Below are 69,795 nucleotides of genomic sequence, written 5' to 3'. Positions count from 1 at the left end.
GACAAATTCAGAGACAGCAGGCTGGGTAGTGGTGCCAGGGACAGGGGAGCTGGGGGCAGGGGGCACGGGGACTTATTGTTTAATGAATTCAGAGTCTCAGCACCAGATGATGGGAGAGTACTGGACGTGGATCATGGTGGTGGTGGCGGCCCAACATCACAGCTCTGTTTAATGCCGCTGAATTGTACACTTAAAAATGATTTAAATGGTTTAAAAAAACTGCTGTCTAGACGTAGAAGGTCCTTTCCTTTCAAGGTTCAGTTTCATTTTTTATTCAGCACAAGTTCCCTAGGAACCAGTTCCAGGGCAGAATGAAATCAAGGATTCTGTGTCCACAAGGAGCTCACCTTCACGTGGATTCTGGGCACAGACACTTAGATCACAATCCTAGTTCAACGAAGTCGTAACAATGTTGTCTGGGGAGTTAAATGCAAGGCTCAAGGAAGAAGGAGCCTGCAGTACACTAGCCGGCTCCCACTTGAAATCTCTCCCCAGGTTTGAGGGGTTGGAGACAGCAGAGGTGACAAGCTGGCCCCAGCCTATTCATGGGGGATGAACAGAGGGAGAAACTGGGGGGAGTGGGGCAGCCAGTGGGGCTTGGAAGGTCTAGAGTGACTCCTCTGCCCTCAGTCTAACCCTTCATCCACCCTGTCAAAGAGGGCTGAGGTCTGCTGGCTGCACGAATGTTATCAACTAATAATCATCAGACAACAAAGGCAAAGAAAACCTGACTCTTAGTGCGTCCTTCAGACAACCATTGTACCAAGAGTTCCACCTGAGTTTTCTTGTCCAATGCCCCTCACAGCCCCGGGAGGTAACTGAAATTATTATTATTTTACAAATGAAAAGACTGAGTTCAGAGAGGAAAAATGTGTCTGAGGTCACAGGTGTAGAAAAACAACTAAGAGTTGACAACTTCGTGCAGAAAACATTTTTCTTTTCTTCTCAAAATGAGTCGGGCACATGCCTGCAGAGTGAAAAGAGGTAGACTGTAGGTGGTCTTTTGAACCCTAAATGACCCTCCCCCATTAGGCTATCTTCAGCGCTGAGCTCCAAGGACCCCAGCCAAGAATGCAGGGCAAACATCACCCTGAATCATCTATGGACTTGGGTCTTTGTCAGGTTTTGATGGCTCTGATCTGGGACGGGGTAGGGGTGGGAGGTGCTCAGGAGGAGCCCTGGACTGGACTCAGACCCCCTCTGCCCTCCTTCTGGAAGCAGCTCCGGTCAGGGTCAGTGAGGGCTAGGAGATGCTGATGCCGGGAGACGATCTCTAATACAGATGCTGGCACCGACCTTGGGCTCCATTCTCTCAACTCCTCGAGGACCTTGTGGAGTAAAGCACATCTCACTTTCTCAGATGGAGAGCTGAGGCTTCAGAGGGGCAAAACGACTGGTCTCAGGGTTCCAGAGGGAGCACAGAACTAGCTACATAATTTTTGAGGCCAGTGAGAAATGAAAACGTGGGGTCCCCTGTTCAAAAGTGCGTCAGAATCTTCAGACAGCGACAACAGGAACCAGACGCAGGGCCCTTCTGCACACAGGAACGGGCTACAGGCTGGTGTGGTCAGTCCACGGAGTTAGAACGGAGCCAGGGCTTCCTGGGCACATGTTCCAGAACCCAACAGCTGCCTCTCCCAGCCCCTAAACACAGCTGCCCTGGGGTCCCCGCGCTGCAGCCCCCAGCGTGGGAGGGGTTCTGTGAAGCGAGACGGTGAGTAAAGGCCTGGACAGAGCCGGGTCACAGACTCCAGCCCCATGTCGCTGATCGCATTAGCTCAATTCAATTGTGATTCTCTCTAATTACAATCCTTTTCTAGGAACAAGAGGGCCAAACTGAATTAGGAGGGGGAAACAGCCCATACTTTCATTCAGGGAAAAAAAAAAAGGAATAAAAGCAAAATTAGATTTTACTCTGCGGGTCCTGGAAGAAGGAGCCAGAGAACCTCAGCTGAGGCTCGCCTCTGCCACTTGACCTCGTGCGGCTACCAAGAGTTTAAGGCTTCTTTAGCCTCAGTTTCCATATCTGTGAAATGGGGACAAAAGAACTATTTGGGGAACTTTAATAAAGATACATGATGTAGTAAGTACTTAATCTTTTGGAGGAGGCTCATAAAAATTTGTTGTTGTTTTTTAGTCATTAAGTCGTGTCTGACTCTTTCCGAACCCCTCGTTTATAGCCCACCAGGCTCCTCTGTCATGGGATTCTCCAGGCAACAATACTGGAATGGGTTGCCATTTCTGTCTCCAGGGGATCTTCCCGACCCAGGGGTCGAACCTGTGTCTCCTGCATTAGCAGTTAGATTCTTTACCATTGAGCCTCCAGGGAAGCCCTCATAAAAATTACACCCTCCTATTTAATTTCAGGAGTGTCATGGTGCCCTGAAGTACAGGCACAGTATCCCTGGAAGTGGCTAGAAGTCAAGTTAAGAACGGCTAAAGTAAGGACTGTAGAGGCACAATGCAACTAAAATACTTGGTGTTATTTTGTGGGATTTCAGGCCACTGTAACATGAACACATTGAATTCGAAAGGCTTTTTGAAATATTCAGACTTTTAAACAAATAAGCCAGAGGACCTGTGCATTATTTTATTCTGCTCTAGCATGAATATTTCATAAATTACATGCAATTATTAACAACACTAGCAAATTAATTACTGTCAATTCATATTAATAAAATTGCATTTTGTCATAAATAAAGTTAGTTTACTGCGCGCCATCAGTCTCTGAGGTATTCACATTTGTCAATTGTCCTCTACTTCAGGCTAAAGCAAAAGTAATCAAATAACTAATTATTGTACTAAATGTAGCACTGCTTTCCCGTCAATGAAAACTCACATTATTTATAGCCCTTAGGACTGAATATTCAAATCTGTGTGAATTCCAGTGCTAAGAGGAACTGTTCAGCCCTCTCTCTTTCTGCGTGCTCCCTCAGCCTCCAACCTCGGCCACCTGTGCCTTAGTGAAGATGTCTCAGCAAGTACTCGGTGGTCACTCTGGTGAACAGGAACTCAAAGTTTGCAGGATCTACTGGAAGCATTCCCAGTGCCAGAGGCCAGTTACCCCATGCCATGTAGGCTTCCTCTACCGTTGTTCATTCTTATAAATAAAATTTTCTTCTTTCAATAAAAGCTCCAGAGTTGTAACCTGAGATTACAACACTGATTCTGTGTTCCAGTGTCCTTTTCAAAGCCTGGGGGTTGGCTGATCAACATAAAATCAGAATAACAACAGTGACAGTTGTATTTGCAGAGACCCTAGTTCCAAGCAAGTTCACCTTCACGGGTTCTAGGTGGGCATACATTTTGTGGGGACCCTACGCACCAGTGTTGAATGCACTTCTCACTGTGACACAGGGATACTTAGTCACATAGGACACAGGTGCTGGCCTGCGCCAGGCCCCTGGCTGGGCATGGAGTCATCCAGTACACAGTAGACAAACACAGCCTATCAGAAAGCAGCACACGCACTCCTCGGCGATCCCAAGGGGAAAGTGAGGCAAGCCACACAAACACCCTGAAAGAGAAGTGCCCCAAATAGCACTTTCTCAAAATAAAAACTCCTGATGGGAGGTTTTTATTGCAGGCTGATACACATGTGAGAAAGACATCAATTTAGTGAACATTCCCCAAACAAGGAGGTCAGCCCATGTCAAACAGGTGCATTCCATTTATCCAAAAAGGACAAATAACGAGTCTTCGGTCATCCTCAATAAAGAGAAAATGCTGGGACACCAACGAGAAGTTGCAGAGACATTTTCTCACCAAAGGGAAATACCTCTGGGCTGAAGCATCCTGGTTGATGTAAAAAACTTGTCTTGAGTGGACACACATGAAGCAGGAACTTAGTGGACACCAGATAGGACCCACCAAGCCATTGGCAAGCCAGGGCCCTGGGGCAATTGGACCCGTAGGAATTAGCATCATCAAGAAAGTACAGTGGTGGAGCAGAGAAGAGCCACAAAATACACACACACGCAAGTCTAGGTTGCTTTGGAGCAATCCCCATACGTGAGCCTTTCACTAATTGAAATGAAGAACTTCCAGGTTCCTAAACACTAGCTCATCTGCTGGAACCCATGAATTTTCCAGAGGGAACTGAGACCCGAAGAGGCAGTCAAGCCCAAACCACATAGTCAGTTAGGGCAGAAAATGAAAAAGTCACCCAGTCGTGACTAACTCTTTGTGACCCCATGGACCATAGCCCGCCAGGCTCCTCTGTCCATGGACTTCTCCAGGCAAGAATACTGGAGTGGGTTGCCATGCCCTTCTCCAGGGGATCTTCCCAACCCAGGGATCAAACCTGGGTCTCCCGCACTGCAGGCAGATTCTTTACCGTCTAAGCCACCAGGAAAGCCCAGCTAGGTGCAGCTGCTGCTGCTAAGTCGCTTCAGTCGTGTCTGACTCTGTGCGACCCCAGAGACGGCAGCCCACCAGGCTCCCCCATCCCTGGGATTCTCCAGGCAAGAACACTGGAGTGGGTTGCCATTTCCTTCTCCAGTGCATGAAAGTGAAAAGTGAAAGTGAAGTCGCTCAGTCATGTCTGACTCTTAGCGACCCCATGGACTGCAGCCTACCAGGCTCCTCCGTCCATGGGATTTTCCAGCCAAGAGTACTGGAGTGGGGTGCCATTGCCTTCTCTGAGTTAGGTGCAGAGCCCACCCTAAAACTCAACTCCTGACTCCCAGTCCTTGGCTCTCTTTTTCTCTTCCCATCCCATTCTGCTTCTTCTTCCTAAGACATGTTTTCTTCTCCAGAAACAAAGACCAAAAAAAGCAGAAGCAGACACACACACACACACATGCACACACACACACGCATGCACACACACTTGTCTTAAAGTCAGTAAAAATAATTGAACACGGGAAACCAAAGTTCAACATGACATTGTCCTTAATTAATGATGTTCTGTTCATATTTTTCTCTCTTCAAATTTGCTTCTTAACAACAGGAAGAGTTGAGTAGAATGACTATATTAGCTCTGAATTTCTTGCCTTTTAATCGTTGGTGTCACCACCTTCCTGTGATTCAAATTTAGTTACTTTGCATCTAACTGAAGCTCTACACAAAAAAATGGTAATTTGACATCCAAAGGAGGAGGGAAGAGCAAAGAGGGGACATATTACTTAACTTCGTGATGATAATTATGTGAACACAAAGACGCTTACAAGAACATTCTACATTGGATATCAGCCAGAAAAATTAAACCTATGTTGCTGCTTCAATACATCTGAATACTAGGAATTGGCAGAAAAACATCTATTCTGTGAATAATAGCCTCTACAGTCCCAGAGGACAGCAGTACATGAATTTTTTAAAAAAAGAAAGAAAAGAAAAAGAAAAATAGTCTGGAGCTTTTTCCAAAATGGTGCTAATGCGCCACTGAAACTTAATTTTATAATTTACTGGCAGTCAAGATGGCAGGAAATAAAATAATTTGCTATATTCTGCGCAACAAACCCTGCTTTTCCTGGGAAGGGGTAATTATCCCCATGGAAAAAAAAAAAAAAAAGAAAAAAATACGCCATCTCATATTAGGCTAAAGTCTCATCAAGAAGAGAAAAAGTGCCTCATTACACGTAATTACCAGGGAATTAGAAACATCATTTAACTAAATGAGCGAATAATGCTCAGGATATTGAAGAAACTTGCCTGCACTTCTGCAAAGCACTCTAAGTCCCATTACAAAAATTGCCCCTCTTTAATGGAATAATTTTAGGCCTTGTCTGCCTTGCTTTAAAAATAAAGAGCCTCCGAGAGGCAGAAAGAGGCTGAAACTGCCATAAACAACTGTTGAAAGGGACTGAAGAGAAGGCGCTGTCTCTCCCGGAGACGGAGACTCAGAATGACTCATAATCTACCGTAATCACGAAAATTAAAGCTGAGGACTTGAAAAAAGGATTACCCCCTTTTTAATTGTACTTCCTCAAGACTGTGATGTACTTGTGAGGATGTATTAGGGAGAAGAGATGAAAGATTTTCAGGTTTGGGTCCAGCCTTCCTGCTCCAATACAAAAGCAGTTACAGCTATTCAATGTTCTCTTAAAAACATAAAACTATAACATACCTGTAGATTGATGTCTATTGTGGCTTAATGCAATGATTTTTCCAGCCATTCAAAAGCCTCCTGGATTTGCTTGAGATCCCCTCCCCCTATGCCCTTCACTTTTAATGTTCGTTAAGCATCAAAGGGGTGGATTTAATGTGACCACCCCAATGCTGTTTTGTTTTTTACCGTTTATTTATTAATTTTGGCTGTGCTGGGTCTTAGTTGTGACACACGAGACCTTCATTGTGGCATGGAGGCTTCTACTTGCAGTATGTGAGATCTTAGTCAGCTGACCAGGGATAGAACTTGGGACCCCTGCATTGGGAGTGTGGAATCCAGTCCTTCACTGGCCCATCAGGGAAGTCCCTAACCATGCCAACTGCTTGCAACAATAACCTTTATTCATACAAGGAACTAGAAGAAGAACATGTACTGATCCTGGTGGCTTCATCTGAGTTTCTTGACTTTATTGTTTTTTTTTCAATTTACAATACCTTTTCTTGTTTAAAATTTATTCTTTTTAATTGAAGGATAATTGCTTTACAATGTTGTGTTGCTTTCTGCCATACATCAACATGAATCAGTCAAAGGTATGCACAGGTTCCCTCCCTCTTGAACCTCCTTCCCACCCCACCCTTCCAGGTTGCCATAGAGCACCAGGTTGATCTCCCTGCATCATACAGCAAATTCCCACTATCTATCTATTTTACATATGGTAATGTACCTGTTTCAAAGCTACTCTCTCAATTCATCCCACCGTCTCCTTCCATCACTGGGTCCACAAGTCTGTTCTCTATGTCTGTGTCTCTATTTGTGGGTTGTTTTGTGTTCATCGCTCAGTCGTGTTTGACTCTTTGTGACCCCATGGACTGTAGCCCACCAGGGTCCTCCATCCATGGAATTTTCCAGGCAAGAATGCTGGAGTGGGTAGCCATTGCCTTCTCCAGGGGATCTTCCCAGCACAGGGATCAAACCCAGGTCTCCTGCATTGCAGGCAGATTCTTTACCATCTGAGCCACCAGGGAAGGATCTCTATTGCTGCCCTACAAATAGACTTAACAGTATAGAGTTTCCTGACTTTAGAGCAAGTTGAATTCAGAAAGGAATTGAGATTCTTAGAAAACAGTCAAAGAAGGAACTAGAGAAGCCACTTTAAAGAAGAAACCCGAGTCAGGGATACTGCAGTATCATGCTGAGGACTCCACCCTAGGACCCATCAAGGAGCTGCCCCAGAGTGAGGATCAGCCCCTTTCCTGAGATAGGCACAATCAGAGCAACAAAACGTACCATTCCTTCTGCTATGGACTTTGGGGCATTGACAACTGCAACCCCCCTCCCATTTTGCCAGTGAGGAAGCTAAAATCAGCCCAAGGCCACGGAGCTCCCCGCTCAGGTTCCTAGTAGCCAAGTCCAAGTTCTTGCATACAAATCACAGTCACCTCTCAGCTGGGCAGGAATGGTGCTCCTACACCACGTCAGAATCCTCTGTCCTTTTGGAGATTCCATGGTCCACATGCATTCCTTCCTAGTGCAGCCCTCGTGAATGACAGTAAGAAGAGAAAAGGACAGAGAACCAGCACTGTGAGCATGCTCATCACAAACCCCTGCCCTGGGGAGGCATGGAGGTGGTAGGCAAGGAGGGGCGGGTGCTGGGTAGGGAATGGCTGAGCCCGATCTGCCTCCCTGGACCCTGTGGACATGTCCCTCCAAACCTCTTTGAAGTTCTGGGGCCCTGTAGCCAAGGAATCAAAAAATAATGAAAGGCAGAATCCTTGGTGGCACAATGGATAAGAATCTGCCTGCCAATGAAGGGGACACAGGTTCGATCCCAGGAAGAGTCTACAAGCCGTGGAGCAACAAGGTCCGTGCACCACAACTACTGAGCCTTTGAGCTGCAACTACTGAAGCCCGTGTGCCTAGAGCTTGTGCTCTCAACAGGAGAAACCACTGCAACGAGAAGCCCGTGCGCCACAACGAAGGGCAGCCCCTGCTCGCCACAACTAGAGAAAGCCTGTAAGCAACAAAGACCAGTGCAGCCAAAAATGAATGAAGAAAATGGGCAGAGGATCTGAACACTTAAAAAATAATAATAATGAGAGGCAACTGGTTGGTTTTCTCAGGGATGAGAATGGCTTCATATAGCTAAAGTTCTGAAAACAGAAACCACTTTGGGGGTTGATAAAGGGCAAAGTGCCTGGGCTTCTCAAATCCACCATTTAACTCCAAGATGAAACTTGGCCCTACTGAAGTTTCCAGATGAGACAAAGGAACGTTGACCTCTGATCCTAAACTAACAGAATAAAGTAAAAGGACTGAGGAGTGACAGCTACTATCTCTTTTTTCTAAAGATGAGTCAGATTAACTGATCTACCCACTAAGATCACACAATTGATAAGAACACAGATTCCCCCTGCTTCTAAAACCATTTCCACAGGCCACACAACCCTCTCTCATGAGAATTATTAACAAACAATATTAATAATAATCCTACTCACTGTGGCTTAGCTCTTCAAATGTTTTTCAAAGTGCTTTCACAGCTGTTATTTCCAGTGAGGTAAGTCAGGATGGCACTATCTCCATTTCACACCAAAACATGAAATGACCTGAACAAAACCATGCTGCCATCAGCCAACCAAGATGAGTGGCTCTTCTTCCTGACCTGGTGATCATAATAGCAGTGCTGGAGAATAGATTCTGAGAGAGGACCCACTTGGCCTAAGATTTGCAAAAACAACCCCTTGCAAACAGACATTTATTTTCATTGTAGACAATATGAGGACATTCTCAATATTTGAACTGCTATTTTTGTTTTTCTAATGGTTTCCTGTTAGGTCATCTATCTTATGACATTTGTAATACTAAAAAAATTTTTAAAAAGTTTAAACCACATGCGCTAGCTGACAACACATTAAGCTCACATTTTGATCACCCCTCTGTCCAGACACCACAGCAATGCCAGCTAAATTATAGGAGGAGAAAAAGAGACAGATTAAAACTCCAAAATAAGAAATAAACATTCCTACATTTTGAGTATCAAGCAGGAATACAAAATCCACACCTAGGAACATCACAATGAAAACTACAGAATATAAAGGATAAAGAGACAATAGTTTGCAGAATGTGATGGTTAACTTTATGTGCAACTTGGCTGGGCCATGATGCCCAGATTCTTGGTCAAACATTATTCTGGATATTTCTGTGAGGGTGCTTTGGGATAAAATTTAAGTTTAAATCAGCAAACTTTGAGTAATGCAGATTGCCCTCCATAACGTGGGTAGGGCTCATCTAATGAGCAGAATACCTGAATAGAAACAGAAGTTTGACCTCCTCCAAGCAGGAGAGCTTGTGCCACAGATTTTATGTGCAACATCAGCTCTTTCTAGTTCACCAGCAAGCTGCCTTTGGATTTGAACTTAACTCTTTCCTCAGTCTCCAGTCTGCAGCCTATTCTATCAGATTTTGGATTCACCAAACCATCAAAACCACAAGAGCCAATTCATTAAAACAAGTATACACACATACACACACACACACACACACACACACACACACACAATTGGTTCTGTTTCTCTGGAGAACCCTGAGTAACAGAGGGGGAAACAAGACAGATGTTCTGTAAAGGAACAATAGTTAGACTCACAACAGACTTGTCAAATGGAAATACAGATGACAAAAATGTTTTTAAAAGATGCTGAGGGAAAAGTAACTTTCAACTTAGAATTTTATATCCAGATAAACTATCCTTCAAGAGTGAGGACAAAATAAAGACTTCATCTAGAATGCATACATATTTTCAGATTACTAAGGAAAAATAAAACAAAAGGATATATTTCAACAAGAAGAAAAATTAACAAAAGGGAAAAAACAACTTTGGACAAAGATATATATACATAATATATGTTAATACATTTAGTTAACTGCTAGACTATAAAAAAAACTTTGATAATTTAAAATTGGGTAAAACTATAAACATCAATTATAAGATAGTGGAGTGAAGTACTCAGTGAGTGGGTAACATGTGAGAGGCCATTGTAGATGATGGGAAGATGCTAGAACTACTGAATAGAGTGTGATAGAAAATTTTATAGTTAATTATGAGTGTTAAAATTTTAAGATCAACTACCAACTTATGGGCTTCCCTGGTGGCTCAGATGGTAAAGACTCCTTCCACAATGCAGGAGACTCAGGTGCAATCCCTGGGTCAAGAAGATCTCCTGGAAAAGGAAATGGCTACCCACTTCAGTATTCCTGCCTGGAGAATGCCATGGACAGAGGAGCCCGGCAGGCTACAGTTCATGGGGTCACAAAGAGTTGGACATGACTGAGCTGCACACCAACTTTTCCAAACAAGAAGTGAGGTAGGGGAATACAGAGGAATATGAAAAACTATCAATACAACAGAGAGCAGAGAAAGAAGAAAGAGAAAACAAAAGCATAGTAAACAAAAATGTGCAAATAAATAAGACAGTAGAAGCTGAAGAAATAAATTCACATGTATCAGTGATCATAGACTGATATTATTAGATTTTTTTTTTTAAGAATTGATGCCTTCAAACTGTGGTGCTGGAGAAGACTCTTAAGAGTCCCTTGGACAGCAAGGAGATCAAACCAGTCAATCCTAAAGGAAATCAACCCTGAATATTCACTGGAAGAACTGATGCTGAAGCTCCAAGAATTTGGCTACCTGATGCAAAGAGATGACTCATTGGAAAAGACCCTGATGCTGGGAAAGATTGAAGGCAGGAGAAAAAGGGGACAACAGAGGATGAAACGGTTGGATGGCATCCCCAACTCAATGGACATGAATCTGAGCAAACTCTGGGAGATGATGCAGAACAGGGAAGCCTGGCGTGCAGCAGTCCGTGGGGTCACAAAGAATTGGACACAACTGAGCAGTTGAACAACAAATTATGAAACTGCATTTGCATTTTTAATCCAACTATAAGACACTTAAACTAGACATAAATGAAATTCACAAGAAAGACTGAAAATATACATATATGTAAAAGTACCTAAATGCAAATGCTATCTAAAATAAAGCTCACAGAGTAATAATACATTAGATAATACTTAAAGCAAAAGGTATTCACAGGGATGAAGAGACATACTTCATAGTAACTTGTATATATCTGATAACACAGCCTTAAGATATAGTAATTCATAAAATATATAAACATGCATAAAGCCAAAAGAAAAAGATACATGAAGAAAAATCAAAATTACAAGCAGAAACTGACAAATCAACATAGTGGGAGAGCTTAACACATCAGAAGACTGACAGATAATACAGTTCAAAATTTAATAAGAGCATAACAGATCTGAACAACAAAATTAGCAATGTAATAAGTATAAAAATTGAACCATGCACCTGACAAATAGAGAAAAGTTTTTGTAGATATATCAAAATGTATTTGTGTCACAGTGGGAAACTGAACAAATCATAAGAATCAGTATCATTTAGACCACTCTTTCTGACTATGCTGTCATTCAGCCATAAATCAAGTAAAAAACAGCCCACATGTTTGGAATTTTAAATGTACATCTCAATACTTCAGAGGTAAAAGTGGAAAACCCAGTGAAAATTATTAAGTATGTGGAACCAAACAAGTATCAAATAACTCATATCAAAACTAGTGAGATACAATGAAGAATGTACCTAAAAGTAAATATAGGGATTTATATACATTTATTTTTAAATAAGACAGAATTAGTGAGTTTTGTGTTCCACTAAAGAAGCATGAAACAGAACCAAAGAACAAAACTGATTAATAAAAGTCACAAATAATCAATATCAGGAATAATAAACAGTAAAGATTTTTTTAAATCATAAGAAAATACTATGAACAATAAACATAAAAATTTACATGAAATAAATAGGTTTCTAAAATACATATGTTCAAAATTACCAAAACTGACTCAAAAGAAATAGCTGAAATAAATCACACTGAATTGCTAATGAAGACTGTCTACCACCCCTAACACTTAAAACACACAAGATGCAGATGATTTTTCTAGGCAGTTTTTACCAAACTTTCAAGGAATATATAATCATTGTTTTAAATCATTTCAGAGACTATAAAAATTAAGGGAGCTTCCCAATTTACTTTATAAAGTGAGTATAAAACTTGATAAATGGACAAAGTCAGTACAAAGGAGAACAAATGAACCTGTAGAACCGCATCCGAGACTCCAAGAAATGCACCTAATGTAAGAAATGCAGAAGAAGACACAGCCCACATAGCACTGCAGAAAATATCCCCAGGCCAGATGTCTCCATGGAAGCAAGGTCTCTGTTTCTCAGGCCCACAGTCCCCGCCCCTCAGTGCACACCTCTGTTCCCTCCTCAACTTACCTTCTTACACATGGACCAGAAGTGGCTTTCCCCCTCCCTAAACGGGCAGGACTGTCCATCCACCCACCACCACTGCCTCAGTCTCTTTCATATAGTACGAGTGAATTCCACTTGATCCAACTCATCTTTCTTCAACAAGACAACAACAATCCAAGGTCACTACCCCAGGTACAACCAGAAAGTCAGCTGCCTTCGAGTCAAGCATGAAGTCCATTTAAATGTGCTGTGGAAGTGTGAACTGGGGTTATACACACAGTCCTGTGGCTTTGGGTCCGTCTCACAGGGCTTTGGTCCAGGACTGAAAGTGTAATTGTGCAGAAGATATGTTGGGGAGTGATAATTTGAGAGACTTTTTTCTTTTTAATAATGATTATTATTATGATTATGTAATAATATTTACATTTGGTATGTATCCACATAATGTTCATTCACTACACTTCCAATATCTCTAGGCTTCAGAGAAAAATATCTAATTCTTATCTCCTTCCTCTCAGCTTCAGGCCATGTCATTTGGCCTGCCCAACTCTGTAAACCAAAAGCTTCTTGAAGACAAAGACAAAAATTCATCTTTGATTAATTACAACAACAATCATACATCAATTATGTCTCAATAAAGTTGGAGTTGAATAAAGGGTTGACAAAGTTGTCTCAATAGCAACAATTAATAATACAGGAAATAGGCCATATAATAGTGCTAATCACTTTATACTCATTATCTCATCTAATCCTTATAGCTACCTTATAAAGTGGCCACAGGACTGGAAAAGGTCAGTTTTCATCCCAATTCCTAACAAAGGCAATGCCAAAGAATGCTCAAACTACCGCACAATTACACTCATCTCACATACTAGTAAAGTAATGCTTAAAATTCTCCAAGCCAGGCTTCAGCAATATGTGAATCGTGAACTTTCAGATGTTCAAGCTGGTTTTAGAAAAGGCAGAGGAACCAGAGATCAAATTGCCAACATCTGCTGGATCATTGAAAAAGCAAGAGAGTTCCAGAAAAACATCTATTTCTGCTTTAATGACTATGCCAAAGCCTTTGACTGTGCGCACAATAAACTGGAAAATTCTGAAAGAGACAGGAATACCAAACCACCTGACCTGCCTCTTGAGAAATCTATATGCAGGTCAAGAAGCAACAGTTAGAACTGGACATGGAACAACAGACTGGTTCCAAATAGGAAAAGGAGTACATCAAGGCTGTATATCATCACCCTGCTTATTTAACATATATGCAGAATACATCGTGAGAAACGCTTGGGCTGGATGAAGCACAAGCTGGAATCAAGATTGCTGAGAGAAATATCAATAACCTCAGATATGCAGATGACACACCCTTATAGCAGAAAGTGAAGAAGAACTAAAGACCCTCTTGATGAAAGTGAAATAGGAGACTGAAAAAGTTGGCTTTAAGCTCAACATTCAGAAAACTAAGATCATGGTATCTGGTCCCATCACTTCATGGCAAATAGATGGGGAAACAGTGGCAGACTTTATTTTTGGGGGCTCCAAAATCACTGCAGATAGTGACTGCAGCCATGAAATTAAAAGATGCTTACTCCTTGACAGGAGAGTACTGACCAACCAAGACAGCATATTGAAAAGCAGAGACATTACTTTGTCAACAAAGGTCCATCTAGTCAAGGCTATGGTTTTTCCAGTAGTCATGTATGAATGTGAGTTGGACTATAAAGAAAGCCAAAGAATTGATGCTTTTGAACTGTGGTGTTGGAAAAGACTCTTGAGAGTCCCTTGGACGGCAAGGAGATCCAACTAGTCCATCCTAAAGGAGATCAGTCCTGAGTGTTCATTGGTAGGACTGATGTTGAAGCTGAAACTCCAATATTTGGGCCACCTGATGTGAAGAGCTGTCTCATTTGAAAAGACACTGATGCTGGGAAAGATTGAAGGCAAGAGGAGAAGGGGATGACAGAGGATGAGATGGTTGGATGGCATCACCGACTCAATGGACATGAGTTTGAGTAAACTCCGGGAGTTGGTGATGGACAGGGAGGCCTGGCATGCTGCAGTCCATGGGGTCACAAAGAGTAGGACACAACTGAGCAACTGAACTGAACTAACCCTATAAAATGGGCACCACATTATTATTTCCACAGAAGCAGCTGAGGACATGAGGCTCAGAGGTCAAATAACCTCAAATTCCATAGTTAGCTACTTTCAGCAACTGTACTCAAACCCAACAGGTCTGCTACACAGCCCACCCTGCTGAACACAACACTGTGTCCATATCAGGTCATTTGGAAGTGTTAGGATAAGGAGGTAGGTGGATGGATGGATGGATGAGCAAATGGATAGATGGAGGAATGGACTGATGGATGGGTGGGGGAGTGGTAGATGAATGAAAAGTTTAGGGAAACAAAAAATGACCCTCAAAGGGAATACTTTGGTGGTCAGTGATCTTAGCAGCATTAAGGCATGTTCCTGAGTAAGTTTAAGTAAGATCTGTTCCGTTCCTAGTCTAGCTAAAACTTGAACCCCTAAAAAAAAAAAAACCAAAAAAAAAAAAAAAAACCAAACCATCCACTGGTTCTAAAAGCATACAGGTGATACAGAGAGAGATTGAGAGACTGGGAGAAAGGGATGAAGGACAGAAATAAACAGGTCAGTCCTCTTTTAGGAGCTTTCACAAATCTGCGTTTGTCTAGATCAGCACAAACCCACTTTTACAAATGCTTAGTGGGTCAGCAGGGTCATCTTCACATGACAAAGACATCCCATTAGGCTCTAGAGACCACAGAAGCCAGTCAGAAAGGTTTTAGCACCTTCGTTCACCTCTAAACATTTGCCCTTAACAACAATGTTAAAAGCAAAAGGCTCTGAAAAAATAAAATCTCTTTTGAAAAAAAACTTCTCACTTGCTTCTAATTCTCCTACTCGTGTCAGTCAGATTCAGCCAGGGGAGCAGAGACATCATTGGGCCGGGGGAGGTGGCGGGAGGGGGGGGCGGGGCGCAAGTCACAGAACAGGGCTTTATTATAGGAATCTGAATGTGCACAGTTGTGGGAAGAGCCAAGGAGGAGGGGTAAAGGTCTGGAAGCGGGGTGCTGGAGGATCAGCAGTGACCAAGCACTCTATCAGAGAAGGCAGGCATGTCTGGCCACCAAAAAGACATCACGGGGAAGCTGGGGAAAAGCCTCTGAGTAGCTGAGATCCTGTCCCTCTGCAGACCACCCCCCGCAATCCGGTGGTGAGCCTCAGTCTCCAGGTGGGCCTCAGAGCCAAGAGTCAGAAAGAAATGCTGGATGCAGAAGAGAGCAAGGAACCCATTAGACCTGTGCTGCCATCCATCCTTCACCTAACAGCCAACAAAACCCTGGAGAGTAATGGCTCTCCAGATCCCCGTATGTTCCTCTTTGGGCCAACTCTAACCCGGAAACAGGCAGGGAAGGGGATGCTGGGAAATGTAGTTCTCAGCTTAACCAAGGTAACCTAGCACAGTCCACCCAGGCTCCTTTAATTAAATATAGAATACTTAATGTTATTATTCACATCTTTTGGGAGACTGTACATTTTAATCATAATTACATGATAAATATTTCACGGTATATATCTTTGTCATATAATTAGGAATAAAAAATGTAATCTCAAAAAGATGTTAAATAATTTAAATGGCTGAGGATGTGATTAAAGCCTTGATTGAAATATGGTTAGAAGGTAACTCAAGGTCTTCAAGCATGATCTCCCAAGAAACGCCACCACCAGGTATGTTTAAAAGTACACTGACAAGGCAACACCCAAAAGAAAAGAAATTTACATAGCTTTGAATATGGGGTGAAAATCTAAAGAATATATCCAGCTCAAGTTATAATCTGGCAAAAATTACTGTAGCCAGTTTATAAGATCCATATCCATTCTTCTCCGGCCTCTGCTAAGACAAGGGCATTCATCTCACTCATTCATTTTGAAAATATCTTCTTCATTTTTTCAGGTTTGGGGTTAGGGACTATGCTATGTTACTTCTAAAGGCCCTCACAGCACCTAATACATGGACGATGGCACTTAGGGAGAATCTCGAGACAAATTTCATTTCAGTTCCATATTTAACCGCATTCTATATCACAGGACTTCCCTGGTGGTCCAGTGGTTAGGACGCCACTCATCCACTGCAGGGGGCGTGGGTTCAATCCATGGTCAGGGAAATACGATCATGCATGCCATGCGGTGCAGCCAAAAAAAAGAAATAAATTTTAAAAAAGAAAAGAAACTACTCATGAAAAAGATTTATTCTGAAAACAGGAATAACTGGGGCTTTGATAGTGCTGTAGCTGAGGTACAGGGAAGCATGCCCTGGGGAATACAGGAAGAGGTGAGGCTAGCGTGATACAGGGACTGCAGGAAGGGGCCTTGCAGGAGATGGAAACCGGCCTTTTGGAGTAAGACATCAAAAGGATTTTGCGTGTGAGAGAGAAAGAGAAGGAAAAAGCAGGGAGGAGGGAAGAGTACAGTTGAAGATAAATTGAGGGAATAGTTGGGAACAATTGGGCATGACTTCCCAATGGATCAACTTCAATATTCTTCACGCTTCTTCAAACGGCGGCAAGGAGTGTGCCCATGGCTTCCATCATTAAATCCTCAAACACAGTAAGAAAAACTTCCATCAAGGGTTACATCTGGGTTTAAAGAACTCATACCCTGTGGAAATGAAGTCAAAGTCACTCAGTCATGTCTGACTCTTTGCAACCCCATGGACTATAGAGTACATGGAATTCTCCAGGCCAGAATACTGGAGGGGGTAGCCTTTCCCTTCTCCAGGGGATCTTCCCAACCCGGGGTAGAACCCAAGTTTCCCACATTGCAAGTGGATTCTTTAACAGCTGAGCTACAAGGGAAGCCCAAGAATACTGGAGTGGGTAGCCTGTCCCTTCTCCAGCCTTTCTCCAGCGGATCTACCCGACCCAGGAATCAGACCAGGGTCTCCTGCATTGCAGGCAGATTCTTTACCAACTGAGCCATGAGGAAAGCCCTGTGGAGGAAACTGTAAACTCAGATGGGTCGAGCAAACCCTTGTAACCATGAACTATACCCCCTCTTCTAGCCGTCATTCATGTAGCATACGTATATCTATTGAACGTTTACTCTGGTCCAGACACTGTAGGGAAAATGAAAATCTAGACACAGTCCTGGCCCTGAGTGAACTCATTACCTAGTAAAGAAGCTGGATCTTAGTATGTGAAAATATTTAAAGAATGAATAGATGACAGGAAAATAATACACGTCATCCTCAACTATATAAGCCCAGAGAAACAAAATGGTGCAGTGAGTTTCAAGTTAGGCTGGGGATGAATCCTGATCCTACAGGTACTGGCAGTGTGACCTGAAGGATGTTGCTTAACCTCTTGAGGCCTTGGTTTCCTCATCAGTAACACTCTCATTTGTTTGCTGTGAGAGGGAACACTATTGAAGGAAATAATGGAAAACAAATTGATCCAGTGTCCCTCAACAGGGATGATGATAAAGTTATTGAAGGACTCTAAGCAGGAAGAGGTAAAACACCTGTTTTTATTTCAAAATTCATCTGCTGAAAGACTCAAGAAATACGAGTCCACAGTTGCAGAAGCTGAGAACCTTTGCCTTTTGAAGGCAAAGAGACATCAGGTCAGGCCATGTCAGCATGGGAATGAACCCGAGAGAGCCTTTCAGGAAGAGCCAGAAACTCAAGTACCACACAGATCCCAGACATCCAGCCAACTAGCCCAGACCTCGGTCTCCTGACGTCAAGTCCAAGGCGGTTACCCCTACTCCACACTTTCCCAAGAAGTTGTATTTCAGGGTAGAAATTTTGCTTCAGAACAAATAAGCTCACAATATTTTCCTAATATATTCCTCTTCAAAATGACTCGACTCAGAAAGTCTACACACCATCCAAATGATCAGCTCACTAAGGTGCATTTTCCACAAGCCACTGGTGCCCCCAAACACTGTCTTCTGAAGCTCCAGAGGTGTGTTCTGCTTAAACGTGAGCTGGGCCCAGAAGTGAGGACAGGCACACTTCCCACACTACTGCCTGGCACAACGCATGTGTTTTAATGAGTGGAAGTAAAATGTGCTATTTCACTGTACCCTCAAAAGACCAATTATTACAGCATAATGCATGCCACCCCAGAGCCAAAGCTTGGTCTGAGTTATCCATTGCCACCTCCATCGCCAGAACCAAACAGCACAATGGTGCCTTGAGCATCTATTTCCAAAATCCACGAATGGCCTTATTTTCCTAAGTCAACTTTTGCATGAAAGGCTTTCATAATCTGCCTATTGATTGAAGGAAAGGAGAGAGGGAAAGAGGAAGGAGTGAGAGAGGAATCAAGGGGTGGGGGGAGAATGAAGGACTGTATGGTCTAAACTGTAGATCTGAGCAATCAGCCAAGAGCAGCAGCCAACAGAAGACCTTGAAGAGTGTGCCATCGCTACATTCGGCCTGGAACAGGCTCCTGATCCCTGAGGGTTATGAAGCTGTTGTGAGAGACCCCTGATATGTTTTCCAGCAAGCAATTGGCAGTGATGGACAAGTACGTTAGAAGAACCAAGGGGTAACCGCCTTGGTCTTGACGTCAGGAGACAGAGGTCTGGGCAAGTAGGCTGGATGTCCATGACACCACGTTTTCTATGAGGTCCTCAACATTCAGTTAAGAGGTCAGGCCTATGAAGCTTTTCAGATCTCAGTTCCCTGGATGCCCAAGGAGTTGGAATACGCATTGTTCAGCAAGTTCTGACACATGTCAGAGAAGGCTTGTTTCAAACTGGTCTCTTCAGTTTCCAGTTCCTAACCTTTATCCATATTTCTGGAGGGCCAATAAAAACAAAGATGAATCCCCTTCTCCCCAAAGTGATGGCAATTCCAACCACATACATCACAGGCTTAGCCTCTGGCGCAGGCGTGATCTTTCCAGCATGCCCACTGCACTCCCCTGCCAGGCTCTCCTCCTGAGCTGCCACAAAAGCAGAACCTTTCACAGGAACTTTTGTTCCTTTTATTGCAAATCTACAGTTAGCTGCTCAAAGCAACAAAGTATTAAAATTAACTTTCTCTAATCTTTATTCTTCTCATCCACTCCACTAAGACACTCCAACCAAGGAGAAACTAAATTAAAAAGATGACATCAATCAGGATGTTGGTAACACAGGTCTAAACACTGACCAAGAGGAACCAGGAATAACCCTCTCTTCTGGGCTGTATTCATTTTGGATCAATAATGAGTAAGAAACCTTTTCTGAAATTTTGACTCAGCCAAATTAAAATTTTGCCTTGATAACCCACTTTAAGTTTCAGCTTAGTCTTACTGTTTCCCAAGTAATCCCAAGATGCTAGTTTCTCTGTATGTATCCACAGGTTTGTCCCCAGATTGTTTCACTTTTTCATAAGGATTGGCTGCTTTTAATGCATATGAGACATTTATCATAGTACATATATATAGCAAGGTCTTAGTAAAAAGTACTTATAATTATTCCTCTGTTAAAAAAAAAAAAGGAATAGTAAATGTGCTCAACCTCAGTAAAGCAGACGGTTATTCTAGTGTTTCCAGGCAGAAATCCTATTCAACGTACAGATCAAGTATTACTACTATTATTAACAAGGTGCTAATCTCCATAAAGGAGTCTCCCTTCAAGAGTTAAATATATATATATTCCCTCTGATCTTATTTGCTTTTTCTCGTAAGTCAATTTGTCAAAACTTCTGATAGTGAAGTCCATATAAATGAGATTTCTTTTACTCTCCAATAGCTTCAGATTTGAGTCAAAAAAAAAAAAAAAAAAAATCCTCTGGATAACAATTGGCAGGCATAAGCACAGGATGTTTTGAAATGGCACAAATGGTAGATCTTATTGAAAAGCAAAGGTGAAGCCCAACACATAACCTAGCACATCCTCTTAACATAAGTAAAGTAAGCAAGGAAGAACCAAGCTCTCAACGAACAGCGCCCATTCCAGACCTGTGCTGGGAACTCAGGTCCACGTTCACTTGATGAACAGCAGCAACTAAGGGCAACAAACATGGTGAGAGCCTCATGGGTAACACCCTTGCCCTCCAATCCATGCCACCTTCATGACCGTCACCCACGAACGCTGTGCTCCTCCAGTGTCACCAGCAATCCTGATGAACCAACAGTGAACCCAGCCGCAGGGCTGCTTCTACACCCAAAGCCTGAAGGTGAACATTGCCGTTGTTCCCAAAAAGGGCCTTTCTTTATATGGACAATGCTAACAAGCAACAGCCTGGTTAAGCTGTGAAATACGGGGAGGGGAAGGAAGGTTTCTGTCTGGCAACACAGTAAGACTGTTAGGTCTGACCAGCTAAGCAGATACAGGTGATGTAATACCAAAGACAAATCATCTGGGCTCTTTAAGAATACATGGCTGATGCTAAGAAAATCTTCAAGAGCCAAGTATTTTGAGAATTATAAAGTGATGTTATAACAAGGTCAGGAGTCTGGGTACATAGGTTTTAAATTACTGCAATAGCCTATAACAGAGCCCTATAAAGGGATGAAAGGTACTTCGTTACCACCTTGGAAAAGCAAACCTAGATGCTTCTGAAACCAGTGGGTATAATTTGTATGGCTTCTTCAGGTTTGTGTTAACTGCACAAAGTTAGCTAGGATGGTCAGAGGTGAACGAATATTTCTTGAGAAATTAGTTAATGAAATAAACCATTGGAAATGAGCCTTCAATTACTTCAGCCTGACACCCTGCTCAGTAAAAGGAATGCATTTCTTTTTCCATTTCCCTACTCAAGTCAGGTGATTGGAAAAGTCATCCCACCAGTGGTGGGTGTATTCAAACAAAGCAAAACAAAATAGCACCAACTGCTTTTCATTTAAAGTAAGTTCTGAAAGCTGGCTGCCAAATCCCTGAGTTATAGTAAACAAGTGAGCTAACTAACTCATGTGTGTTCCCCCAATTACAGTTCTTTATAAATCACAGTCCAGTCTTTACCTCCAGATTCCTTTCTATCATAACACAAAAATACTTCCTGATTAAGAAGCCAATGCCCATTACAACTCCACAAGTTCTGTGGGTATCCTTCAAAAATGAAAGCCTTGTTGCAACACACCACTGATTGAGGGAAAAGTGCCTTTGTACGGGATGGTCCAATTGGTATTTGTGGTCACCAGGCCTGGCAGCTCTCATTTCTCTTATCGCTAGTCCCACAGCAATGTAGCCAGGTGCCATTTTTAAAGGAAACTGCTGTAACTAGTCCTAATAGTTTAAATCAGTACTTTACCAAGTGAAAGATGGGCTATCCAGAGACGTTTCAAAGACTGAGGAGGGGAAGTCACAGGAGAGAAGAACCATGAAACGAGTCCTACGGTTTATTTTCTGGGTGACACCAAGGATGTTCTATTTTTAATGTACCTAATCCATTGGGTTCTGTTAACACATTCACCTATTTTCCTAAGGAACTTCTATTAAGATTATGCAGCTTTCACCCTTGAAGACCCAACACATCAGAGAACTAGCATTTCTCTTCTAATAGTAACTGATCTCACAGTTCAAGAAAGGGGGTTACTCAATGGGGACTTTCCTGGCGGTCCAGAGGTTAAAACGCCACGCTTCCACAGCTGGGGGCTCAGGTTCAATCTCTGGTCAGGAAACTAAGATCCCACATGACACTGTAGCGGGGCCAAAAAAAAAAATACAAAGGGAGGCAGTCAGCTTGGCCACTCCACTGTCCACCATACGACTGCGTAGTGTTTCCCTACAGATGATTCTGCTGTAGCCTTGCCCCTTTCCCTCTCACCTTATTAACACCATCTGATGTCAGAAGTGGGGTGGCTTCATTCCAGGATAGAAATAGAAAACAGTATTACTATTTCTGCAAATTTTAAAAAACATTTACAGGCAGATCTTGCTTAATCATGCTTTACTTTATTGCACTTCACAGATACTGCTTCTTTTTTTAACAAATTGATGATTTATGCCAATCCTATCAATGCCATTTTTCCAACAGTATTTGCGTTTTGTAATTCTCATAGTATTTCAAAACTTTTTCATTACTACGGTGTTTATTATGGTGATCTATGATCAGTAATCTTTGATGATACTTTCGAGAAAAACTACAACTCACTGAAGACTCAAATTATGGTTAGCATTTTTAGCAATATTTAACTAAGGTACACACGCTGTATTTTTAGACATGCTACTGCACACTTGACTAGAGTATAAACATAACTTGTACACCCACTGGGAAACCAAAATACTCCTGTGAATCCTTTACTGCTCACTTTATTGCAGTGGTCTGGAACTGAACCCACAATTCCGCCAATGTTTGCCTGTATGTGGATGCTTCATGAGCATAAAGGTATAAACGAGTGTAACATTTAAGAATGGAAAATGGGAAGTTTGTGAGAGAGGGGTTACAAATGAGGCTTCAAATATGTGCAAAGTTTTATTTTGAAACAAAGGGAAGAAAAACAAATATTGTATAATATCACTTATATGTGGACTCTAGAAAAATGGTAGAATTTATTTGCAGAGTCACAGACGTACAGAACACATTTCTGGGGGCCTCCCAGGTGGCACTAGTGGTCAAGAATCTGCCTGCCAACGCGGGAGACCCAGGATAGGTTTGATACCTGGGTTGGATGATCCCCTGGAGAAGCAAATGTCAAGCCACGTCGGTACTCTTGCCTGGAAAATTCCATGGACAGAGCAGCCTTGTGGGCTGAAGTCCATGGCGCCGACTGAATACAAGCGCGCGCGCGCGCGCACACACACACACACACACACACACACACACACACACACACACACAGAGGTGAGATGAATTGGGAGATTAAGACTGACATATATACACTGTGTATAAAATAAATAAGAGAACTTACTTATAGCACAGAGAATCCTACGCAACACTTGGTGGTGACATAAATGGGAAGGAAACCCAAAAAAGAGGGGATATACGTAATACAGGTGACTGAGTATAGCAAAGTATATGTAAAGCATAATTCACTAGTTTGTATATACAGCAAGAAACTAACAACATTATAAAGCAACTATACTGCAATAAAAATTCTAAAAAATAAGAAACAGAGAAGTAAATACGACAAAATGCTAACATTTTAAAATCTGGATGATGACAACCTAGAGTGGGGAATGGTGTGGGAGGTGGGAAGGAGGTTCAAGAGGGGGGACATATTATATCGATGGCTGATCCATGTTGATGAATGGCAAAAACCAACACAACATTGTAAAGCAATTATCTTCCAATTAAAAATAAGTCTTCTTTAAAAATCTGAAAGATGGGTTTATAGGTGTGTTACTCTTTTGAGTTTCTCTCAATGTTGGAAATAGTTCATAAATGTTTTTTAAAAGATAAGTATACTGACAAACTTAAGAACTAGGAATTCCACAGATATCTGAGCATTCATTTATGAAAAAGAAACTGAAAAGTTAGCTAGTAACTGAGCAATGGATTGAATATTTTTCATCCCAAGAAAGCAATGACTGTGTTAGGCATGCCGTAATAAACATTTTATATATTCATTTATAATCTCATGAGTTATTACCTCCATTTAACAGATGAGGAAACTGCTACTCAGAAATTAACATGGCCAACGGTGCAATGTAAGCAGCAAAGTCAAGATTCAAAGTCAGGTTCAAAGGCTTCAACATACAGGCTGTCTCATGGGTTTCCCTTAGAACAAAGCAGTACCCCTCTCAACTAATGTACCTTTTTTACATGGTGGAGCTCAGAACCAGACACTGAAGCCACCAGAACACTCCCATTTACCCCCCCAGAATTCCCCAAGGAAGGTCAGCTCCACCCCCATTCTTCTAAGAGCTACTTGACAGTCAGCAGTCCCTTCCCGGTGAACTGCAGGCCTTGGAAGAAGCATACAGTATTACAAAGTGAACGAAGGGCAACAGGGGGCACTGGAGGGTCTCAAGCACAGCATGATAAAAAAGAACAAGTTCTATGTGGCATACAATGGTTTTTAAAATTAGAGGTGTCAAGGCATTAGTCATAAAATCCATTCAGGGGGCCATAACCAGCATTTCCTAAAAAAAGGGGAAAAAAAGGCAGGCAGGCAGGAAGGGAACTGATGTGTCAGATGTACAGAAGACAAGTGATGCTTCACACAGCTTTGTCCGCTGTACACACTATTGACCTCTGTGTGTTTTGGATCGTGGTTCAAATGCTTACTTGCATCCAACCGAAAGGTTTAAAAGTTACTGCTCTAGAAGACGAAGGATTTAGGGTAGAGGCTGGAGCCTGCAGCACACCCCCAGATGGCCAGGAGGGATCCTTTAAGGTGGTATATAGTAACAGTAGAAAGAAAAGAAAGATAAACTTTTTTAAAAAAAGACACACTTGAAAACAGAACAGAATTTGGGCAGGGGAACCCAACAAAAATGCTAAGGTGTTACATATGGGCCATTCGAGGGGAAGGCAGCCATGACAAACAGGCCAACTGTGAGGAAGAGCTGAAGAGGTCCGCAGAGGAGGCAGGAGACACACTTAGGGTGAGATACGCTAGGCTGCAAGAGACGAGAGGACGTACAGATAAGACTACAAAAACAGCTCGGCCACACCATGCCCTCAAAACCAGGGCCCCCGCACTGCTTTAACTTCGTCACCTTTTATGAAACTGTATTAATTCTCTTTCAGTTAAACCATGTTTTAAATTTATGCTCTGTCCTCAACCAAGTGGTTATGACTTTAAAAAGCACATAATCACAGTAAAGAACCAATACCATCAGTTAGTCTCCAGCTATTACATTATTCACCATCCCAAGGGCTTCCCTTTGATTTAGCATTTGATGGATAAGCACAGACGGGTCTGTCGTTTGGCTGCGCGTGCACCCACTGACGGCATCAGCACTGGGGCTGGGAGCCGCAGGCGCCTGGCGGCCCTGGCACTCCCGGAGAGAGTCGGGCCAGAAGGGGTCCGGCAGCTGCCTGCAGGCTGTGCCCGTCCCGTGAAGCCACACAGCTGGCTCGAGGGCCCTGCTGATCCAGCAAGAGGGCACAAGGGAAATGGCAGAACTCCAACAGATCACTTTATTCAAGACTGAATCCCCAAAGTACATCCGAATAGACATAATTAAACAAGGCAGTGTGGACCGAAAGGTACAATGTCATCCCCACCCGGCCCCCTGATGAAGGGAGGTTTGCTTTACAGAAGGCTTTTTACAAAGTAAATTACATTAATTACCAACATTTAAAAACATCCAACATTTAAGGGTTTTGAATCTCTGATTTATTAGACAGCATGGAAATAACAGGTTTAGGTTATTGTACAGAAAGAGCTCAAGCTGCTCATACACAGCAACTGGGCTTGCTGAGGGAAAAACAATTCTTCAGACTACTGCACAAGGGCACAAAGACTCCTCATCCTACAGTCAGGAGGAAAGGGCACACCAAGAGAGCAGAGAAATTCACATGCTAAACAGTGTGTCCACAATGACTAAAACGCATCCCTTAAGGGACAATCATGTATTGGTAGGAAGCAAAACAAGCTTTCCATAGAGAAACCACTTTCACGAGATGGTTAGGTGGACCTGCAATGAAGAAAATACATTTCAAAAGATGGGTTCAGATTTACACTAAGTTTTCACTAAAATACTTACAAATAAAAATAAGACCTCTCTCTGTAGCAAAAGAAAATTTTTAAAATACATCATGGATGAAACAAATTTCAGTAAAGGTCCAAGTACTATTCAGATACATACATTTGCAAATAATATAAATAAAAAAACAAAAAGTGTGACAACAAAAAAACGATTTGGAACTACCTAGAATAGGCCAAGCTAAGTTCATGTTCTGCTTCAGGGCATTACATTGAAATGAATCTCATTCTCACTATAATTTTTTTCTTTTTAACCTTAATCACCAGCGGCTGGGCAACTGAAATGGACATGAGAACTATATAAATGTCAGAGAAATATGTAAACCTCATTAATGTTTCCAAAAATTCATTTAGAGATAGAAACAGGTCCAAATAGATGCCTGTCTAAATGTACTGCAATTACGTTACAATTATTTTTCCAAATACACAGATATGCTCTGTCTTTTCTCAGCTCATTACTGACTCAAACAATTTGCCCTTCTGGGATCAATTGTTTGCTAATAAATAATTGTTTACAGTCACAAAATGATGTTAGGAGGTTTTCTTATTAGTTTTCCTCCTGCACCCTAATAAGATTGAAAACGAGCTGATTCCCCAGAGTCTAACCTTAACCTCGCTTTGTTTCACAGCCCAGGAAATGATGACCCATCTGCTTCAGAAAATAATGGACGGCCGAGAGGAAATATTGTTTAATTGTAGATTAACCTCCTCATGAGGCAGTCTGAAGCAGCTTTAGAATTAGCAACTATAACCAGCAAGAGAAACAAATGGCTCAAGAGCCTTCTTCTCTACCATTTAAGGCCCAGAAAGAATGCAAAGGGGGCTTTATCACCTACATTTATTTACAAACATTTATTTCTGCAGTGGAAACAAAAATCAAGGTCAAAACTGATTCTCAGAAGTGCTGCTGCTGCCCTCCCATTCTGTTTGCCCAAATACCTTTAAATGCAGAAAAACCATCAAACCATCTCATGCGCTAAAGAAAGTGTTTAAAAAAAACAACAAACAATAAAAAACCTCTTTTCCAATATTTTCAGGTTCTTATAGTATTAAAATTAAAAAATGTTCCCTGGCTTCTTTGTTAATAGTAATATATCCACCATTGGGGAGTACGAATTGTTTTATTATCATCAACATGGCACTTAAGTAAATGAAATCTTGTCAAGTACATGGTGACCTACAAGTTCAAAAGAAAAAAGAAGAGCATGAGATCAAAACGGCCGGCCAGGACAAGACACACAGAAGTGAGAGATAAACGCAAACCCAGCCCTTTATCCACCAGGCTTCACACGCCACGCCTTTTCCAAAGACAAACTGTGAAGGCACACCCGATACTGAACACTTCACACTCTGCCCTCTCTCAGGGACTCCAGCAACTCAGCAAGGGCCCTCTATGCCATTCTAATTCAGAAGAGTACAGGGATCCTGGAAACAGTCAGCTATTCCATAAATATTTACTGAGGACTTCCTTCCAGGGCCTGAGGAGAGAGGGACAAGGAGCAGGACGAAGACTCTTGGGGGCTGGTATTTTATGGTCAAACAAGTGTCCAGGTAGCAGGTCTCCCTCAAGTCTGGTACAGGTAACTAAGTAAAAAACTCTGCCCCATGTACCGAGAAAATGTAAATGGTTCTTCCCTGTCAACAGTTACACCCACGAGCCAAAGACATCTACAGAAATTTCAAAACTAAGGAAATCTAGTATTCCAAGCAAGGCCATATTACTCTGAAATTCCAGTAAGACCTGAAGGTCATTTCATTCTGTGTAAATATTACAGAAACAACCTCTGTGGAGAGGAAAGATTTTTGGCAGTTCAAATTCTTAAATATCTTAAATAGAATTTGCTAAAATAAATTATTCTTGAATTCCTCAACTTAATTTTGAAGCAATGAGCTAGTAATAACTTCAGAGATTCAAATAATAGTGCCTATTCAAGAAGAATGAGAGTTTGACATTCTTCTCTACAAAACAACTAGGCACAATTTTATCCATCAGACGTCTATCAACCCACGGATATTGAGAGCTTGGGAGAACAAGATAAAATCAACTCCAGCCCTAGAGTCAGCTGTAATATCGAACAGGCATCAACAATGCTATTCATGAATTTAGAAAATTAATAAATCCTGGGTTGAATGCAAGAAAAGGCTCAAATACAGGTGAAGCATACTCACTTGGGTTTTGTTTCTGCATCTGTCACTTGGCGAATGAAGATACCATCTTCGGGATGTTCCGTGTCATCCATTTCATACATATACGACGATGCTATTGCAAGCGTGGTCCCATCATTACTGAAGGCGAGTGAGGCGATGCTGGTGGGGTACCGATGGAACTGGCACAGTCGCTTTTTGTTAAATGGATCCCAAATATTTACAAATCCATCAGAACCACCTGCAAGTGATTTCAAAAAATAGTTCTTGAAAGCAGATACAAAAATAGCCATTATCTTGACAATTTTTAAGATCACAGAAGTTGCATTTTCCCCAGGGAGTATTATACTAGATTTTTTTTTCCCCTTTAAATATCATAAAAAACCAAGCACAATTTTTAAGAACTCTGCCCACTTCCCAGGCGGTCCAGTGGGTTAATACGCCACGCTTCCAATGCAAGGGGGGTGCAGGTTCAATCCTTGGTCAGGGAACTAGGATCCCACATGCTACACAGAACGACCAAAAAAAAAACCTGCCCAAGTACAAATATGCAGCATTCAATTGACAGCAAAATTATATTAACAAGCAGATACAAGTGAACATGCCATACTCTACCTGTGGCAAAAGTATTGTGGATGTTGTGAAAGGAAATGGCGTTGACTGGGTAAATCTGCTCAATATTGTTTTCTTTGAGTCTGTGACACTTGAAGGCATACTTCTTCTTCTGCACCTCGGGGCTTGGGTCCAAGTACTCAACTGCCACTCGACCTTCGATAGAACTTAATACATAACCCTGGCAAGAGGAAATCAGAAGACAAAACTAGTGAATCCAGATTCCAAAACGAGGCATATACTTTCCCAAATTCAACCCAAATTAAAGAAAGATAATTATTTTTAAAATGAAAAGAGAATATGGCTGTATTTTAAACAAATGTTTAAGCAATACTAATACAGATATGATCACTCCAAAAGTTTAAAAACACTTATACCTGTTATATTAAAAAACAAACAAAAGGCCACCATCACTTACTTGCTTTACCAGTACTCTGCACATTGCAATCAAAAACATCTAGGTAGTCTGTCAAACCTCACAGGAATTTTTAAATTATTTTAATATAATTTATTTGTTGTCCTGTTCAGAAGGGGACTCAAATTCATTCTATCACTTGGAATATATTTTTCTTGGCTTGATGTCTCCTCACTTCTAACAGCTCTAAGAACTGTATCTTCTTCACTGAGGGTATATCAATAATCCAGACCAACTGGAAAACCAGCCTTCCATCTCTATCATCCTGCCTCTTGCTTTTAACTACAGCAAATCAAGTTTATACCCAAACACCACAGATTTTCAGCAAGGCTCAAAAGTGCTCTATAATTTCAAACCTCTCCTCACCTTGCCGTGAAATAGTAGGTCAGAAAAGATAAAAGAGGAAGATAGTATGAAATCTATATTTTACTTCTTTAATTTTTCAAGATATGAAAAAGATTTATTCCTAAAAAACTATTAACACCTGTAATGAAAAAAGAATCAGTAAAATGTTACTTTTAGTTAAAAAGCTTCCATTATAAACTAGATAAACTCCGACAGAAAATTTTGGATGTAAAACATCATGATATTCATAAATGCAACCATATTTGAACCATGCATTTAAGGTTTTTCATAACTTCAATTCCAATGGAAATTTACAATATCCTGAGAAGAACTGTGATCACCATTTGAGGTAGTAGTAGCCTTTTGAAATAAAGAGCTAAGAGAATAGAGTAATGGACCTAATTCTTTCAAGCTCCACAACCTCTGAAGGACAGCCATAAGATTCCAAAGATATCTGCTGTTTTTAATGACTTTCCTCTTATAAAATTCCCAGAGCAAATGACCCCACCACCAACTTCCCTTCGAACTTTCAGGACTGGGGGCAGGGGTGCACTAATAAAGTGTCACCTCATCTAGTAATGATGATGGAAGGTGACCCACACTGTTCATCAAGAGTTAGTCACTATATGAGGCACAGCTCCCCTCTAACATCAGAGGCATTCCTTTAAAAAAAAAAAAAAACAGTAGGTTCTGCTCTCAGACTAGCTAAAAAGCTCTGTTAGTATTAGGGTACAAAAGGGACAAAAAAGAAGGGAAAAAAAGGGGAGGAAAAGCAAACAGCAAATTCCGTAACTCTAAATTTTCAGATTTAAATCTGAATTCACTGGTTTGTAAATTAAAATACCTGCAAAACTCTCTTCGATTACTGTACACCTGTCAAGCTTCCTGGAGGAGGAGCACCAAGGAATCAGAAAACCACTGGTAGATTAGCCTCTGTGAAAATCAAAGCCTTCTCTAAAATTGAGTTAACACACTACCTTTTAACAAAACGCTGTCGAAAATACACCTAACAGAAGTTCCAATCACCACTCCAAAACAAAAAAAGAAAGCAATGCGTAAAACGCAGTGACCAAATTATGATAAAGGATTCTACTGTTTTCACATTCCCACAGCGGCGGGGGAGGCAAGGTCGGTACCTGCTTGTTGGGGAACGCACGGATGCAGCGCGTCTGGTACTTGAGGCTGGACTCGCGGCGCTGCTGCACGTAGCCCATGTTCCGCAAGTCCCACACCAGCACTCTGCGGCCCGCGGTGCCCACGATCAGCCGGTCTCCCGACACCGACAGGGTATACACCTTTCAAAACACCGAAACTTGCTAAAAATGCATGCCTGCAAATGGCATTTTACTCCAAAATAAAGTCCAAGGATCATAAAACCATTAAAAAAAAAGTTAGATGAAGGTTCACAAACACAGGTACCAAAATTTTAAATACTTCAGTTACACAAACCAAGTAACTGGCACAAAATAATACACCCAAGATATTCTTAATACTTAACCACGTATCATAATAATGCACATTCTAATTAACTCTCCAAAAATATCTCTGAAGACGATTCTCTTTCTTACTAAAACAAAGTATATTATTAAATAATTTTATAGCCCTCGTTTCATTTAATCACAATATAAAAGTGTAAAAGATACTCAAAAAGGAGACAATAGACAATAAAACCATAAAAACAGCTCAAGATACCTTTCAGTGGGCTTCTGGCTTTTCATAAGACAATCATTTTCAAAGTTATTTTTCTATGACCACCTTTTAGACAGAGATTTCACGTTGTAACTCTTTGATTTTCCCACCTGTCACACTTAATAAATAGGCCTTTCCAGGAAGAGTGAGAGAGTTAACATTAATTACCTGCTTACTTGCTTTTGGTGGCATACGAACTCAAAATTAAAAGACAAGATCAGTGGTCTGGGATATGACAAAGCAAATTTTTATGCCTTGACGTCACATTAAACACTCAAGACAGAGTTATGTTTACGGAAAATTTTAAAAGCACTTATCCCCTAAAAACAACTGCTCCCCCTACCGCTTAAAATTCCTTTTCTTCGAAAGTAAAACAACTTTCACAAACTATCCCCTTATAATAAATCACAAAATTTCCTGCAAATAAGCCTTTAAGGTGGCTTACTTTCAAATACATTATCTGGAGACCAAACAGAGATAGGAAATTCATGAAAATAGTAATAAAATACATTTTCCTGATCATGTTAAATCATTTTTTAAAAAATCTAGACTTCAGGTATATAACTGTGTTCTGATCATTACTTTTAATTAATAAGCAACTAATTTAATCTAATTTAATATTTTAAAACCTGAAGAATCACTATAAAAAATGAAGAGGCCTCATTACATGGCAAGACATCTCTTTAACATTCAGTAATTAAAGCTTATGGTTAGTTATCACTAACATATTAACCACATAAGTGTCCCCCCCTTCCCGCCCCCCAGGGAGGACAGTGAGCAGAGGTGGTGGGACTGGGTTTAAGAACATAATAACCTGATAATTTCTACCATCTAGCCTTAAAATTCAACAATTAATCTGACCAAGGGAAAAAACACAGAATTTAAAAGACTCAAAACAGTACATTTAATACAAGTGTGTTTGAATAAGAGATATAGTAAGATTTACTGCTGTTTATTCAAAAAACATTTGCAGAAAAACAAATTAGTGTAAGACACATGAAACGCCGAATTCAAAAAACAAAGAATCCAGAAAAAGATCAATTTATTAACAGTACAATCAGAATGGGAATTTTATCTTAAATCTTTACTATCCAGGTGACACACAAGCTTCTAACAGTGCTTTCTATCCCCACTGATCGTAAATCAAGTAAAAACACTGTCATGCTACTGACTAGGTATATACATTTATCAAAGACCGTATTAAAAAAAGTGACATAATGAACCTTGCTGAACCAATAAGCAGCTTGATTCAGTGCGGCTGTCCATTATATGATATTCTGTCAGCAATTTATCACAGCTCTTAACATGTTACATACAACCATAAATCAAAACTAGAAACAATGCAATTATTTTATTCTGAACAAAGGTCTTGCCAGGAGTAGATTCGACTCTGATGTGACAAAAATAATGGCTCTTTGGATGCACTACAGTATATAATGACAGCTAACAGGAACTGAATAGTGTATTTACACTGAGGAAATAGACTCAAGTGAAGGATACCTTTAAACTGCTAAAACAATCAATCTTTAAAATTAACTACCACCTGATAAAGTCTGATGAGGATACAGCAAGAATGCTCAATTACACTTTCATTGTACAGATCAAAAGGTTAGAATAATACACATTTCAGTTTTAAGAATCTTCCTTCAACTACCTCTGTCAGTATTAAAAATAAATAGATTATAAAAGCCAGCAAATAAAGGACATCTTTTTCACTAAACTTTAAATGATAACCCATTTCACTCTCACAGTCAACTAAAGAGAAAGCTCAGGCCTAAGTGAAAATGAGTAATGCTCCATCCCACTTCCTGCTTGGGGAAGTCAAACTCAATTTCAGTCTTTGCTAAATGACTTCTCTGAAAAGTTGCTTCTCAGCCCTAGGATCTAAAGCATTACAATACATGGAAGTGGGTTTATCACTAGTGCTATCCAGTACAAATGTGACAACTGACAGGAAAAAGCTGACCAAAGTATGAACATTAGTTTTCCTTTACATATTTAGTTGGGTTTGTAAAATAGACTCATCAACTCTTAACCTCTAAATTCAACATTATCTTCATCATTTATCAAGTCAAATCACCCCAAGAACCATAACTCCTGTCATGAACATAAAAAGCCTACCTTTTCAGGCTGAGAGAAGGTCCCAGCATTACAAGGGGTTCTGGGATCCCACAATTTAACCGTCTGATCCCAGCTTCCAGTAACCATCACATTCACTTCTGGACAGTATTCAACACATCTGATAGGGGCATCATGGGTTCCAACAAGATTTTCTGTAGGAATAAAAATAAACCAACAACCAACACCTAGCTTTACTAAAGATTCCTCAGGTGAACAACAAAAGGAAACATTCATTCTACTGTAACGAATCCACTTCCACCCACTCAACAGAAGTATCTACACATAGAAAAACTTCTCCGGGACTACAAAGTCATTCATTCACCTCTGTCCATCTTACAGGGCATAGCTTGATTCACTGGCACAGTAATAGGAAAAGCTACCTTGAGTTTCAGACTACATTAAAATGATGGTGTATCAGTTATTTTCGTCACAATTCTAGATTCCTTCAAATCAGGAACCTTGTTTCAACTCTATAGTTCTGACTGTATGCAGTGCATGTTCTGATACATGGTAAGTGTTCAAAATATACCTGTTGAATGAACACTTGAGTGGTGAACTCTGGTCCAAGGGATCTGGATAAAACGTATCACATTAAGCTGATGTTTCACAGAAACAGATTTAAGTGGTAACAGGATTACCTGAAAGCTGGGGATGAGGAAAGCAGGGAGGCTCAGGATTAATAACCACTTGGTTTTCATGGTGGTTCTATTTCTTTCTTTCTTTAATATTTACTTGGCTATGCCAGGTCTTAGTTGTGGATGTGAGATCTAGTTTCCTGACCAGGGATTGAACCCAGGCCCCCTGCATTAGGAGCATGGAGTCTTAGCCACTAGACCACCAGAGAAGCTCATCAAATTTCTAATACACAATTTCTTCCCTTTCAATTTCAACTTTTCACATTATCTCATTGATTCATTCAACTAACATCTACTAACTGTCTAATATGTGCCAGAATCTATATCACATGCTAAGGTAACAACAAATACAGAGTATGTGGTTCTGATCCTCAAAGAGGAAAACTACCTGTTTAAAAACACTCCATTTAAACAAGAAAGAAAAGTATCTCATAAAATTCAGCAAAGACCTTCTGAGAATAAGCAGCTAATTCCCTTAATTATGGTCTCCAGCATCAAAAATCTTTGCTTTTTGGTGTTTTCTTGAGTTTTCAAACAAATAGAACCTAAACCTGCAAGCTAACTTCCTAATTAGAAAAAACTGCTAGCAAACAAAACCGAACATCCGCAGCTGTGAGTTACATGACAAAACAGCTTTCACATAAAAGCCTCTTCTGATTGGATCCTTCTTTTCTTTCTGGATAAAATATAGCGCCCATCCCCCATCCATTCTCTCACATCCTCATTGAGTCCTATCTCTGTGCCTTGCTATGTTCTTCAAGTACATCTATGTCTAACACGTGCATATACAACATAAACAAAAAACCTTCACTAGAGAGCTGTGTATTTGAGTTCCATTCCAATCTCTATTCTACGCCAAAGTCATGATAAAAATGTGGGTAAATTTCATCGCTTAGAAATTAACTAAAAGAAAACGTGCTACCCTGTCCTTCATTCAATAAATGCAAGTGAAGAATGGGTTACTATGGTACCCCGACAGGATTGGCTATTTTATAATGTTAGATTTTTAAAACCCTGTCTTCCTTCAGTCTGAACTATATTAGTTTCTGAAAAGAGAACTCTGAAACATCAGCACTATCCTGGAAAAATTCTACTGCAAGGGAGAACACTGCAAGATCCAGTGCCCTTCTGAGGGCAGGGTAAAGGTCAAATACGTAAGTGCCTCTTCATGTAAATACTGTGGAGGGAGATCACAATGAGCTACACTGTTAAAATACAGACATAATATTTTGTGTTTCTAACTTAATGGTTATCATTTAAACAAAAAAGTCTTAAATTCAAGCCACTTTTACTTTTATCTAAACAACTCAGGAACTAAGCAATTCAGGAACTACTCTTTCTAAATAAACATTTGTAAGTAAGCACTAGCTAAGAAAACAATAAAGTGGTAAAAATGTGCTTATGTTACCTTGATCAGTGTTCAAATCATGCATTTTCAATTGATGGTCTAATCCCCCACTCCAGGCATGTGTTGGATCCTACAAAATAAAAGTTTCAAGTCACTCAAAACTTACAAAGCTTTAAAAAAAAGTGTTTAACCTTGGAGTAGGAAATGGCAACCCACTCCAGTATTCTTGCCTGGAAAATTTCATGGACAGAGAAGTCTGGAGAGCTGGCAGTCCATGAGTAGAAAAGAGTCCGACACGACTGAGCACGCATGTGTAAGAGGTTATGGAATTTGGAAAATACTATCAAGGAAAATGTTTCCTGTAGCCCAATCACCTAGAGATAACTACTGCCAACACTTTACCATCTCTCTTCTAATCTTCTTCTTGTAAAAACATATAATTTTAAAATAAAATTTGAAATCAAACTCTGGATACTTTTTAGTTTCAGGTTAATCAATCTACAGAAATATCAGTAGTGATTTCGTAATAATCCATACTATAACTGAACTTCCAATTTTCTTATGTCCTCATTGTCAAACAATTGTTCTCACATTTTTATTTCAATAAACAACTACACGATAAGCATTTTTAGTAGCGTTTTCTAGGAGCAAGATTAAGGAAAACTAGGGTATGGACAGCCTTACCACATCCTGCTCAGCATTACTTATAATTTCTTATATCGCAATGAGTTTATTAGGAGTAAACAGTATCTAACTGTGGTTTTAAATTGCATCCTTCGATTACTTGTAAAGTTGACTCTTTTAGGTTTAATAATTTTTAAATGAAAAAAAAAAGTGTTGAAAAATTCCTCTATCTACCAGCCAACTCCTCAGTTTATGCTCAGAATGAAGTACGCTGGGCTCACTCATTGTAAACAAACAAAAAACTGAGCGAACTAAGTAGTCACCCAAACTACTATGCAAGCAAATTAAGAACTGTTCACCACACTGGCTGCGAGCCAATACGTATTCCCATTTACTAGCAAACAAACCTTTTAATAAGTAAGACGGCCAAATTTTACCGTCTTGCTGTGAGTTTCAAGTACATTCTGTCCAGAAAAATTCAGTGTTAACTTAAGGGGAGACCCAGTTCCTGACGTCTGTTAAGTCCCCAGGGCCAAAACGCAAAACAAAGCAGCACCGGAACCTCAAGGTTATTGGGGTGGGGGTGGGGGAAGAGTGGAAGGAGAGGGGCGCTGTCCAAATGACTCTACCGACAAGAGCCTTCGCCCAACACTGCAAAAGGGACGCTGATCACGAGGGACACCATAAAACTCAAAAGGATGCAGGAGCTGAAACGGAGAACACCTACGTAGAAGGCGCAGTCCAGGACGGCGCCGGTGTGCTGGTACTTGAGCCGCATGGAGTTGGCCGGCACATCGTAGAGGCGCACGGACGTGTCCCAGGAGGAGACCAGCAGGAACTGCGATGTGTTGGGGCTGAACTTCACCGAGGAGATGCCGTCCTCGGGGGGTTGGTTCAGTTTGAACTCGTTAGAACCGGTCATCTAGGGAACAAGGGCCTGGTAAGAGTCTCCCCAAGACGCCGGGGTCGCGAGGCTCGACTCGCAGAAAGGGCCGGGCAGTACGGGGCTGGGGTGGGTCCCCAAGGGGCCAGGGTCGCGAGGCTCGACTCGCAGAAGGGCTGCGGAGTAGGTGGGGTGGGGGTGTCTCTGGAGGGGCGGGACCGAGGGAAAAGCCGGCGACGTGCCCTCTGCGCCTGCGCAGGGCCGCCGCGCCCTCGCCGGTCGGGCCTCATCGACCCCCCTCCCCGTCGCCCCTCCTGAGTTTCCATACCGGCCGGGCCCGCACCGCCACACCCCTGACTCCAGCCTGGCCCGCTGGATCCACACCATCCCCCGCCGCGGGCTTCTGCACGCCAGCCTCTCCCCACCCCCGCCCCCGGGGCCTGCCGCCCCGCGTGCTTCTAAAATAAAAAGGAAAAGCCGTGAAGTGAACCCGGTTCCCAGCGGACTGCTCCGCCGGCTCGGGAAACCCGGGGGCATCCCCGGAAAGCCCGTGCCTGCGACCGGCCACCTCGCCCGGCTACCTCGGGCTCCGTTCAGAAGCAACTCAGCCGCCGCGCCCGCCGCCGCTCACCGCCGCCTCGCTTCCCTCCGCCGCTCTCGCGCGTCAAGCGAAGTAGGCGGAGACAAAGCTCCAGCCAAAGCCTGTCATTGGCTGATTTCAAACGCCAACGTCTCCTGCTAAAGCAGCCGATTGGTCCATCCCGAGGCCCCGGGCTCGGGCGACCCAGTCAACCTGTTCCGGCACAAAGGCAAACGACAGCCTTTCCGATCACGTGACTGCTTTCCGCCACCAGGCTGAGGCGCCCCGCCGGTGCTGGACGCGTGAAAACTACAACTCCCAAAGAGCATCGCGCCAAAGCAGAGCTCACGCCCTCTCCTGTTCGTGTGGGGCATGCTGGGAAATGTAGTCCTCGTGGCCAACGCTTAGCCTGTCCTCTGAATAGTAGGCGGGAAAGATGCTCTTTCCATTTGACTATTGGAGCCCTCCCCATGTCTCGGACACAAGAACTCCATTTTGGTCAGTACTTTTATAGGACTGAATTAGTCTCCTTTCCACTGGACGTACATATCCGGTGAAGTTAACCAGAAGTGGAGAAGAAAATATTTGCTCTAACGAATGTTTTGCCCCACTTTTTTCTCATTTTCCTGGACTTTCCACCTATGAAGCAGGCGCTCACATTTCCCACTGTCGAAGATCTTCTGACTTCAGAGAAACTCATCCTTATTTATACTCTGCTTTATCTCTTCATTCCATCTTTCTGCAAACATTTATTGAGCACCCAGTTCGTGCCAGGCCTAGGGAGAAGAGTGAGGAAAAGCATTAATCATATCAGTTCTTGCTCTGGAGGAACTGTTTTTCCAGAAGGTTGGACAGACTGGGAAACAGATAATTACTCTTAAGTGTGTTAAAGCTCAAAAGCCTCTTACAGACATATGTCCAAGTAGGACGTTAAAATGACAGCCACACGCTCTCTATTCCACTCTCTCACACCCCAACAACACTCTAGACTTACAGGCTCTGCTCTATTTTCTGTTTCTAGAATCCTCCAGAAATAGGAGAATCAAGAAGGTTGCTCCTGTAATGAGAAATACTGTGGTCTCCATGAAAGAAAAGCAATACTTAATAACTAGAATGCTGTGACTCAGTTACTATTGAATATCAAAAGCATGCTGAAATGTTTCAGTTTAATCCGTGCTGTACCATCTTTTTCACTGCCTTTTGTATTGTGGGAAAAAAAAATCTTACTTTATTATACAATCTTGTATGAAGTGGGAGAAAATAGTTGAGGTTAAAGTGTTTAATTTCTAAGGCAACTCGATGGAGAAAAGGTGGTGTTGGTCCTTATGCATTCATATACACTGACTCAAGTGCACTTCTTTTTATGAATCGTGATACAGTAAACATACAACCACCACTCTTCTGCCAGTATTGATGATATTCCTGCCAAAATACAGAGTCTTCCCCTCTCTCAATTCAGTCACTCAGTTGTGTCCGACTCTTTGCAGCCCCGTGAACTGCAACACGCCAGGCTTCCCTGTCCATCACCAACTCCGGGAGCTTGCTCAAACTCAAGTTCATTGAGTTGGTGATGCCATCCAACCATCTTATCCTCTCATGTCCCCTTCTCCTCCTGCCCTCAGTCTTTCCCAGCATCCTCACCAGTCCTCATACTTGGTTTTCTCTCTCTCCTCTTTCAACAACTTAATGGCTAGGTTAAGAATTTTAAAGTGCAGTGCCTTACCTCCATTCTAATTTTGGCTAAATAATTTTATCTCCAAATAATTTTATTTGGTTCCCTCTCCCAGTTGTTTATTTAATTCTACTAGTGTTCAAGATTCTGAGCATGAATTATCCACTAATAAAATCTAAGTGTATTTCATTATCCAGTGTGTGTATGATTCAGGTCCCTCTGGACAGGCAGTTGCAGCCGGACTCGATTTGAGTTTTAAGAAACGTCAATCTTTTAAATCCAGTTTAGAGCCTGAAAGGAGGCTGATGATTTTGCTGATTATTCAAATGAATTGATAGTCTTGAGATCGGAAATCTGGCCACAATGGAGTCTTGAACAACATCTTAAATCCAAATGCAAAGCTGTGTGTGTTTCTGTGTGTGTGTGAGTGTCTGTGTGTGTGTGTGTGTGTGTACTTAGTTACCTATAAGAAAGAGGTATTCCTAGAAACTAATCACACTGTTGGATCACCTTTGACTTCTAATTTCTGGATTAGTAAAAAAGTGATGTATCCACTATATGACAAACAAAAAGGATCATCCCTAAAATCCTAAGGGCAAAAACCACTTTGCCCTTAACTGTCTACACAAAACCACTTCCTATAAAAGAAGTAAGCCCAAGAAAAGATATAGTGATCTAATACTGGTAAAACCATCATCTCTTTTTAAAAAACAATCTATCGAAGTGAGGACCAAAATGATATGGATGAAATATTTCTTTACAAGTAGTTCCTTGGGTTAAATCTGCATAGAATATTCAAAGAGCAACTTGAGAGGAAAAGAAAAATTTAAAGCGGGTTATCTGGAAGGAGAGAACGTCATTGAAATATGTGTACCAAAAAATATCAGAAGAAAGATGCAGTGTTAGTTTTCTCTCTCTGACTGGCCGATATCTAGCATAGTTCCCAGCCCTATTTACTAGGGCTCAGTAAATATTGAACTCAGCTGGAATTAAATAAATGCAATTGACCTAACAACTTTGGCACTTGGGTTCTTGGGTAGCATCCTTCAGGTGTCATCTTGAAATAGATTGTAAATTTCATGAAATTTAACGTGAAAAGAAAAAAATAGAAACCTCAAATATGAATAAGACATCAGGTATTTTAGACCTGATACTGTGGGTCACATAGACAGATTACAGATATCCTGCATACTTTCACAAAATGCAGATATTTTCCATGTCTCTTGACTCCAAGAGACCGGTCCATCAAGTTGAGATTTTCTTTCTAGAGGATGAGATCCGGCCTCCGCGCTGCGACTCCCGGCACCTTAGCAGAGGCTAAGGAGTAGCTCGGACCGGAGAACCCGGGAGCTCGACTCACGTGACACTGAACGGTCAGCCTCCTCAAAGCTCAGGCTATTTTTTTTTTTTTTTTTCCGACGTTTTACAAGGAACAGGTGGCTGCGGTCTAACACTGCAAGCCTGCGATTTGCATAACACTCGCGCGCCTCTGTTCTCTTGATGCCGCGCCCTCCCAAGCCAGGGTGCGGCGGCAGGTGTTGGGGCGCCGAAATCCGTGGGCGCGCAGACAGCGCATCAAGGTTCCATTCAGTGCCAGCTGCCACGTGCCTGCCCGACACCGGGCCACTTAGCCACGCTCCATGCAAAACCACGAACAACAACAACAACAAAAAGTGTGGGGAGGAGCCTTTGCCTCCGGAGCTTTCTTTGCCCGGCCTCGGGCCTCATCCCTCCTCGGCCGAAGGGCCGCCTCTCTGTGCCCTGTTCCTCCGCCGCGCCGGACGCGCAACCCTGCCACCGGCTTGGAAACTGCGAGCGGCTGTAAGTCTTGTCGCGCCAAGTTGAGGGACGAGCAAACCGGGCTCGACACCTGATCCAGGCAGGGCCGCCCCACCTGCCCTGTACCCTCGGAGAGGAGGCTCCTGTCACTGACTGGACCACGTCGCACAGCCCTATGCTGTCGCCAACCCCAAGCCGCTCTCAGGGCTAGAAAGAAGCTCGTTCCAGGAGGCAACTGCTTTGGCAACTGCAGTCCCGCATCTATCCCTCTCAGCGCCCCGGGAGTTGGATTCCGGCTGGGCTGAGTCTCCGCCCGCGCGGAGACTACGGCATCCGCTAGTGGAATGGGGTGCGCCTCCAGGCCACGTGCCATCTCGGCGACGCCCGACCCTTAACCTCTGACCTCCGCCCCACCTTCCACGTGGGGAGAGCCAGACCTCCTCTGACGCACCCCTGCAACCAGCTCCGTGGAAAAGCGACAAAAACCTGCGCATTAGCACGGCGGCCAATCAATTGCACCAAAGTTAGCAACGATGCTTAAAATGTTTTATTTTTTCTTTTTAAAAATATTTACAGATCTGAAATCTATCCGCCTTTCGCCCCTATCCATCCTCGGGACAAGGGAAATGAAAAGAGGCGTTGAGATCATTGTTCAAAGCCCCCAAGGACTGGCTTGGCCGGCCGTGTGTGCGTGTACATATATACAGGTATATTTACGGGGATAGGAATGTATCTGGTTTGGTGTGGGGGTTTTTTTCTGATTTTTTTTTTTTTTGTCCTACCGGCTAGTGTCGATCTGACCGAAACTCCCTGTCCGACCACCATCCTAGAACGTCCCCTCCAAAATGGTTTTCAAAACGTATTGGTTTGTTTGGGGGTAGGGGGCGGGTACAGAGCAAATGATCTGGCTGGAAGGATGCCGATAAATACCAGAAACAATCAAACCAAAGTAGGGCAAAAGCCATAAATAAGAGATAATGAATACACATGGTGTATTTCGTAGTATTTCTGGAAACGCGCCGCCTGCTCCGGAGTGGGGAGGGGCGGGGCGGGGGCAGCCCGCGCCAGCCTGGCGGGGAGCGGACGGGAGGGCGCGCGGCGCGGAGCCGGCGGGCCGCTATCAGTAGTCGAGCTTGTTGTAGAGGTTGTAGAGAGGTAAGGCCGAGAGGTTGCTGCCCGGGTAGTAGAGCGGCGCGGGGAAGGCGAGCGAGCGCGGCACTGGCACGCGCAGCAGCGAACTGTCCCGGAACACCAGCGGCATGCCCACCAGAGTCTGCGCCGACGCGTGCGCCATGTTGGCCGCCTCCAGCTCGGCGGAGAGCTGCCGCTTCCACTTGTTGCGGCGGTTCTGGAACCAAGTCTTGACCTGGGTCTCGGTGAGCTGCAGGCTGGAGGCGAGGCAGGCGCGCTCCGAACTGCTCAGGTAGCGCTTCATGTCGAAGGTGGATTCGAGCTGGTACACCTGGCTGCGCGAGAAGACTGTGCGCGTCTTCTTCTTGGCCGCGCCCGCCTGCCGCTCGGCGCCGCCGCTGTCCCGCGGCCGCTCGGGCCCCGGCGACGGCGAGCCCGCGGGCAAGAGCCTGTCTTTCTCTTCCTTAAAGTCCGGGTGCGAAGAAGAAAGGAAAGGCTTGCGCTCCGAGCTCGCCGGCCCCGCTCCTCCGCTGCCCTTGGGGGTACCTGGGGAGTGAGAACAGATAAGAGAGCCATGGAATTGGGGAGCCTCATGGACCCCCAGCTCCTGCCAGGACCAGGGGCTTGGCTGGCGCCTGCAGCCTTGGTTCCCATCTTCCTGGATCTCAGCCCCTACTTTTCTCGATCTCTCGCTGAAACCCAAAAAGCGGCACCCGGCTTTTGAAAAGCAACAGGAGAGGGACCCAACTACTTGGAGCCTGAGGTCTCTGTGCTCCCAGCTTCCTGAAAGGACGTGTTGCAACAGGGGGAGGAGGTCTGGAGGGGGAACATTAGCATCTTTTTAAAAGATTTTGCCTTGTAGTAACTGAGCTGGAAGAGTTCCCTGAGCTTTATAGGGTGGCATCGTTTCACAGGCCGTTTGTTCGGAAATCACGCTAAGGACTGACACGGGGCTCCCCTTGGTCAGATGTTGTAAAGAGGAACCATCTCTGAAAGGCACCATTGTCAATCATCTTGGAGTGCTAATCATTCTGAGGAGGAGGAGGGGAGACAGAGAGGCAGAGGTCGAAGAGAGGGGAAGAGAGAGAAGAAAAGGACGCAGAAGGAGATTGCGGTAGAGACGGACGGGCGGACTGCTCAGATCCGACTTCCAGACCTCGTGTGCAGAAAGTATCCGATGTGCAAAGGGGATATTGCAGAGCCTTGAGAGCGGCCGGCCCTGTGCCAAACCCACAAATACACTCCCTTCAACCCAACCTTCCCCCAAACCGCGCCGCGCGGCATCTGTGTTCCCGGTTTCTTCCCGAGCGCCCGCGGGGCGGAGGAGTCAGCGCGGAGCACGCCTCTCCCCCCAACCCCACCCTCGGCCCCGGACCCCGCGCGGCCGCGGCTCTGGCCGGGGGCGGGGGGCCCGACGCGAGAGCCCCGGCACAGTTTCCCTCCCCTAGAGCTTGCTCCAGGCCGACCCGGCGGCGTGCGATCCTTACCCAGGCAAGGAAAGGGGATGGGGGGGTGGTGCTTGGAGCCGGGCTCCTTGGGGCCGTGCGGGTCTGGGCAGAAGCAGGCGGGTGCCTTCCAGCCGTCGTCCGGCTCCTCCTCCTCCGAGGACACGGACAGGCTGCGCTTCCTGGCCGGCCAGGCGGCCGGCTCCCTCGGCGCCTCCGAGGGGCCCCCGCCCAGGATGGACTGAATGGTGAAGCTGGAGACGCCGCCGGCCGCCGGACACCCCTTGCCCGCATCTTCCTTGCTGCCCATCCTGGGTTCATAAGAAATCGGAGGAAACCAAGAACTCCCTTTAGAAATGATCTGGGTGGAAGGTGGTGCAGGCAGGCAGGCGGGGGGGAGGGGCGGGGAGGGGAGTTAGGGGGAGGGGGCGGCGAAGCTGGCGAGGCGTCCCCTCCGCGCGAGGGAAACGCGGGCACCCGACAGCTGCGCTGGGGTCCCTGCCCGCCTGGCTTCAGGTGCGCCCGCCCAGCCCCGGCGCGAATGCCCCTTCTTTGCCCGCCAGCTCGCCGGGTCCCTGGCGGCGCGGAGGTGGCGCGGCCTCATTTGCATAGAGGTTACTCGGACGCGGCCAATCGCAGCGCCGCCGAGCGGCCCCGGAAAATTTCAAAAAGCACAGGCCGGGCTCTCACAGCCCCTGTCCTCCCCCGAGCTCGCGAAGAGCCCAGCGGGCATCTGCTGTGTCCAACCAGCCTGGACCGAAAGCAGGATGGATGACAGCTAGGTTCTTAGCCTCTGTGGCATCTCTGATGGCTCCGACCTCGGCCCTCTCGAGAGACAGGGGCAGCTCGGGGCTCAGAACTGGAGTGGCCCCACGCCTCCTTTAGGCGACGCAGGTCCTCACACCCTCAAAGGGCTCATAGGCTACGCCATGACCCTCCCCAACCTCTCACCCCTTCTCTCCTGGGCAGGCAGGTAGGGCTGGCAGGCCTCTGCGCCTCGCGGGGGAGGTTGGGGGTCGTGGGATTTAGGAGCGTGCACATGGGAACTGATGCTCTTCCTAGAAGCTTAACTAGGAGGCCTGGCATCAGACAACTTTGGCCCTTCCTCCCCACAGCCCCCAACCTTGTCACGGGCCCAGCAAGACTGCATGATCGTTGTGGGGGGTGGGGGAGGCCCTAGATCTTGTTTCAGGAGATCCAGGTTCAAGTCCCAGCACTACCATTTACACGCTAGGTGAACTTGGACAAGTCAAGTCCCAATCAGAGCCTCACTGTTCTCATAGGTGATACGCACCCATTAATATCCCCTTCCCTTCACCTGTTTTGAGAATGGCCTAGGTAGGAATGAAATGTGCCCTGTAAACCTCTGTAAACAGCCCAAAGCTCGGCCTTGTCTTCCCTGACTCTCATTTTTACGTAAATATTGGAGGTCAGGGAATTGCTGCAAAAATAGAAGCGATCTGCTATAGGAAAGGGGAGAAGGAGATGAGGACCATGGTTTTAGGATTAGGCAAAGGGTATTCAAATGGGAAGGTGACCTTGAACAGGATTCTTAAACTTTCTGAGCCTTGGTTTTCTCATTTTTAAAATTAGGGGAAAGCAACGATTGCCTCGAAGAAGCTAAATGAGGTCAAAGTGCCTAATTCTGAGTACAGCTTGCGGTAGGCGCTCAGTTAACCATAGTTCCCTAAGGTGTTTGCACGGCCCCCTCAAAGCCCTGACTCTTGCTCTTTTAATTCCCAGATCAACTGGTACCAGATGCGGAACCCACGCGACGCAGGCAAAACGTTTCGGGGCATAGTTGTCTACACAAGCCTGGAGGAACCCAAGGTGAGGCAAGACTCCAAGGCGCTCAGACGACCTCAGCCCCGGGTCTGCAGCCTCCGGTACGGCCCGGCCAAATGATCCCAGGAGCCCTGACCCTATGGTGCCCCCTCCCCCCCAACGCAGCCAAGGGAGAGAGGAGTCCCCACAAATGTCCAGACGCTGCCCCCATGACGGTGCAGTTCCCTCCTCGCCCGCGCCGCGCCCGGGTTATTGAGTAAAGCGCTTATAATATCATTAGCCGCGGTGAGTTACCGACTGCAGCCCTACCCGTGGCAGAACCTCTCCCTACTTAACTCCTCCAAGGGCTCGTTAATGGGCTAATTGATTAGGAGTCGGCGGCGCAGCAGGGCCAGGGGCAGGCGAGGGGGCGGGGGCCGGAGGCTGTGCGCCACGGCCCGGGAGGGAGGCCGGCGAGGGGCAGGTGCCGGCCTCCGTCACCGCATTAACCTCTTCAGGGCTCGGCGGCGGGGTCGAGACACATTACAAATGGTCAGCTTTAATCATGGTGTCAGCTCATTAACCCGGAAGGACCCGGTGCTGAAATACAATTTGCGCGTCCTCCTCTGCGCGGCCGCGGCGCGAGCTCCCGGGCCACGTCACAGCCCGGCCCGCGCGCCCCCGCACGGTTGCGGGGTAGAAGGGAGCATCCTGGAAACCAACAGCCGACTCGCACCTGCCTGCGGCCTCTCCTCGCGGATCTCCCGGGCGGGCTTCGCCCACCCCGCGGGAAACAGGCCGACGCGGCGAGCGGAGCCTGGGGAAAAAACAGTCTTTGGGGTAGGAGGAGGGCTTTCGTTGAACCCTTCTGAGCTAGCAAATACTCGACGCCGGCAACCTGGACTATCCTGAGCTCATCTAATAATTCTTCACTTGAATTCTCAGAGCAAACCCGTGGTGCCGATCCTTAGCCCAATGTACAGTCGGGGAAACTGAGGCCCAGGAGGAAAAAAAAAGTGACCAACCCAAGTAGAGTAAGCAAGATGGAAGCCCGAGGTTGTCCCACTGCCTGTACGCGGCCCTGGGAATGGGCGAGGGGCGGGGCAGGCATTGATCCTGAGCTTGGGAGTGGCTGCGGGGTAGACTGTGAGGACCCCGGCTATCTCAAGCCCGCCCGGACGGGTGTTTGGGTGGAGTTGGCCTCTGCCAAGGCAGTGGCCAGGTGTGGCAGCGGCGGGGCATCTGGGATGAGCCCCGGAGAAACAGGTCCCAGACCCGGCGAGGTTCGAGGGCGGGGCAACGGTGGCGGGGAGCCATGCAGCCTGGTTTGAGGACTCTTATGAAACCGTGCAGCCTCGCGACCCCCAGCCGCCACCACCACCCGCTTCCGCGGGCTAGTTTGGGAGGAAAGTCAGAAGGAGCCTTCCGGCCCGGTGCTACGCTCCTTGCGATCGCTTCGACTGTCTGGTCTACACAGGCGCGCGCTCCTGCGCAGCCTCCTCCTCCTCCCAGGCACCTCTTCGGACGCGAACACCGTAAACCTCAGGCTTGCTTCTGCATAAACGATTCTGCCGTGGCACGCATTCGGTCCGCAAACGTGCGCTGCAGCGCCACAGACACACTGCCCCGGGCCCGGGAAATGATGGTGGTGGTGGCCCAGGCCGAAGACGGGGAGGTTGCAGCGGAGAGGCTGTGAGGGGAGACCGGGCAAACGGGTCCTCCACTCCTCCTCTCCTTTCAGCCGGTCACGGGCGGGGTCTCTCGCTGCCCCTCGGTTACGGACAGCAGTTCCACTGCAGGGGCCAGAGGGCCAAGACAGAATCTCCCCGCCCTTCCTTGGGGGCATTTTTTGGGGGGGGGGTGGGTCCCCGAGACTTCATGGCGAAGGCAGAGGCCCAGACGCCCTCTCCTGGGCTGAGCGCAGCTGCAAACCACACGGCCAGGAACCTTCAGCGTCAGGAACCACCACCCACAGACACCCCGTCTCTCTGCCCTCGAGTGTGGCAATCCTTCAACTCTGTCCCACCTCCCGCCCCACCCTCCTAGTCTTGGGGTAGCTCCGCCCCTCCTTAGTTCAACCAGATTAACAGCCGCTACCCCGGGAGTCAGGCTCCTGGTCATCCTTGGGATCGCTTCCCCTCCCCCTTTCCTGGGAATTAGGCATAACCGAGTTTCAAGGAATGATAAACTTTCCGAGACTGAAAGGACGCTTAAAGTTTAGGTCTCGAGATTATGCCGCTGCTCAATATTAAAGCGGCCCAGAGCAAACTTGCCGAGGAGCCTAATAAAAATTGATCCTCTCTGCTCTGCGGCAGTCGGGAAATAGGCTGGCTGAGCCGGGTAATAGTGGAAGAAGGCTCCCTCTGAAATGACAGATGAAGTCATAAACAAGTTTGATCTTGGAATCAAGCTTCGATAAATATTAAACACAGTCTGCCCCCCCTCTTTGCGCGAGTGGATTATGATATATGGCGCGTCGAAACTTTAAAATAAGGAAATACCAGAGAAAATGATCTCAATAAATTTTCTAAGTATAAACGTTGATTATGTTTCGATTTTCATTCAAGGGCCTCTGCTGTTCGTTCTTTGGTGCAAATGACATCTTGCAATAGGCTTTTGGGGAAAAGGGCTCCCTATTTGAAAAAGAGAGCCCCAGAGGTGTACAATTTATGTAATCTGCGGCTGGAAAATGAATTGTGTAATTTATTGGAAAACAGAAAGTCATGAAGATTGGATCAGCATAGCCGAGTCCCAACACCCCCCTCCCCACATCCATCAAGTTCCAATTAACAGCCTAACCAGAGAGCTTTAATGGGTTTCCAATCTAGTGGCCTGATAGACTCATCAATTCCTCTGGGAGAAATTAAGAAAATCGACCGCCCCTTGGCGACGCAGTGTCATTCCTTTCTGCAACTATATGTCAAATTAAAAACACAATTAAAATTTAAACTGTTTCAATCAAAGGGTGCCCTGCAACCTATGTTTCACTTAATAGAACTTTGATGAAAATCTGATGCGTGCACTCCATCACCAAGGGGGGCGAGGGCGGCGAAGCTCACGAGAGAAGGGGATTCTTTCTTTTTCTTTAAGACTTTAGCGCTCGGGCGAGGCACACCAGGTGACTCCACCCCGCAGCTCCAGACTCAAAGAAGGGAGCAACGCGCTCTCGGCGCGTTCTCGCTCACTTCGCTCTCACATCTCCCCCAACTCTTTTTCCTCTCCGTCCACTGCAACCAGAAGGGATCCTTTAGGAATCCGGCGACAGAGATTTGGGGGGCAGTTTTCGCTGCGAAGAGGCATCGCCTGGAGCAGCAGCCAAGGAAGGGAGCTGGACGAGTACAACAAGTGGGCATCTCCTGGAAACTGTCCGAGGAGGCCCGCTGCCTCCAACTATCTCTTGTCGCTGGTCTCCGAAACTGCCCGGACACACGGTGGAAGAGCGACGGGATCCTGGAGGCAGAAGTGTGGGGAAAGATCCCTAGCGGAAAAATGGACACTCGCTGCGCTACTGTCTGAGACAGGATTCCCTAGAAGCTGGAGCTCCCCGCCCCCCCCCCCCCCCATAAGCCTCCAGGGTACTTCCGCAAGAGTCGCCAAGCTCGGGAACAGGCGCATCCCAGATCTCAGTATCCGGGTCCGAGGCACCAGGCGGGGCTCCAGAGTACAGCACGCCCAGTTATCTTGGCTGCCCTCTTCTGCCACCCTCCCACAGCACCCTCCCAAATGTCTGTAGGCCAAAGGCCACCATTCGCCCCGCGCACCCAGACAGGCGCACGTGCACACATGGCAGTGCGCACTGCGAGATGCGCGCGGCCAGGCGAAGGGATCGCTCGCACCCCAAAGGCAGAGACCGGCCAGCAGGCTGGGCTGGGGTGAGCGAGCAGAGAGTGGGTGGGAAGCCCGGAGGAGGGACGGAGATGTGCCTCTGCCCGGCCAGGTGCAAGTGCCCTGGAAGGCGACAACCCAGGGGCTTCCTCAGCTGTGCTTTGGACCCCCCAAGTGAGGGTCTCCATGGGGCTCACGGCTTTTACACTCCGACCCCGTCGCCGTGACCCACTATCGGAGTCTTTTCCTAGCCGCTTGGCGGTCCACGCTTGGCTCGCTAAGAGGAAGAAACCTCCGGGATGGATCTCAGGGCCCGGGGCGTGGACAAGCGCGAGGGGTGGGGCGACATGGGGCCCTGGAGGCGGGTGGGAAGGTTCTCAGATAAGTCTCCAGCCCCCGCAGGGCCTCTCTAGGGAAGTTCAGGTACCCCGCGCAGTAGAAGCAGGAACGCTTGGCCCGGGCCCAGGCAGCCCAACGACGCCAGCTCTTGCCAGAGCCCCCGAGGGTCGAAAGCTGCGCAGCCCTCTGGACCGCCGCTGCTCTGACCCCCAGTCCCATCGCCCGGGCCCAGGCTGCCCCAGCGTGCGCTTGCAGAAGAGAAAGCAAATCCCACCGACCTGCGTGCCTCCTCCTCTTTCTCCCCGCTCTACCCTCCAGCGCGTGCTCTGGGGTTCTGGCGTGCCAGGGCCTGCCAAAGGACGTCCTGGTTCAGAATGAGCGTCCAGTGGCGAGGGGGCAGTTTATATCTGTCTTGCTCTTATTTGATGTACACACACCTGCTCTATTTACTACCAAATAAAAGAAATACATCTGTGTTGCCAACAGAAACAGCTCGAGAGCTTGCTCACTGGTCTCCCAGGGCTCGGAGATGCTCGCCGGTCCTCAGACCCCGGCATAGTGGGACTCTGGCTCCGAGTGAGGTCCTGGCCTATAAGCATATGGGGGTCTGCAGTAGAATGTTGGCAGCGTCCACAGTCTGTCCCAGGTTGCTGGTGAGGAGGGAACAGGAGGCATCTCTGCTCGGAAGATTTCAAGCTTCGTGCAGCAGAGGTTGCAGTGCCACCTCGCTCCCTACCCAATCCTCTCCCCAAGGTTCTTCCCAGCTTAGCCTGGGGTCATCAGAGAAAACCAGCTGCCCAGGTACCCAGAACAACGTGTACCTGACTGTGTCTGCTGTTGTGATGCTGTGTGATCACAAAGCAGATGTGATGCGAAACACATATACAGGTTGCACCCTGGGAACCCCTGCATATGGGGTCTGTCGGGAGCTCTAACTAAAGTGTGTGTGTGTGGCGGGGGTGGGGGGTGAGTGTTTTAAATCACCTACGAGTGTGAGTGTATGCTGTATGTTGTTTGCATGCATGTCTGTTTGGATGGTGCAGAAACTATTAAGCCAGGAAGCCGATGCTATCGCACTGACTTAATTGGGGGTTCCCATGGGGGAAAGGATCTGAAGTTAGGATCAGAGAGAAGGCTGGATTCCACCATCCGAAAAGCTAAAGTCAGGGATATTGGCTCAGTGCCCTAGGTTAGGGAATACCAGCAGCTCTGGATTCCCAGGATAGATGTCTTGGAGGAGCTGAGTCGAGATACCCTCACTTGCCCCACATAACCCCTTCTGCTGAGGGGTTCCGGCAGCTCCTGGCAATTTCCACAGAGGCAGCACCTACAGAAGCATTCTGTGTGGGGGTGGGGGGCAAGGGGCGGATGACCCCAGGCCAGTTCAGTCTCACCAAGTGCTGTCTTGGCCTCTACACAGGCTTGCAGTAGAGCCTAAAATACTTCATGCTCAGGGAGCAGCTTCCGTGCTGTCTCTTGCATCCTGGGAAATACTGTGACCTCCCACCCAAAAAGAGCGAGTTGGAGGTTTGCTGCCTGGGCAGGCTTCTAGGCTCACATCTCAGCCAGTCCCAAGCCACACAGCCCAGCCATGTTCCTCCCCCAGGGCATGCACCTTGGCTCCTGGGAAGGACTCTTTGGCCTAGGGCAACGGGGGTCCTCAAAGGGAGGGAAAGGGAGGCCGGGACATAGAATAAACTGTGCCTGTGGAGAACCAGTTATTTCTCGACTTTGTAAAGACCAGGTCAGTCAAGAACCGTTTTCTAGAATCCAAACACAAATAAAGAAGTATTTTGGCGGTTGATAACATCGTGTTCTGGCTGTAAAATCTAAGAACGTGTTTGCTATTGCAACATTATTTTTAATGAGCTGTTATTGGCCTGTCCCGCAGTTAGTATTGCCAACAGTAAAAGGCATCACTGTGTTTGCAGGTAACACATGGAACAACATATTTGGCCCCCGAATTTCTGTTTATTTTTCACTTGTGACACATGCCCTCGTTTTTATCCCAAACCAGAGGGAAATAAAGGCAGATCTGTCTTCCACTGAGGTCCAGGCTAAATCTTGCCATAAATACGCATGCCAGTTTATTTGGAGGCAGTTTCCCGTCAATAGAAAACGATACTCGACGTTTCAGCCACAGTATAATCAATCGTGTGGATTGGGCTTGAGCAACTGTAAAGCTCTGGGAGGGCATGGGGGCGCGTGCAGGCGCTCCCCAGCGGCCGCGCCCGCGGTGTGCTCGCCGGGATCTTCGCAGTCTCCGGGCTCCTCATCTCCCCCTTCTTGGCTCCCCATCTTCAAACACGCCCTGCCAGGAGCCAGGCGTGCAGACCCCAAGCCCCGAGGCAGGCAGCCGCGCCGCGCAGGCGAGAGGCGCCCGAGCGAGCACCTGCCTCCGCCCTCGGGACACGCGCTCGGGAGCGGCTCTGGGAGCGCGGGGCTCGGCAGACGGTCCACACGGAGCGTGGAGGCCGAGGCCGGCGGGAGCCTGGGAACCGTCAGCGCTGCGCTTCCAACCGAAGCGGCCGGGATCAGGGTGAGGGACCCAAAGAAACCGTACGCCCGCGAGGCGTTGGCGCGGCGCACAGAAAAGGATCTGGCTGCGAGGAGACAGTCCTCTTGGTCGCCGCCGCCGCCGCAGTCGGGTGGCCTCTGCTCCCCGGCACTGGACACACCATGACCGTGTCCACACCCGAACCGCCCCGGGAGCCACAGTGCCTTCAGGCCTGGGGAGGCCTCCCTATACCGGAGTTTCGAGCCGCGGTCTCCAGGGCTGGCTCGCCTCCCTAGGGTCACCCTCTCGCGGCCTGGCCGCTCCCAGCTGGACGTCGCGATCGGCCTCTGCACCCCCCCCCCCACACGCCCGGCTAAACTCGAAGTTCACCCCCTTCTTCCCTCCCCAGCCCGCATCCCGGAGGCAGCAGGAACCGACCCCGCTCGGGCCCACGGTGCCCAGGGATGTTCTGCCCAGAAGCTCTCGGCTCATAAAGGACCCCGCGGCCTGGGAACGGAATTCGAGGCGGCTGCCCTGCGATCGGAAATAACCAGTGATCTCAGCTCGCGGCTGTCGCTGCGCTCGATTTCGCGAACTAGATAAGACCAGGTCCTCACCCCTTCCGCCCCGCATTCTTCCCTTGCTCGCACGGGCGTTTCAAGAGGCTGACGGTACCGGGGAGAGAGCGCAGCTCTGGTCGCGAACAAAGCCGCCTCTGTCTCCGCCGCCTCCCGATTAGAGGGGTGTACGTCGAGGTCGGACTCGGCCAGTCTGCAGAGGCAGCCAGAGAGCGAGGCAGAAAAGAGTTCGGAGACACCTGCTCTGGGGAAAACCGTCCAAAGTTACACACTCTGGCCACAGGAAATGCTTCGCTTTTCTTTTTAATTCCATTTCACGACAACAGGAAGTGTAACAATATTTTGTGATCCCCCCCCTCTTTTTCTTAAAAAGGGCCTGAATCCGGGCAGAGGGGAGGGTGATGGGTGGGAGGGACAAACTACCGCGGAACAACAGGTGTAGCCGACAGAAAGGAAAAAGATTGGGTGGCAGAGCCAGGAGCCCTGAGGAGTTGAGGGTGAACTTTACAAGAAATCTGTACATTTATCAAATAAGTTAAAATTCTCCTAAATTGATTGTCCTTCACTTAAAGCGCTCCAGTATGCCTATCTTACTCCTTCGAGCATAGCTACCTATCCTTGTTTCCTTCCTTCCGCCTTTTCTCCTCCTTAATTTCCTCCTCATAAACGATTGACTGGGATTAGACATTGAAAACATCTGCTTCTCTCCGCAGAGGAAGAAGCAGGGCTCTCAGGAAATTTTGTACAATATTGCACAGGTCAAAACTACAATAGTTACTGCAGAACAAAAAGGTAGGGGGAGAGGATAAAAAATAGGTTTGTTTGTTTGTTTTTTTAATATTGAAATCACTCTCTCAAAACAGGGAACAAAGTAACAATAGGAATATTAATAATAATTTACCAACAAATGAAATTTCCCAAACAGAGGCTACTAATAAATAAGACCATTCACACCAGGCCAGATGTGGAGGTGTTTCAATAATCAGAAGTCTGGTTGTGGGCTATCTTGTCCTTTCCCTTTAATCACTTAGAGAATTCATCCATCACAAAAAGGGACCGATGAAGAGGTGAACTGCGACAGACCTCTGCCAGAGAGAGGAGACAGAAAAGTGGCCTGAGTCTGGGTTCTTATGAGAAGCCGCTCAGATTCTGAAAATTGGGGAATAATTGGGAGTGAAGGGGAACAGCCACACCCAGAGATCCAGAATAAAAGTACAATGTGAATTCTCTGTCTCTCTCCTGACTTCTGAAAATAGTTCTTTAGAAAATGAATAAACGGGGGGTTCAGGCTTTGCGTTTACTTTCCTTGTATAAAAATAAACCCAAAAAGTCACAGCGCAATGAGAGTCTGGGGGTGTGGGGGGTGGCGGTGAGAGGATCGCACATTTTACAAAAGCTTCCAGCCGAAATATTTAACCTGGAAATGTCTCTTTCTTGCTTTCTCTTATTATAAACCGAAACCAAAAATAAGAGGGGAAGCGCCTCAAATCCATTAGGGGTGAATTGCACGAAAATGCATTGCAAATACTTACAAAAAAACGCTACCGACTGGGGGAGGGGAGGCCGGGGCCGCGCGCCGGAGCCCCGGTTCCCGAAGGCCGCTGGACGTCTCGGCGCCCTCTGCCCGGCCCAGTCTCCTCCGGGGTCTGGGAAGAGGGCCGGGCCTCCCTCCTCCTCCCCTCTCGGGCCTCAGACAGGCCGGAGCAGCGGCACGGACGAGACCACCGGGTGCGAGTAGTACACGGGGTGCGGGAAGGTGAGCAGCGGCTGGCTGACCGGCACCGGGGCCCCCGCGGCCGCAGCCGCGGCCGCTGCGCCCTCTGCGGCCGAGTTCTCGTGGTAGAGGATGGGCACGCGCACGATGCGCTGCGCCGCGGCGTGGCTCAGGTTGGCCGCCTCCAGCTCGGCCGCCAGCTGCCGCTTCCACTTGTTGCGGCGGTTCTGGAACCAGATCTTGACCTGCGTCTCGGTGAGGTGCAGGGACGCGGCCAGGCCGGCGCGCTCCGAGCTGCTCAGGTAGCGCTTCATGTCGAAGGTGGACTCGAGCTGGAAGACCTGGCTGCGCGAGAAGACCGTGCGCGTCTTCTTCTTGCGGCACGCGGGCTTCTTCTCCGGGCTCTCGGCGCCCTTCTTCCAGTCCTCGGTGCCCGGCGTCGCTGCCGCCGCCGCCGCCGCCCCCACGCTCGCCCCGGCCGCGCCCGGCGCCGCCTCACCCTCCTTCTTGCCTTCCTCCGAATCGCTCTCCTCCAGAATGATCTCGTCCGGGCTCTTGGAGTCCAGCTCCTTGTGGTCTGGGTCGGCCTTCAGCAACGGCTCGGGGGAGTCGCGGTCGGTGCCCGAGGCGGGGGAGGAGTCTCGCAGCAGGGCCTTCTCCGAGGCTGGAGAGAGACAGACAGACGGACGCACACACACACACACACACACACACACGCACAAGGACACAGCCTTCAGCGAGGCCTGGCGCCTGGGGGGACCGCAGGCTCACACCGCGACAGTCTCCGGGCCCCAGGCCTCGGAGGCCTCACCATTCCCGAAGGCCTCCTTCCCGGCTGGGCCAGAAGAGGGGCGCCGCGCCCAGACATCCAACCACCTTCTCCCGGGGACAGGCTGGAGCGGCCCGGAGACGGCGGCATGGCCGGTTTCTTTCTTTCCCTCAGTTCCTCCACCCGGGGCCCGCGGACAGATTCTCCTCCAGCTTAGGCACCCCCCGGGTCACTCCCTTCATCCAGACCAGGTTCCCCTTGTCCCAGCCACCTGAAGCCTCCTCCCCATTCGTGCCCGAGACCCTTTTTCCCAGGGAGCGCCATGCCCGCGCTCCAACTCCACTTCTTTTCTCACCAAGTGGGATTGGATTCCCAGGCAGCGCAACAGAGTGCGCGGGCAGGAGTTCCAAGTTAGGGGACGGAGGAAGTTGGCCAAACAAGCGCGTTTGTGGGTTGCAATGCAGGTCGGGGGGTGAGGGGGTGGTCCCAGGGCTGCGATGGGACGCAGTGCGGAAAGGCTCGTGGGGGGAAGACAACGAAAGTTCAAAGAGAGGTCGGTACCTTCAGGTCGCGGGAGGTGGCTGCCGGCGGGGGTCAGGGTGTAGGGGTACCACCAGGCCGGGGAGCGCTCCAGGTAGTGCGCGGGCAGGGCAAACCTCTGCGCCGGGATCTCAAAGCGGGGGAAAGCCAGGTCGCCCACCTGCGAGAGCGCGAAGCCCGCGGCTCCCTCCAGGGCTCCCTTGGCAGCAGCGGCCGCAGCGGCGGCGGCGGCGGCGGCTGCTGAGGCCGGAGCGAAGAGCGTCCGTGGGGGCGGCTGCGGCTTAGGGGGCGGCCGATGGTGGTCTCCGTTGAGTAGGTTCTTGATGGAGAACGGGGACTCCTTGGGCGCGGGAGGCGGGGGCGGCGGCGGTGGGGGCTGCGCGCTAGCAGTGCCGGGGGCGTCCGGCCCGGGCTCCGGCATGGTCCCCTCTCCTCCGAGTCCCCGGGAGGGAGGGAGCGGGACAGGCGGGCGGCTGGGCGAGCGGACGGGCGCCGGAAATCAGACCATAAACGGAACTCAACTACGGGGCGCAAAGTCGGGGGCCGCCCCGGGCGCAAATCCAGCGGCAGGAGGGCGGGGTGAGGGCCCGGCCGGGGCGGGCTCGCATGGGGGAGGGGTGCCGAGGGGCGGGGAGCGGCCCTGCCGCGGCACCGAGGGAGCTAGGCGGCTCGGCGGCGGCGGCTCCCGGGGAGGAGGCGGCAAGAGCAGTCCCCGGCTTGGGGCTGCGTCAATCCGGCGCCGGATGCTAATGATGAAATCAAAATGTCATCCAAGTTAAATGCGGGGAGTATACGGCGATTGGGCGCGTACAATGGCAAATGGGATTAGGCAGGCGAAGGCGCAGCCCGAGCCGAGCCCCGCAGCCGCCTGCGCCACCGCCCCCTCCTCGCCTTGCCTCAGATTTTGGCGCTTTGGCTTCGGGCTATAAGAGCCCGCCTGTTATTGGCTTTATATAGTCCAATTAGGCAGCAAATGAGGACAAGCCTATTAGCACAAAAGGATATTGGCTCCTGCTAAAAAGGCACTCGGAGCGCTCCGGCGAGCGCAGGAGGCGAGCGAGGGACGCGGAGCCGGCGGCGCCCAGGGTCGGAGCGCACTGACAGCCGCGGCGCCCGGAGCCCGCGCCTCCCTCTCCCCCCTGCAGCTCGGGGACCTGCTTCCAGCCGCCTGGCCTGCGGGAGGGGGAAGGGGTGGGCCGGGCCCGCCCGGGTCACCTCGGGGTTATCCGCGCTCGCAGCTGCCTCTTCTCCGCCCCCCAGGGGCTTGGCAGGGGCCCGCCGCCTCCACGCAGCTGGAGAGCCAAGCAGCGCCAGCCCAGGAGGCTGGACGCGACCTCCGATCTGCGGTGAACTCAGCACTTGCCTACCCTTTGGGGATCCAGCATTTTCCCTAAAGCAAGCTAAAGGCGCAGCCAAGAAGCGGGGATTTGGGTTCCCCACCCACCGTCTCGTCGACAGGAAGGGACCTGGACTCAAAGTCCTTGCACCGCGTCCGCGGTCTCAGGAATCCGCGTGGCCTTGGCCTTTGGCCTTGGGAAACTGAGGAGAGAGCCTTCCCTCGAGAGCAGGAGCGGTTGTGCGTCTCTACGCACCGGGTATGCGCGAAAAACGGCTGACGCCCGGGCGTCACTCGGCGGGGCGATGGGCACCGACGCTCTGCAGGGCGTTCCTCTAGTCTGGCCGCCGGGGCCCAAACCTTGACGATCAACTCTGAGCCCGTTGCCCAGAGAATGCACTTTCTCCCAAGAAGCCTCTCCCGCCAGCGTTTGGAGCCGCCTAACGCTTCAGTGGGGGCAGTGCGATCTGTAGGCACAACGGCGCACCTTCCTCTGCGGCGGGCTTGGCACGGCACCGCAGCGCGTCCCGACTGCCGTCAAGTCCCTGGAGAACCCTGCTGGACTTCTGAGCTGCACGGAAGGTTACTCTGCTCCATGGACTTTAAAATCAACTCTCCAAATTGCACAAGAAAGCTGGAAGGCAGGCATTTAAGACTCGAACCATCAAATAAACCAGAATTGCTTGCGGGGTCCCTGGTCAGAGAAAGGTGGGAAAGTGACTGTCACTCCCTTCCATGAGCTTCCATACACCCGAGGTCTTTTGGTGGCCCCTTCTTCTACTATCGTCCTTTTTTTTCTTTTTTCGTTAGATCTAGCCCTCTCGCCTAACTCAACGCCGCCCTGCATTGGCTGGCGCGACTGCTTTAGCCACCCAGTTGAGAAGTAGGCACGTTTTATTTTCCGATCCGGGGCTTCCCACCTTTCCCCACCAAATCTCAAAGGGCGCATTTAATGTTTCTTTCAGCAAATATTCACCTGCAGTAGTGAACCCTGTATTGATTTGCTTTGGGAACCAGGAATCATTGTAAATGGTGCTTCCATAAACAATTATTATCCTCATTATCATCCCTTCCTCGAGTTTGCACAGGGCTTTGCTGGAATATAAAATGCTATTCCATCCAAAAATCTGACTTTGGAACCAGTTACAGCTCTAAGACTTGAACATTCAGGTTTTATAGATAGAAAAATGCTCCTGGAGAGGAGACCGGGCCAAGGTCACCCAACCAGTGCAGAACACCCAGAGGTCATTTCCTTCCAAACTACAGAAATAACTGGAGGCGTCTATGTCTAAACCAGTTCAGTGGGCACCGCCCACACCGACCCGCCAGGAGGCAGAGACTATAATGGAGTGGCCCCTGCGTGTCTCTGCGCGCGCGCGCGTTGAGGGAGCGCTCCAGTCTCAGGAAGAAGCCTGCAGAACTTGGCCAAAGTTCTGACGGAAGGAGAGGTCTTTAAGCTGAAACGAGCAGGAAAGCTGCTCATCGCCCGAGAAGAAAGAAGAGTTCCGCAGACTTCGCCGAAAAGTTCTGGCTGGGGAAGTGGGCTCTTGGCTAATTGCAGCCGGGGACTAGACCCAGATGAGAAGGGGTGCAGGCTGGCGGGAGAAGAGACCGCCGGAACAGTAGACCCTGCACCCTGCGGCGCCGCTGCGGAAACCTCCCTCTCTCTGGTCCCAAGTTCTCACGGTGTCTTCCCTGCCAAGGGCGCGCAGGTGCGCTGGCTGGTGTATGTGCGTATTGACCAGAAAGATGAGATGCTCGGGCGTCAGCACCCCGAGCCCATCCCCTAAATTTCAGGAATGCTGAATTTCAACAGCCAGGAGCACAGATTAAAAAAAAAAAAAAAAAAGAACACTCCCCGCCCCCCCCCCCCCCCCCCCCGCCCCCCACGTCTCTTCCAGAAAGCTGGTGGATATAGGGTCCCAGACGGGAACAGAGACCTCCACTCGCCCTCTGGCGAGCGGTGTTGAGCCTCTGTTTACTTGCGCCCGCAACTCCATTCAAAGTCAGGCAAACGGCGCCCTCTATGGGACATCCTCTAAACCAAACCTGCTGGCTCCTGGTGAGAAACCACAGTCCGGGCACACAGCGTTTAAAAACACTCGCGGGCTTACTCTTCCCGGTCTTGGCTTGCGAACAAAAAAGCACTTTTTTTTTTCTTCTGAATTCCGAGACAAGCAGAGAGTGAAACACTTGCGGATCTCTGCTGATCTTTACCTGCCAATGCAAATGCTCTCTCCTGTCTCTCCCCCTTTCTTTCCTGACCCTGTTTTAGGGCAGATTTCATGTTCCTGCTTTTAACTAACCCCTTAGGTTCCCACCCTGTCTGCAGGCTAGATGTGAACTGCTGGAAGTGTGGAGGGCGGTGGGGCTGTCTCATTCCTCCACCCAGGACTCAGCACACAGCTGGTCAACCAGTGATGCTCAGTAACCTCTTGTTAATGCCTGAATGATTGAGTGAAAGAATGAATTCAGGTTCCATTGCAGACGATTTGCCTAGCTGATTAGGGTCCTTCAGATAGCCTGTTCATACCCCAAAGCAGTGTTTTGGGTTTTTTTTAAGGGTTTAATGAGAACCTGAAGTCTTTGGATAATGCATCTTACAAAACCTGGGTTTCCCTAGTGGCTCAGATGGTAAAGATAGTAAAGAATCTGCCTGCCATGCAGGAGACCCAGGTTTGATCCCTGGGTCAGGAAGATCCCGTGGAGAAGGGAGTGGCTACCCACTCCAGTATTATTGCCAAGACAATTCCAGAGACAGAAGAGCCTAGCGGGCTACAGTCCATGGGGTTGCAAAGAGTCGGACACGACTTCCTGGGATAGTCCACCTGCTTATCTGTGGAATGGGAAGGACTGTTTAAGGCTTCTAGCCAAGATTTCAGAGCCCCCAGGCACAGGGGCTCCCCACTGTTAACATAGCCAGGATTTGCATTGGTCCTGAGGGGGACACTTCAACTCTCCTGACCTACAGTTCCTGTAGGCAGAATAGACAAAAGCCGCAGTTAGCCTGAGGACACTGCCCCAGGCTCCATGTGCTCTGGCCTCTTTCTTGGAAAGTTCTTTCCCTTGTGTTCCAGTGCTGCCAGGAATTCAGCCAAAGAAAGGGTCAATGACTGTGACTCTGAGAAAATGCCCAGGCCTCAGAGATGGGTCATAGCTATGCTGTGCTTGATTGTATAAAATGATATGCAATGTCCTTGGAGTGGCTAGCCCTTTCCTGAGAAGAAAATCCCATCAGTGTTGGATTCATCAAGTTCAAAAAAGATTCGTATCCTGAAAAATCCACATTCCAGAAACAATTAGAGAAAATGGGATATATGCACCATTGGAATATTATTCATCAATGAAAGGAAATACTGATGTATGCTACAATATGGATGAACCTTTGAAAGCATTATGCTAAGGGAAAGAAGCCAGACATAAAAAGAACACATATTGTATGGTTACATTTATATGAAATGTTGGCACAGCTGACAACTTCATAGAGACAATAAGTGAAAAAGTGGTTGCCTAGGGCTGGGGGGTTGAGGGCAAATGGGGAATGACTGCTAATGAGTACAAGGTTTCTGTAGGGCATGATGAAAATGGTCTAAAATTGATGTGATGATGGTTGCCCAATTCTTTGACTATACAAAATTCTCTTGAACTGTATACTTTAGATGAATGGATCATGTGATACATGAATGGTATCCCAATCAAGTTATTGTTTAAAAGTCCACCTCCCAGCCACCAGGCACAGGTACAGATTTTCCAAAGCCTCCTGTCTTGTGAGTCCCTTGGAGCTGATCCTGTGACTCACCTGGGGCTCCCTCACTTCTTCCCACTCAATTCCTGTTTCTGCTGCTGGCTGGGCAAGGAGCGAGGGACACAGGGACTTTAGGCTCTGTCTCCTGTGTGTGAGACACTCTCTTCACACACCAAGATGGGGGAGACTTGCCCTCTCAGCCTTCAGCAGAGTCACCTGAACTGAGCCGGTTTACCGTCCCCATGGTCCACGTAGGACTGCTGTCCTGGCTGCCTCCCTTCCAGCCCGGACATCCTTGGAGTCTGTGTTCCTTATTTCTGGGCCTGAGGAATGACCCATTCTCCCAGAACCATCAGTTCTCTTCTGCCCCATGAAGGTGGCACAGAACAATTGGAAATCAGTGGAAGATTCTTCAACAGGAAGCAAGAGGATCTGATTAGGTTTAAGTTCTGGAAAGGTCACTTGAATGAGTTGACGGATTTGTCAGAGGAGGGAAGGATGGAGAGCTAGAAAGTCCAGTATCAAGGTGCTGGCTGATTTGGTGTCTAATGAGAACAAGCCTCCTGGTTTGCCAACAGCTGCCTCCTTGCCATATATATCCACATGTCATAGAGAGGTCTCATGTCTCATCTTGTTTAATATTTATTTGTTTGTTTATCTATTTTGCTGTGTGGGGTCTTAGTTGCTGCACGTAAGATCTTACAAACTCCTAGTTCCCTGACCTGGGATGGAACCCAGGCCCCCTGTATTGGGAGCTCGGAGTCTTACCCACTGGACCACCAGGGAAGTCCTTCACGTCTCATCTTCTAAGGGTACTAATCCCTTTTTGAGGGCTCCAGTCTCATGACCTACTCCCCTCCCCAGAGCCCCATCTCCAAATATGATTGTAATGGGGATTGGGCTTCCACACATGAATTTGTTGGGATCAGGGGGGACACAGTTCAGTCCATAGCAGTAAGAAAGGGAGGGTCTGGGTAGGGTCAGAGCTGAGGGTCCCACAGGAGAACCTGTGAACCGAGAACCACCCACCATCCCAGCCAAGTCTTTTTTTTTTTATTGGAGGATAATTGCTTTACAATATTGTGTTGGCCTCTGCCAAACATCGACATGAATCAGCCACAGGTATACATATGTCCCTTGCTAACCAAATCTTATATATGTGCTGCACTTTGAAAATCCCTTTCCCATCTCACCTCCCACACCTTCCTCATGACTCTATGATCAGACATATTTATTATTCCTTTTCAGAAAATAAAGCCAAAATATTGGTGAAAAAAAAAAAAGAGCAACTTGCATTCCTCTTTCTCATCCAATCTGCCCAGCCTTTCCCTTGCCTGAAAACTCAGCTCAGATCCATCTGTTAGAAGTTAGTACAAGGCCCTCACAGGCAGAGTCAGGCCAGACTGAACCAAGGTCTTCACATGGGGTTCAGAGAACTCCTGAGAGGTCACGAAAGAAAGCTCTCTCCTCTTGTTGTAGGTTATTATGGGCTTGAGTGGGGAATAGGGATTCAGCTGAAGCATAGAATAAGTAGTTTAGAATTGGACAGACTGTGCTTTAGATCCCAAATTGGGGACTCAAGGGCTGTGTGAATTTTGGCAAGCTATTTACCCCTAAGTCTCGGTCTCCTCATCTGAGCTACAGTGATGAGGCTGCCCACTTGTGAGGCTGAGATGAGGTTCTGAATTAGCAGTGGTCAGCATGGTCTGTCCACCTAGTCCATGCTCAGTAAGTGGTAGCTGATTAAAGGTTGAGGGTGGACAGAGGGCAAGAGGGAGGTGACAGGGTGTCTTGATTCAGACTGCCTTGAAAACACCGTCGTCTGCTGCCCTAATAGCTCACACATCTGGAGGCTGGAAGTCTGAGATCAGGGCTCTAGCAAGACATTTCTCTTGCCTTCTGATGCCCACCTTCTCCCCCATATGATCACAGGGCATAAGGAGAGACATTCTCTGTATCTCATAAGGGCACTGCTTCCATTCAAGAGGGCTCCTTCCTCACGACCTCATCACCTCCCAGAGGCCCCACCCCCCAATCCATCACAGCTGAGGTTAGGGCTTTGACGTATGAGTTCAGGGTGGGGGTGGGGGCAGGGGTGTGGGGGGCCAGGGGGCACAAACATTCACTCGACAACTGAGGCAAAGGGCTTGAAGCCTGGCCTTGAGTCAGTCCTGGTTGTCACTGGCACCTGTGTGGTTTGACTGAGCCGTGTCGCCCCTCTAGAACTCGACTGTCTTTGTTTCCTCATCTGTAAAGTGAAGGGTTACACTAGATGGATCCAGCTCAAAGTGCTGTGATTTTGTCATGTCCTTTTCTTACTTCCCTGAAAAACTCCTGTAGATTAGATAGAATTGAAAGAGGGGCACATTCTCGCACATGCAGTTCATAATTGACCTTCCATGAGGCTGGTTCTTTCTGGAACGCCAACCTGAAGGAAGTCATCCCAGGACACGAGTTCGCCCCAATTTTCTTCTAAATAGGAGGTCCAAAAGCAACAAAAGCTCTGAAGCTTTCTCTCTGAAAGATGTGAGCATTTTCTAAAGCTCTGAAAGGGCTGTACTGATTGATCAGATAAACTGATCATCTGAAGTATGCAGGCCCCTGTGATCTGTGAGGTCTGCATGCTGACACTACCTGTGTGTGCTTTTTCTGCAACATGGGGGCGACTAGAATGCTGAAAAATGAATTTAGTTTGGCAAACATGTATCATGCAACTGCTATATGTCAACACCCGCCCCCAAAAGGGGTGCAAGCTTGACAGATGTGGTCTCTGGCTCAGGGACCTTACCATCTAGGGCAAGAGGCAGACAGGGACCACAAAAAGAGTAAAGTCAAGTTGGAACTGGATCAGTGCTAGCACAGAGATAGAGAGAAAGCACCAGGGGAGACCTGAGCAAGTGGAGGTGAGTTCAGAAGAGAGGGCACAGGGAAGGAGGGGAAGGAACATCTGTCTTGGAAAGTCTAATGGTTATTGGGAGGGGAGGCCGATGGCTTTGAATCTTTAAGATGGAGATGGATTTCAGCAAGCATGGATGGGAAGGGAGGAGAGGATATTCCAGTTAGAGGGAACAGCTTGTGTGGAGACCCGGAGACTTGCACCTGCAGGGTGGGGCTGACCCAGGGCTTCCTGGTGGCTCAGTGGTAAAGGATCTACCTGCCGATGCAGGAGATGCAGGTTTGATCCCCGAGTCAGGAAGATCCCCTAGAGAAGGGAATAGCAACCCACTCCAGTATTCTTGCCTGGGAAATTCCATGGACAGAGGACCCTGGCAAGCTAGAGTCCATGGGGTCTCCAAAAGAATCAGACACAACTGAGTGCCTAAACAACTACAACAACTTTAAGATGGAGATGATTTTGGCAAGTGCGGATGGGAGGGGAGGAGAGGGTATTCCTGGTAGAGGGAACAGTTTGTGCAGGACCCAGAGACTTGCACCTGCAGGGTGGGGCTGACCCACCTGCTGTAAGTAGGGCATAGTCTGTGTGAGCAGGGGGCAGTGGGAGTGAGAGTTAGCTGTAAAGCCAGGTTGGGTCCAAGTCATGAGACTCTAAATGCCAGGCTAGGGAGTTGGGATATTCTGTGGCGGTCAGGAGCCAGAGAAAGTGCTGGAGCAAAGGCAGTGTTGGATCAGAGCTGGAATTCATGGAGATACACCGACCCTCTGAGTGAGGGTGGATGGGAGCAGGGAGAGTCTCGCATCTGGGAGACCAGGCAGAAGGTTATGGCTCTAGTTGAGGGAAGAGGATATTAGGTCCAGGAACATGGCCATGGGGAGGGAAGAGAGGGGCTGGACTTGAGATTCACTGAGGAGCCAGAGCCACAGGACCTGGTAACCAATTCAGCACTGGAGTCAGGGAGAGGGAAGAGCCGAACATAGTTGAGATTCCAATATCCAGGAAGTTGATCATAAATTGCTGAATTTCCACCATTCTAAGACAGTGTCAGTCTTGAAATGCACCATCAATTTAATAACAGCTTTTTGGGCAAAAGAAAAAGCAAGAAATAGCTAACCAAAAAGTACACACATTTCCCTGGTGGTCCAGCAGTTAAGAATCTGCTTTCCAGTGAAGGGGGCATAGGTTCGATCCCTGGTCAGGGAACTAAGATCCCACGTGCTGCAGGGCAACTAAGCCCGAGCTTAGTTGGAACTATGGAAGCTCAAGCACTGCCATGAAGACCCAGCATAGCCAGAAAAAAAGTGTACACGCTAAATGTCCTTCATATCCTGATTTCAGAAATCTTAAATACAAAAGCATATATACCTTAGATGGGGGAAATACACCACTTGAGAGAACATAAGAGGAAAGCCTGATTTGAGGATGTGACAGACTGAATTGTTATTGAAAATAAGTCAGCCATTCTTGGGAATATTTCCCTTCCCACCCCACTGATGTCAAGCTTGGCCCTGAACTTGCTGTGGTTGATGAGTGTCTGTGGCTGTCCCTGGACTTCAGGCTTGGCTAATCTGATTTGCTTAGACCAGTGAGATGGTAGCAGGCATGTTGCCAGCAGAGGCTTGAAATGAGCTCGGACAGTGGACCTAAATGTTTTATACCATAGAGATGGAGAGAAGTCCCCTGGGGTAGCTACTGCCCTTTTGTCTTGGGGCTCAGACCTGGGCCCAACCCCTGGTGAGGACTAAGTCCTGTTGAACACTCAGCTTGAAGCAGAGTCACTCAGCCCAGCTGAATCTGGATCAGCCAACTCCCATAGTAATACCTGGTGATAATAAATGGTTGTTATTTTAAGTCACTGGGTTTGGGGTGGTTTGTTATGCAGCAAGAGCTGATGGATACAGATGATTCATTGATATCAATGAATTTGGGTTTATATATCTTGAGTAGGAAAAAACCAATCAGGATAAGAGAAAGCAATAAGATAGAGTCAGCAGTGGTTTAGCCACAATATTCTGAGCCTGATCTATTCCAGATTAACAATAGTTCTGGGGTTTCAAACACAACACTGATCGAATGACCCAATAGTATGTCTCCCTATGTGCTGTGCTGTGCTTAGTCACTCAGTCGTGTCTGACTCTTTGCAACCCCATGGACCGAAGCCCGCCAGGCTCCTCTGTCCATGGAGATTGTCCAGGCAAGAATACTGGAGTGGGTTGCCATGCCCTCCTCCAGGGGATCTTCCCAACCCAAGCATCGAACGCAGGTCTCCTGCATTGCAGGTGGATTCTTTTCCAGCTGAGCTACCAGAGAAGCCCACGTTTCCATATATGTGCATATAAACTGTAATTTAAAGTTTTGATGCAGATGTGTTCTGTCCCAACTTACAAATGTCCCGAAACTGCCCTGATTTTTAATGTTCCCGTGTCCAATTCCACCTGGGCCCTATTTTGTCAAGCAGATCACTATGGCATGACAGCCACCATGAACCACACACTCCAATAAGATTAACGTTTCTCCAGCACTTTCTAAGTGTCAGGTTCCAGCCTGTGCCCTGGGGAGACAGATGTGAATAAGACATAAGAGGACACTGATCTCCTGGATTCACATTCTGGTGGAGAAGACAAACTAGGAAATGAGATAAATAAGATTTCAGACTTTGAAACAAATAAACCAGGATAATGGTATTTTTTTTTAAGGTTGAACATAAGAAATATTAATTCTTATAGAATTAGATTAATTCTCTTATTTGGTAATTCTAGTGTTTAGCCTCCCACAGGATTTAATTTCAACTGTATGTTTAATTTCCAGATTGCCAAACCTAGAGATTAAGCCTAGTGGTAAGGGCAAGCCTTTGGTGAAAGACTGACCTTTTTCTCCATCATTCTTTCATTAAAATGTCCTGGGTGCCTACTCTAGGGCACCTGCTGTACTAGGCATGTGTTGAATGAATTCTTATATTTCTGCAAGATCACACTTGGAAGCAGAGATTGACAAACCTGCCCCAGGACCCAAAGCCATAATGGGTGGAACTGAGATATGACTTCTGAGTAGAGTCAGCCCTCTCCATATGTGGGTTTCTGCAGCTCAACCAATCTTGGATAGAAAAATTCAGGGGGGGGGGGGGGAAACTCCCAGAAAGTTCCAAAAAGCAAAATTTACTAAATTTTGCCATGCTTCTGTAACTATTTATAGAACAATCACATTGTGTTTACAGCTATTTCCCTAGTATTTACATTGTATTATGTGTTATAAGGAATCTAGAGATGTTTTAAAGCATTCAAAGAATATGCATACGCTATATGGAAGTTGTATATAAAGGACTTGAGCATCCTTGAATTTTGGTATCTGGGGAAGGTCCTGGAACTCCCCTGGTTACTGAGGGATGACTGTACGGCAATCTTTTTGCAAATCACAGCTACCTTCCCTTGTGCTCACAGCTTTGCGCTTTCACTCCCAAAAGGAAGTGGACCTGAATTTATTGAGGTACCTCCTTGCCTGGGAATTGTCCTTCCTTCTCCCTCCCCATTCTCTCCCCTGGTGGCTCAGACAATAAAGAATCTGCCTGCAATGCAGGATGCCTGGGTTCAATCCCTGGGTCAGAAAGCGCCCTGGAGAAGGGAATGGCACCCCACTCCAGTATTTCTGCCTGGAGGATTCTACGAAGAGAGGAGCCTGGCGGACTACAGTCCACAGGGTTGCAGAGAGTCGAACAGACTGAGCGACTAACGTTTTCACTTTCACTTGCCTTGGAATTGTCCTCCTCCCTCCCCATCCTCCACTCCCAGAGCCATGACAGTGCCCACCGATTGGAAGTGTTTGGATGTGTTTTACTAACCACTTGAATGATGAAGTGAAGGAAGTAGTTTTGGAGAGAGAAGCCCAGTAGAGAAGAGATGGCCTGATCCTGGCAACTTTCTTATCCCTCAAGAGGTCACACACACCTCTTGAGACCTGGCTGTATTTCTGTCTTTGAGCTCTGTGTATCCTTATGCTAAATTTCCCTTTTCTGCTTAGGCTTATTCTCATTTATCTGTCGATTTGGGAAGAGCTTGACTGATTCTTTCTGAAGTGTATATGACTAAAAGAACTCCCTAAAATATTTGTAGCATGGAGCCAGGAGCCAGTCCTGAGGCTAAATGTTTTATGTGTGTTATCTGACTTTCCCCCCAGGCCCTGATAGAGCACACCCATAAGTATAAAGCTATCAGCTCGGGATGTCAGACCTTGCAGGTTGCCTGGGTTTGGAGGGTCACGGAGAATCTGGGCAGATGGAACCAGCAAAGGGCTCCCTGGAGCATCAAATCTCCACCAGCACCTTCCCTGTCAATCCAGCTGAGAGGCCTGAGATGATGCAGATACCTCCTGGCTGTTTTCTCTCTTAGCAAATCTTGGTTGTGACATTAGAATATCAGCACTACTCCCTCATTGCACAGGGGTTTTTTTGTCTTGTTTTGTGTTTTGTTTTTTTGGTCTATTTCTTTGGCCATGCCTTGTGGCATTCAGGATCTTATTTCCTTGACCAGGGATCGAACCCATACCCCCTCCAGGGGAAGGGTGGAGTCAACCACTGGATGGCCAGGGAATTCCCATTGCATAGGTGTTTTTTATCCACTAAGGGAGAAGGCCAAAATAACTGCTCCAGGAAGCTGTGCTTGTGTCTTGGGAGGGGAGTCCCCCGGCCACGCATGAGCCTCTTGAGGCAGGAGAAGATGCAGGATTTGGCTGGGGCAGGTGTCCTGCAGTACAAGACCATGAGGTCTGCACAGAGGCGATGGCAGTGTGGCAGTGCCCAGGGCCTGGACAATCTCCCCTCTCTCCCGTGGGGACTAAGGTGAGACAGAATGCTAGAGCAAGTGTCCCTTGTGTAGGGATGATCCCAGGCCCTCTGCACTTTATCTGTTGCTTCATAGCTTTCTCCTTCGTCTGCCTCATAGCTCCGCTGGGTGGGCTGCATCCACCCAGCATGAGAGAAGGGTAGAAACGGCATGTCCAGGCTAAATCCTGTCCCTTCCACTTACCAGCTGTGTGAACGTGAACAAAGTGCTTGGCTGCTCTGTGCCTCCGTACCCTCATCTGTAAAATGGGGATACTATGCGTCTCTTCCTCCTGAAATTGCTGAGAGGACTGAATGAGATGATGGATGGGAAGTGCCTGCACAGACACACCCTCCTTAAATGCCAGGGGTCAGTGACAATGGAGATGGGTGTTACTGTTTGGCTGTTTTATAGGTGATGGCTTTGAGGCCAGAGAAGCCACGAGGCTTGCCAAACTGACTCAGCTATACAGCAGTTATTCTTGGACAGGTTCCCCCAGAGCAGATCCTCAGGCGAGGATTTCTTGAGTACGAAGGTGCTCCCAAGGTGCCTGGGAAGAGGACGCATAGGGAGAAGGGAAGGAAACCCAACCAGGTGCAATGTCAGGCCAAGTTCCAACCCATGGATGCAGAGGGGTGCTCCCCAGTGACAGTTACTCCTCAGTGTCCTTGTCGGAAGCAAGGATGCCAAGCCTGTTCTGTTCCTGCTCCTCCAGGCAGTCTGGTCAAGGCTGCCCTGCGAGGGGCACAAACTCTTAGGCTTTTCCAGAAATCTGGCCATTTGGGTAAAACAGCTCCAGTAGCCCCAAGGCAGTCCTCCAAAAAAGAGTCAGGTGCTTGCTCGGATGGTAAAGAATCTGCCTGCAATGCAGGAGACCCGAGTTCAATGTCTGGGTTGGGAAGATGCCCTGGAGGAGGAAATGGCAACCTACTCCAGTATTCTTGCCTGGAGGACTCCATGGACAGAGGAGCCTGGTGGCTCCTGGGGTGGCACAGAGCCGGACACGACTGAGCTAGCACATACACACACACACACACAGGCTTGCAGCTGGAAGCGGAAGGGGTGTGGGGGTGGGGTGACACAGACTGCGTGCTCACTGGGTCTGGGCGTTTGTCTGGCGCACCAGCATCATCCTATTCAACGGTGAGAGCAGGACCCCAGCCTGTAGCTTCTGGATTTAAGTTCCCTCTGCATCAGCTCCCCCACTCTCTGGAAGGACCTAATGCAGCCAGACAGGGTCTTTGCTGGGTGCCCCTCAGGGGCTATCAGCCGCTGCCCTGCTTTGGTGGCCACTTTGAAACAACGGAGGCTGTCCCCACTCTGAGGACAAAGGAAGGCCCTCTCCTCAGTCTGCTTTTTGTCTTTGGAAATTTGTGGCAACCGTTTCAGTTTAAACATATGACAATTAAATCGTTAAGAGTTCCGATGCCGAATTAATTACCCAGTGGGAAAAAGGATCAATTGTGTAAATATATCATTTATGTAATGAGTCTTGGCTGTGATTTAGATGTCCAGATTGGTTTTCTTCCCGCTTCTGTCCTGAAAACAAGTCTAGCCTCTGGGC

At 47.2% G+C, this 69,795-nt stretch overlaps 4 protein-coding genes across 13 annotated transcripts; 1 reads left to right on the top strand and 3 right to left on the bottom strand.

Moving 5' to 3' along the window:
* Positions 1-16,630: 16,630 nt before the first annotated feature.
* BUB3 (BUB3 mitotic checkpoint protein) lies at positions 16,631-37,539 on the bottom strand. Of its 5 annotated transcripts, none has more exons than XM_006080414.3 (8): positions 37,389-37,538; positions 36,652-36,846; positions 35,361-35,430; positions 33,318-33,469; positions 30,644-30,802; positions 28,751-28,928; positions 28,160-28,376; positions 16,631-17,057 (listed from the first exon to the last, which is right to left on the bottom strand). In XM_006080414.3, the coding sequence occupies exons 2-8, from the start codon at positions 36,844-36,846 to the stop codon at positions 17,051-17,053; spliced, it is 978 nt and encodes a 325-aa protein (XP_006080476.1). In that variant the 5' UTR covers positions 37,389-37,538; the 3' UTR covers positions 16,631-17,050. The 5 variants fall into 5 exon arrangements, with proteins under 5 accessions (XP_006080476.1, XP_006080475.1, XP_006080473.1 ...); XM_006080413.4 differs by lacking the exon at positions 16,631-17,057 and adding an exon at positions 25,599-25,922; XM_006080411.3 differs by lacking the exon at positions 16,631-17,057 and adding an exon at positions 27,093-27,167.
* A 2,930-nt stretch (positions 37,540-40,469) lies between these two features.
* LOC123331458 lies at positions 40,470-52,950 on the top strand. Of its 6 annotated transcripts, none has more exons than XM_044935479.2 (4): positions 40,470-40,880; positions 41,415-41,545; positions 45,158-45,244; positions 48,416-48,726. In XM_044935479.2, exons 1-4 carry the CDS (start codon positions 40,700-40,702, stop codon positions 48,692-48,694), a joined length of 678 nt encoding a protein of 225 aa, XP_044791414.1. In that variant the 5' UTR covers positions 40,470-40,699; the 3' UTR covers positions 48,695-48,726. The 6 variants fall into 6 exon arrangements, with proteins under 6 accessions (XP_044791414.1, XP_044791415.1, XP_044791417.1 ...); XM_044935480.1 differs by lacking the exon at positions 48,416-48,726 and adding an exon at positions 52,249-52,534 and having other exon boundaries at positions 40,478-40,880; XM_044935482.2 differs by lacking the exon at positions 48,416-48,726 and adding an exon at positions 46,124-47,326 and having other exon boundaries at positions 40,483-40,880.
* HMX2 (H6 family homeobox 2) lies at positions 41,945-43,789 on the bottom strand. The gene is made up of 2 exons (XM_006080410.3): positions 43,457-43,789; positions 41,945-42,515 (listed from the first exon to the last, which is right to left on the bottom strand). Exons 1-2 carry the CDS (start codon positions 43,722-43,724, stop codon positions 41,959-41,961), a joined length of 825 nt encoding a protein of 274 aa, XP_006080472.1. The 5' UTR covers positions 43,725-43,789; the 3' UTR covers positions 41,945-41,958.
* A 10-nt stretch (positions 52,951-52,960) lies between the features above and the next one.
* On the bottom strand, positions 52,961-55,991 carry HMX3 (H6 family homeobox 3). The gene is made up of 2 exons (XM_006080409.3): positions 55,462-55,991; positions 52,961-54,795 (listed from the first exon to the last, which is right to left on the bottom strand). Exons 1-2 carry the CDS (start codon positions 55,859-55,861, stop codon positions 54,107-54,109), a joined length of 1,089 nt encoding a protein of 362 aa, XP_006080471.2. The 5' UTR covers positions 55,862-55,991; the 3' UTR covers positions 52,961-54,106.
* Between the last annotated feature and the right edge of the window lie 13,804 nt (positions 55,992-69,795).

Source organism: Bubalus bubalis, chromosome 23, assembly GCF_019923935.1.
Source record: "Bubalus bubalis isolate 160015118507 breed Murrah chromosome 23, NDDB_SH_1, whole genome shotgun sequence".
In the NCBI taxonomy this organism is placed as follows: Eukaryota; Metazoa; Chordata; class Mammalia; order Artiodactyla; family Bovidae; genus Bubalus; species Bubalus bubalis.
The sequence above is the reverse complement of the archived record's forward strand: the minus strand, read 5'-3'. Positions and strand labels throughout refer to the sequence as shown.

What these genes read in the sequence shown, in the direction of transcription:
- HMX3 (XM_006080409.3), bottom strand. Translation starts at nt 55,861, where the DNA reads ATGCCGGAGCCCGGGCCGGACGCCCCCGGCACTGCTAGCGCGCAGCCC. An exon ending in CCACCTCCCGCGACCTGAAG is followed by an intron (nt 54,796 to 55,461) that starts GTACCGACCTCT and finishes GTCTCTCTCCAG; the next exon opens with CCTCGGAGAAGGCCCTGCTG.
- LOC123331458 (XM_044935479.2), top strand. Translation starts at nt 40,700, where the DNA reads ATGCAAAACCACGAACAACAACAACAACAAAAAGTGTGGGGAGGAGCC. An exon ending in GTGCGTGTACATATATACAG is followed by an intron (nt 41,546 to 45,157) that starts GTATATTTACGG and finishes TTTAATTCCCAG; the next exon opens with ATCAACTGGTACCAGATGCG. An exon ending in CAAGCCTGGAGGAACCCAAG is followed by an intron (nt 45,245 to 48,415) that starts GTGAGGCAAGAC and finishes CACTGCAACCAG; the next exon opens with AAGGGATCCTTTAGGAATCC.
- HMX2 (XM_006080410.3), bottom strand. Translation starts at nt 43,724, where the DNA reads ATGGGCAGCAAGGAAGATGCGGGCAAGGGGTGTCCGGCGGCCGGCGGC. An exon ending in CATCCCCTTTCCTTGCCTGG is followed by an intron (nt 42,516 to 43,456) that starts GTAAGGATCGCA and finishes CTCACTCCCCAG; the next exon opens with GTACCCCCAAGGGCAGCGGA.
- BUB3 (XM_006080411.3), bottom strand. Translation starts at nt 36,846, where the DNA reads ATGACCGGTTCTAACGAGTTCAAACTGAACCAACCCCCCGAGGACGGC. An exon ending in CCTTCTCTCAGCCTGAAAAG is followed by an intron (nt 30,803 to 33,317) that starts GTAGGCTTTTTA and finishes GTGTTTTGAAAG; the next exon opens with GTGTATACCCTGTCGGTGTC. An exon ending in GTGCGTTCCCCAACAAGCAG is followed by an intron (nt 28,929 to 30,643) that starts GTACCGACCTTG and finishes TCCTCTTGCCAG; the next exon opens with GGTTATGTATTAAGTTCTAT.